We start from the raw sequence: 54,344 nt of genomic DNA on the forward strand, positions 1-54,344 counted from the left end.
GATCTATGTCTTTAACTACCCTATTAGTTGAAATAAACTCACTTTATTAGATCAAAACTTGATCAATGATCCTAATCAAATCTAAAAATAAGGGTGCAAGAGTTTGGGCCTTGAGAATCTTGCAAATGGATCCAATAAGGGTTCATGTGGATCTTCCCCTTTGGAATGAGACTTGGGCTGCATTGGACAACTTCAACACTTGGGCTTCCTTCTTGGTAGGCTTGAGCTTCCCTTGTTAAGCTTGGGCTTGGAATGGTTTGGGCTGAAATGTTTGGACTCTTTCCCTCCTTGGAACTTGCTTGGGCTGAATTTCCTCCATGGCATTCCACATTCCACAATCCAAGTGCTTTAGGACTTGGAGTGAAATTCACTGATTAGCAAGTGTTTTAGAACTTGTAATTCCTTGTCCACTCATGTTTACAAGTGTTTTAGGACTTGTAAATATATCAGAAGGTAGGACTTTTAGTGCAAACAAGAGAAGAATCTAATGGGAAAGTGCCTTCTGAAGAAATTGGTAAAGAATCAGAAGAAGATTTATCTTTATCTTCTGAAGAGCTAAGGAGACTAGACTAAGATAGGTCCCTTGATAGAGTAGCTACACTAGATAAAATATTGCCAGAGGAAACAACCAAATTGGAAGGTGGCATAGACATGGCTCCTGACAGATTACCGTTACCAGATGAAGAATGTCCTTAAGGCTTATCAAGTGAATCAGAATCAGGTATCTATCCTAATGAAGTATGTATAACAGGTGTAAAAGTAACATTATTGGCAAGCCTAGATGACTCGTCAAAACAATGAGCAAAGTTCTAGGTAGACCAGAAATCTTTGCTAGAAGATGAGCAAGAATTCGCAAATCCATTATCCTTGAACAAATAACATTGAAAACCATCCTTAAAGGGAAAAATAGTTTCATCAAATTTAGCCTGCTTAACAATATAAACCTTCCCTGAAGAAGATAAGCATTTATATCCTTTATGAGTAGGAATTTTTTTTGGAATGGTAAGAATTTTATAAAAGAGACAAAAAATGTACAAAAACAAGGGACATACCCCAAGAGAAAGATTGATAAGACTCAGTCAGGAAAACACATGGAAGAAAACCACAAAGCCACAAATTGGCATAAAAGAGCACGCAGGCTCCCCACAAAACAAATCAGGAAGATGCCATAAACCACAAAGCCACAAACTGGCATAAAGAGCACGCAAGCTCCCTACAAAGCTAATCAGGAAGGTGCCAAATCACACGGAGCTAGGCCGAGATCTCATACTTGGGTGCTAAACCCAATATCTTGGCCTGGACTAAATCGCAAATAGCTAAGATTGTATCTCTGTGATGTTAGGAAACGACCCAGTTACGCAGCAGAAAACAAAAACATAAACTCTATGGATCGTTCCTTAGAACCAAGATCCGGGTACAAAAATCACAGTTTATTTAAAATAAACAAATCTGCAGAAAATTAGTTCAAGGTTTGAGAAACCATACCTACGTTTGGAGGCTCCACCAATATTGTCTCTGAACGTGTTTGCTACCGATCCAAGTGTAGGATCGAACCGTAGAGGTCCACACGAAGACAATCAACAAGAACCAAGGAGAGATTTGCTAGAACCTCCTTGGCCTTAAGAAATCAAGAAGAACAAAAGAAAAAAAAAAGTTTGATTTTCAATCAAACAGTGAAAGTGACGTGGGAGAGTGTGTTGGAGCAGGAGGTTTTCTCTTTCAATGAAAAATAGAATAATAAAAAAATAACACATACTCCTTTCCAACTAAAACCTTTTCTTTTATAGTTTTATTTTAGTTGCCCTATTCCCATATGGAATGGGCTTGGACTCCAACCCAAACACCCCCAAATTTGCCAAACACTCCCAATTAGATATTTTAATTTAATTCATCATTATTTCAATTAAAATCAATTAATATTTAATTAACATTTAACAATAATGATGATTTAATTAAATATGTGCGAACACACATTTAACCGTAATTTCACTTATTTAATTTTTCTAACAAATTAAATAAAAGGCTACGACCTCAGCAAATTTAATTGCAATGTGAAATTACTAAAATACCCTTTCACCCAAAAAGATGAAAACGCCCTTCTTTCTTCTTGGATCTTAAATTGCCTTCTATGTGTGTGACCCATAGACTCCTCATCATACCGGTAGTGTATAGTATCACGATTAACACCAATTAATCGTCTCACTAATACACAGACCAAGATTGGCCCTTAGCAAGGCATCATGGCCACCCGATAGATTCGGATTCAGCAAAGTAGCTACCTGTCAACGATATAGTTACCGTACAATTCGATCCTTTCATCATACGTTATCTCTATGAGACGAAGGCATAGAAATAGTGTCAACCTTCAATTACTCTTGATATTTTATATTCAGTTTCTGGACCAATGACCCATATTATAATCTGGATAGAGCAACAACTCAATCCCACTGTGGCCACAGTTTTAGTGTCATTGCCATATACTGAATTGCGCCGTGAGATAACTTCTCCCGTACCCGGGAGTGATGAATCCTCTGTCAATCCACCATAGTCTTGATACACTTCTTGATATAGCCAATCACAACTGTACTGATAGCTCTGAATAGAACTGCGTTAGACTAGTATCAAACTGTACCAATCGGTGCACAAGGCACTCCAGTGATCTCAAGTCTAAGGTTCACATGCACCACCATTCGTTAGAGGATTTGTTCCATAGACACTGGGGTTACCATCCATATGGAATCCTCTGGTGGGTCAGTCTGGTGAACTTGCTGCGGTATATTCCCCTACAACAAGCACCCATGTGTTGCACCAGGTTGTCACCAAACAACCTTGACAAGTGAGATCAGTCACTGCCTTTCGACAGGGTCGTTCAACACTATGATAGCCTTACCGTATTATCTGTGCCCTTACTTCAGAATAATACTAGGGCTATGAACGTTTCTAGAATGGCCACCATATGTGCTCATAGGGTTCTCACTATCAAGATTTGAAACACTTGATACCCTCGTCACAGTTCTACCATTCTAAGGATATATATCAATACATATTGCAATAATAATGATTTACGTGATATAGAATAAAATGCCTTTTATTATTGATTAATGAACATTATTACAAAGAGTCAATTCTATAATAATTGATTGGCTCTAAGGCATCTACTCTAACATGCGAAGCTACAGTGCTGACGAAACACACAATTATTCCGTTCAAACTATAGAAAATAAACTGTAGCTGAAATGACTAACCGGGAAAGAAGGTGCTTGAAGTCCCCTTTACGTCTAAAATGCAAACTAGTCCATTGGAGCAAAGGGAGCCAAGAGAGAGTAGGCCATGTAAAGAGTGTCCTGGTAGTGACCTCCCGCCAAACATAACTAGAGAAATCACAGCTGAAAAACAAATGGTCATCGGTCTCTGTAGCCAATCTACACAAAACACACAGGGAGGATGTAATGACACCATGAGAGCTGAGCTGATCCATGGTGTGAAGCCGACTGAGTGAAGCAAGCCACACAATGAAAGAGTGGCGTGGAATATGCCCTGGAAACCACAAGAGATGATGAATCGAGTTGTGATAAAAACACATTTTTTAGTGTGATAAGTCAATTTTTGTTTTTGATAAGGCCTGATATAAGGGTAGCAACTGCAGCCAAAAACCCTTAGTGTGTGATATATTGGTGCCCTTCCATACAACATTTGAAAAGGGGATTTGTCCTCAAGTCTACCAGTAGATAGCCTATTAATAATGTATGCGACTGTGCTGAATACTTGCCACCAAAAACAAAGAGGCATACTAGCATGTGCTAAGAGGGTTAAACCAAACTTAGTTATAGTTCTACGTCTTCTTTCAACCCTACCATTTTGTTAGTGTAGGTGAGGGCAAGGATGCTTGAAATAATCCCATGTTATTGTAAATAACCATAAAAATTTCTAAACTCTCCAAGCCAATCAGTTTGCAAACACTTAATCTTTGCATTTAGTTGTCTCTCCGCTAAGCAATGAAAATGAGTGAACATGATAAAGGCTTCAGACTTGAGTTTAAGGGGATGGATCCACATATACCTACTATAATCATCTACAAAGATGATATAATACCGATAACCTTCTGAAGAATGGACTGGGGTAGCCCTCCACATATCAGAATATATCAACTCAAGTGGTCCGCTAGTTTTAGAAGTAGACAATGGAAAAGAAGCCTCAGACATCTTACCAAATTGACATTCTTCACATAGCATTTTATTGCCAAAAGATCCAGGAATAGAAATCATATTCATTACATGATTTAAAGTCTTTTCTTAAGGGTGGCCTAACCTGGCATGCCACAGCTTTGCCAACTCAACAGATATATCAGAGTTCTCATTCTTGCATTTAACAGAATCAACATTATTCATTCTATTATTACTAATACTACTACTAGAAGAAGCAACCATATGACAAGAGCTTCCTAAATGATGCACGATAGTTGGAGAAGCTTTCAAGCAGTCCATAGTAGGAAGAGTGACTTGTATCTGATATAAACCATCATTCAAGGTCCTGTGGAGTAGTGTTTCTTTAGTGACTTTGTCCTTTATAAGACAATGATCACAATGAAATTCTACTATCACCCCATTGTCCTTAATAAATTTGAGAGATACTAAGTAAAAATTTTGCTATATAAAGCACACATAGCATGTTTTTAAGATGCAACATTCTAGGATGATTATAAGAAGATAGAAATGATGAGCTTGTATGAGTAATAGGCACAACTTGTCCATTGCCAACCTGAACTGTTGATCCACCAGAATAGTATTCCTTGAGAAGAAGATTGTTAGAGTCTACAGTCATATGGTTTGTGGAGTCAGAATCCACATACCAAGTTTGATCAGAAATGGTTTATGGAGTAGCAGCTGTCAGGTTGTGTGAATGTACTGGAAATGATGTTGGATCTCTTTCTTGTAGCAGGACTAATGTAGAGTTATCATGGCCAATAGAGTCCATAGGTGGTTGTGTGATATGATTCTGCTGAAAAGAAATTTCAGCCTGTGGTTGTGAAATTTGATGTTGAACAGGACTTCCAGATTGTGAAGACCCGCCATGGTAACCAAAAGATTGATTCTGGTGATTTGGTATTCCAGTAAATACTGGACAATAAGGACCAATAAAAGCAGTGTTGAGCGAGAGATAGTTATGGTGTGGTGTGGTGTGGTGTCATTCTTGCTGCCATAAGTGCTTAAGCCAGATCAGTAGGAGCTTGAATCTGAGATGAAGACTGAGGTACTTGTGAGATGATAAAAGCAGGAGAGCCTATAGCTGAAGCTCTTGGATCAAATATGTGGTAGCAATGTAGGGCTGAATGCCCTCCTTTGCCACAAACTTGACAGATAAGCTTGATCACAAACATTCACCAAAGCAGTGATGTGTTTTGCATAACTGTCATATGAAAGCAAAACCCCAATATTTGAAAAATTTTGGGATTATTTTTAAAATCCAAAAAAAAAAAAAAAATGGAGTTGTAGTTGACAGTAGCCTAAACTTTTAATGGGACCTTCTAAAGTAATTTCTATAATCTTCACTCCTCAACTCCATTCTTCCCTAACTAATAAGCAAGAAACAAGCAATTAAAAAAATGCAATCCTATTAGATTAGATATTGACATTCTGTCTGTTAAGTGGTCTTACGACTAAATTATTTTCCAACTTTTAAAGTAGCATGAGATAAAACTTGGTATGCAAAAGAAAGAAATTAAAATACCTTATAGTTCCAACTACTCAATGTGTAGTCACCTATCCCATTGTTGAACCCATCAATCTTTGGTTTCTAAAATTGTTTGATGGAATAGATAATTAAACGTATTATATATTGTTTGACATAATGGATTTTACAATAACAAATCAATTTTTAGAGACAAATTCATGCCGTTGAACATAAATTTTGCAAGCAAGTTATTACAATGTCCGATATTTCATTTAAAGATCTTAATCAAACCATTCATTTTCTCATCACACACATTTATACTGTCAATTCAAAAAATTGTCAAACCATTGTAATATGCCATTCAATTTGTATTATTCGGAACCATTGTAATATGTCTAACCATTGCTATTATCTTTAAAAAATCCACCATTTAAATTACTATTGCCTTAAAAAATATGTTGGACAATGTTTACTATTTGTCATCCCAAATATTTCGATTTCCCCTGTTTCTCGATTTCGATTGAATAGTCAGTAGTAAATTTATTATAACTTGATCAATAAAAATTCAATTGATAAGAGGTTTGAATGTTTAGAAACTAAACAGGTAGGGATTTAATTTGATATATTATACGTTGAATTTGGATAACTATAGACCCGTTGTCAAACCATTCATTTTATCATCACATACATTTCGGTTTCCACTGAACAGTCAGTGGTAAATTAGTCATAATTTGCTCAATAAAAATCCAATTGATAAGAGGTTTGAATCTTTGGAAACTAGACAGATAGGACTTTAATTTTATATATTATACATTGAATTTAGATAACTGTAGACCCACTTCCGAACCATTCATTTTATTATCACACACAATTTAGTTTCCACTGAACGGTGAGTGGTAAATTGGCCATAACTTGCTCAATAAATATCCAATTGATGAGAGGTTTAAATCTTTGGAAACTAGACAGAAAATGCTTTAATTTAATATATTATATGATAAATTTGGATAACTGTAGACCCACTACTAAACCATTCATTTTATCATCATAGACATTTTGGTTTCCCCTGTTTCTCGGTTTCCACTAAAAAAATGTCGAACCATTTTAATATGCCAATCAATTTGTATTATTTGGAACTAGTATAATATGTAGAACCATTATTATTATCTTTAATAAATCCACCATTTATATTACTATTGCCTATTTACAAAATATGTTGAAGAATGTATACTTTTTATCATGACACACATTTTGGTTTCCCCTGTTTCTTGGTTTCGACTGAATAGTCAATAGTAAATTGGTTATAACTTGACCAATAAAAATCCAATTGTGAGAGGTTTGAATATTTAGAAATTAGACAGGTAGAGATTTAATTTGATATATTATACATTGAATTTGGATAACTATAGACTTGTTGTCGAATTATTCATTTTATCATCACACACATTTTGGTTTCTACTAAACAGTCAGTGGTAAATTGGTCATAACTTACTCAATAAAAATCCAATTGATTTGAGGTTTGAATATTTGGAAACTAGATAGACAAGGCTTTAATTAGATATATTATATGTTGAATATAGATAATTGTAGACCCACTGCTGAACCATTTATTTTATCATCACACACATTTTCGTTTCCACTTAATGGTCAGTGATAAATTGGTCCTAACTTGCACAATAAAAATCCAATTGATGAGAGGTTTGAATCTTTAGAAACTAGACAGGAAAGGCTTTAATTTGATATATTATTTGATTAATTTGGATAACTTTAGGCCCACTGCTAAATCATTCATTTTATTATCACACACATTTTGGTTTCCCTTGTATCTCGGTTTCAACTAAAAAAATGTCGAACCATTGCGATATGCCGATCAATTCTTATTATTCGGAACTAGTGTAATATGTAGAACCATTGTCATTATCTTTAATAAATCCACCATTTATATTACTATTTCCTATTTAAAAAATATGTTGAACAATGTTTACTTTTTATCATCACACACATTTCGAATTCCCCTGTTTCTCGGTTTCGATTAAACAGTCAATAGTAAATTGGTCATAACTTGATCAATAAAAATCCAATTGATGCGTGGTTTGAATATTTGGAAACTAGATAGATAGGGATTTAATTGGTATATTATAAGCTATATTTGGATAACTATAGACGTGCTTCCAAACCATTCATTTTATCATCACACACATTTCAGTGTCCACTAAATAGTTGGTGGTAAATTAGCCATAACTTGCTCAATAAAAATCCAATTGATGAGAGGTTTGAATCTTTGAAAACTAGGCAAATAGGGCTTTAATTTGATATATTATATGATTAATTTGGATAACTGTAGACCCACTTCCGAACCATTCATTTTATCATAACATACATTATGATTTCCCCTATTTCTCTGTTTTCACTGAACATATAGTACTAAATTGACCATAACTTGCTCAATAAAAATCTAATTGATGAGCGGTTTGAATCTTTGGAAACTAGACAGATAGGGCTTTAATTCAATGTATTATATGATGAATTTGGATAACGGTAGACCTACTACTGAATCATTCATTTTATCATCACACACATTTTGGTTTCCCCTGTTTCTTGGTTTCCACTGAACAGTCAGTAATAATAAATATCCAATTGATGAGACGTTTGAATATTTGAAAACTAGACAAACAAATCTTTAATTTGATAGACCTATATAATGTATGTACCTCTATAGTAGAAATCAATCAATTGAAACATCTATTTATTCAAACAATTGTGGTGTCAAGACCAATTTCATTAGCAACCCGTGCAACGCACGAGCTTTCAAGTAGAAATTTTGTGACCATGATAGGGTACAATGAACATCTATAAGAGAATAGAAAATAAGCACCACCTACATCATCCAAACCTACTTCACAGTGTGAAAAACCGATATACTTATTTCTTTTATAATAAAAGTATTATTCTTTATGTTTGACTTTTTCTTGATCTCAATGTTACTCATTGGTTGATTGACATTTAGTATTCATTTTGTGGGTGTACAATTGTTCCTTGAATTCACACATTGGATTTACGGTTTAATGAGCCTACTAAAATTTCTCCATCTTGACACATTGGTTTTGAATTAATTGCTCCATCTTCAGACGTTGGATTAGTATTAATAATTATTATATAGGTGCATTGCATTGACATTCCAAAAGTCTAACCATTTTAACACGTTGAATGTGCTTTAATAATGATTATATAAGTGCATTCAAAAGTTTAAACAAAAACATATAAAGATTGGAGTTTAACGATATCTAACTATAATTGATATTAATTATTATATTTGTACAATTGTTAATTTTATCTTAACACAACTTTGTATATATATACAATTTCTATTTACTTTAAAATTTGTATTGTTTAACAATTATTATGTTTGAAACTAATTAGAATCTTTTGCTAGAATAAATTTGTTTACAATCTAGTTCGAAAAATTGAATAAACATACCCGTGCAACACGCGGGCCTAATGTCTAGTTAGTTTATAAAATACTAACATTAAATTAGGAATAAGGCAAACCTGATTGTGCCATAGTTCAATGTAAACAACTTTCTCTGACTTATAGAAAAGATCGATTGTCGATCTAAGGACTTGCCTTCCTTTCCAATAACGCACGCAAAAGATGATACTTTAGGAATGGGGTTAAACTGTCATACATTTGGAAAGGGGACCTAGCCCTTTTATACTAATTTATTGGGCCTAGATTAATTATATATATATATATATATACACACTTGATTTTATTAAAAATAAAACATAATCAATGTTAACCCACGTAATGGAAAATTTCCAATAGATTTATATCAAATTACGTAAATATGTCTTCATGTAAATAATTTCATTATATCAAAAATAATTTCAGTTGATTAATCAAATATTACCACCAACCAAACACAACCTAAGATTTAACACACTGCTTTCATTCTACTCAAAAAATAAATTTGTGAGAGGCAAATCTATGACTAAAGTATCTTTCTTATAAGTCAGTTCTTAAAAGTGAGTTCTATCCATTTCTAGATGGTATAGTTGTACCAGTATGAGGAAACAGTGAGGAGAGGACTCTGCGACGGAGGTGTCGCACAATGGTGGTGGGCCACGAGAGGGGTGGGCTGCAGTGGTGGGCTGTGATTAGGTGTGGTTGAGTGGAGAAGAGGCGGCTATGAGGGCAGGCATGGGGAGAGTGACGGCTGTAAGAGGAAAAAAAATAGTAAATAAATAACAGAATGTTAACAGAGTCAATCCTTAGGTTACGTTTGGTTCGGGGTGATATAAGATTAATCTTGTAATCTTTGTTTAATTTTCAAGATCTCCTTGTTTGGTTGTCAAGTAATAAAATATTACGTAATCTTTCATTGCAAATAGTGTTTACTGTTGGTAATATTAGAGGTAATCAGATTACCTTCCCAAGGGGTGTTAATATAAGATTACCGACATAATCTTAATTTTGACCCTATTTTACCCTTAATCTTTTATCATTTTGGACACATTTGCCCTCATATGTCTACCAAATAACAATTACCCAAACCTGATGAGAATCCAAGCCCATCATGCTCGTCACAAATGCTAGGGATTTCAATAAAGACTCAAGGACAACATGAAGATCAACATTCGGCCCAAGCATCCCAAACACTCAAGGAAGCTCACAAAATTGTCCAAGAGCTCTTAAGGTTCCAAGGCACGGCTCAAGCCCAATTTTGTGACCAAAAACGTGAACAACAAGTGGGAACAAGTTACATTGGCCCAAGCCCAAGTTTTGGGTGTCATTTGATTCAAATTTTGGAGGAAAATCCCTAAAATTGTTGTTAAGGACATAGGTCCTTAAATTAGGGAAAGGTTGTCCACTTGATCATTACATGGTTATGGCTTGCTTTTGGCTTGTGTGGTGGAGACTTTTTGTTTATTAATTTGCATGTAATATTTTAATGTTTCCATCATGTAATATTTGCTAGGGTAAATCCCTAATTTTTGTAAAGCCTATTTAAAGGCCACTTGATCATTTTTGTAAGGACATTGAATATTGAAGTGAATAGCGCTTTGTCTTGAGAATTGTTTTCTCTTGTTTCCTTTACCCAAGTTCGGCCAAACTCGGTGGTGGAGTGTCTATCAAGCTGGTGGAGTTTCCTTTAGGCTTGATTGATTCCTTGGTCATCTCTTATGTAAGTTGTTTTTCTTTAGCTTCAAGTTAACTCATTTTCCGGATTTTGTTTTGCATGGTGTGTATGAATCCGTTTGTGGTGCATTTGAGCATGAGTGCCTTTGTGTTGATTGGAGTTTGATCTAAAGAGTTGGTTCTAAGTTGTTTTAATGGTTGTGTGTGTGTATGGAGAGTGTTAGCCGAATGGTCTTAATGAGTTGGAAGAAACCCTAGCCTAGGTGGAGTTAAAAGTGGTTGTTTTAGGGTAGTATATGAATTGTGGTTGTAAGAATTCATATCATTTGGTATCAGAGCTAAGGTTGAGGATTGAATTTGTGAAGATTGGGATATTGATTGATAATAATAAAAAAAAAAAAAAATTGGAGAAGTGTTGAGTGTGTGTGTAGTTCGGCCAAGCCAAACAATTGTCATCCATTGTGCAATTTTTCTTTTTCTCTTTCATTGAACACTATTCTAAACACCAACCCTAACCACCCACTTGACATCCCATCCAAACCAAACCAATCCCACCCAAATTCATCTAAAAACCAAAAAACCCTAAACCATATTTTTAAACACCATTTCCTAGCTTAATCCCACATCAGTATTCATAGTTTACTATTCACAGAACACTATTCATAGGTTACTATTCACATAATACCATTTTTTTTTCCTAAAACCAAATTGTATAAATTTCATCCTCTCATCCTTCACACCTTAAATAACATTTCCCATCTATTCCACAGTGACACTGTTCATCCGAAGTTACTGTTCACAGTAGCCAAATTTCACCCCATCTCCATGGCAAACAAGAGCACTTCCTCCCCAACTTCACCCCAACCCCCATGGGAGTGTGCCAACCTGAAAATACAAGAAGAACTTGATGATGTTAAGAAGAATATGTCTAGTATGATGGAGTTGATGGTTAGCATGTCTAAGGACATTGCTAATCTATCCCAACCAAAACCCACCTTTGAGGAATCCTACAACCGCCCAAACGGAAAGGTCGACCGCATTACCGTCAAAGAACCATAATTCAGACCCCACTATATATGGAAGATTTAAGAGATAGTAGTGCATCCTCTAGTGGATCCGAGGCTCCTAGGAGGAGAAGAATTGATGACGATAGGGGTATCAAAATAGACTTGCCTGAATTTAAAGGTAGCCTAGACCCAAATGCTTTCCTAGATTGGCTGAGTGATATTGAGAGAGTGTTTGAGTTTAAGGGGTATACGGATGAAAAGAAATGTAAGGTAGCTATTATGAAGTTTAAAGGATATGCTTCCTTGTGGTGGGAAAACACTAAAAGAGAGAGAGAGAGGGAGGGGAAGACTAGAGTAAGGTCATGGGAAAAATTGAAAAGAATGTTGAAAAAGAGGTTCTTGCCCGACAATTACAAGCAAGATCTCTACATGAGTTTGTATAATCTTAAGCAAGGGGATAGGAAGGTAGAGGAGTATATAAGGGAGTTTGAGGGCCTTATGATGAGAAGTGATATTCAGGAGGAAAAGAAGCAAACCATCACTCGGTTTTTGGGAGGATTACAAAGAGAAATAGCTCACAAAGTGGAATTGAAACCTTATCATTCCTTGGGGGATGTATGCAAGCTAGCCAACAAGGTTGAAAAGCAACTCCAAAGTCTGAAACTTTCAGCACCAAAACCATATTTCAAAGGCAGCAACTCCTACAAAGGATCCCCATCTTATTCCAAACCTTATGTCAACAACAACAAAGACAAGGGCAAGGAAAGAGTGAATGAAGCACCTAAGGAGAAACCAAAATTTGTGGCTCAAGGAGGCACCCAAGGGGATTTGAAAGACAAGAAATGTTTTTAAGTGTCATGGCTATGGACACTTCTAAGCCAATTGTCCCAACAAGAGGGTAATGTCCCTCAAAGAGATACAAGAGATCGAAGAGGCAGTCCAAGAAGAAGAAAGTGAAGAGGAAGAATCCGAGAGTGGTGAGGAGATTGTTGAAGAAGCTGATGTTGGTGATGCATTGATTTTGAAAAGGGTTTTGCATGCACAAGTTGACTCCACCGAAGAACAAAGGGGAAATTTGTTCCAAACCCGTTGCACCATCAAAGGGAAGGTATGTTCGGTTATTGTTGATAGTGGGAGTTGTACCAATGTAGCTTCCACCACCCTTGTTGAAAAATTGAAGCTTCCTACCCAAAACCGTAGCCACCCTTACAAATTACAATGGTTGAGCAATGGGAGCACCCTTAATGTTACCAAACAAGTAGTAGTCCCCTTTTCCATAGGTAAGAGATATGTGGATGAAGTGTTGTGTGATGTAATACCAATGGATGCTTGTAATTTGTTGCTAGGTAGACCTTGGCAATATGACAGGGAAGTTGTCCATGATGGGAGGAAGAACACTTACACTTTTAGGTTCAACAAGAAAACCATCACCTTGAGCTCTTTACCACCCCATCAAACACTTTCCACACCTGCACCAACCAAAATCGAAACCTCACAAAAGAACCTATTCCTGAATGGCAATCAAATAGAAAAGGCCATCACCAAACACAAACGCATCCTAGCCTTACTTATTGCCGAGAGGAGAGAAGTTGATGCTAGCACACCCCATCCCCTAGTCCAACCTTTATTACATGAGTATGAAGATGTTTTCCCTAATGAGTTACCACCCGGGCTGCCACCTTTAAGGGGAATAGAACATCATATTGATTTGCTAACCGGGGCACCTTTACCAAACAAACCAGCCTATAGATGCAATCCAGGAGAGTCCAAAGAGTTGCAAAGACAAGTGGATGAGCTAATTAGTCAAGGGTATGTGAGGGAGAGCATGAGTCCTTGTTCGGTTCCAGCCCTCTTGGTATCCAAAAAGGATGGGAGTTTTCGGATGTGTGTGGATAGTAGGGCTATCAACAACATTACCATCAAGTATAGGTTTCCCATACCGAGGCTTGATGACATGCTTGATGAGTTACATGGCTCTTGCATCTTCTCCAAGATAGACTTGCGGAGTGGGTACCATCAAATCCGAATGAGAGAAGGGGATGAGTGGAAAACAGCCTTCAAAACTAAGGGATGGCTTTTTGAGTGGATGGTTATGCCTTTCGGCCTCTCCAATGCACCAAGCACCTTCATGAGATTGATGAATGAGGTACTTAAACCTTTTTTGGGCAGATTTGTTATTGTTTATTTTGATGACATATTAGTGTATAGTCATAGTGAGGATGATCATAAAAACCATCTTAGGCAAGTGTTTGAAGTGTTGAGAAAACAAAAATTATATGCTAAGATGGAGAAATGTGAGTTTTTTATGGAGAGGGTAGTCTTCTTAGGCTATGTGGTTTCGGGAGAGGGAATTATGGTTGACCAATCCAAGGTTGAAGCAATTAAAAGTTGGCCCGAACCTAAGTCCATTAGTGAAGTAAGAAGCTTTCATGGTTTAGCCTCATTTTATAGGAGATTTGTACCCAACTTTAGTACCCTAATGTCACCAATCACCGAGCGCTTAAAAAAAAAAGAAATTTTGAGTGGACAAGAGAAGCAAAAGATGCATTTAAAGTGATTAAAAGGAAGCTTTATGAAGCACCCATTCTAGCTTTACCCGGTTTTTCTAAGGTGTTTGAAGTGGAGTATGATGCTAGTGGAGTGTGATGCTAGTGGAGTCGGGATAGGGGCGGTCCTTACTCAAGATAAAAGGCCATTAGCATATTTTAGTGAGAAACTAAATGATTCTAGGAAGAGATATAGCACTTATGATAAAGAGTTTTATGCCATTATTAGAGCTTTAGATCATTGGAGTCATTATTTAAGGCCTAAACAATTTGTGTTGCATTCGGATCACCAAGCTCTCAAGTTTATCAATGGGCAACCTAAGTTGAATTCAAGGCATGCCGAATGGGTTGAGTTCCTTCAATCCTTTTCATTTGTATCCAAGTACAAGCAAGGAAGTACTAATGTAGTTGCGGATGCATTATCAAGGAGGTACTCCATCATTTCCATTTTGGATGCAAGAGTACTTGGGTTTAGCATGATGAGGGAGCATTACAAAGAAGATGAACAAATGGCCGAAATTATGGCTAAGTGTTCAAAGGGGAGCTTTGAGGATTATGTGGTTCAAGAAGGATTTTTGTTTAAGGGAAACCAGTTATGTGTACCACAAGGGAGTTTTAGAGAATTACTTATAAGAGAGATGCATGGAGGAAGGCTTGCGGGTCATTTTGGGGTTACCAAAACATTGGAGATTCTTAAGGATCATTTCTTTTGGCCTAAGGTGATTGGGGATGTCCAATCCATAGTGGCAAGGTGTGGGGTTTGTCATAGAGCTAAGAGTCATTTCAAGCCCGGGATGTACACTCCATTGCCCATTCCTAACCAACCATGGGAAGACTTAAGCATAGATTTCATTGTGGCATTGCCGAGAACCCAAAGAGGTAAAGATTCCATAATGGTTGTTGTTGATAGATTCTCTAAGATGGCACATTTCATTGCATGCAACAAAACCAATGATGCATCACATGTGGCTGAATTATTCTTCAAAGAAATTGTGAGATTGCATGGTGTACCAAGGAGCATAGTATCGGATAGGGATTCAAAATTTCTTAGCCATTTTTGGAGGTCTTTGTGGAGTAAATTGGGTATCAAACTTTTGTTTAGCACTTCCCATCACCCCCAAACTGATGGTCAAACCGAAGTCACCAATAGAACCCTAGGAACCATCCTTAGAACCTTGGTGAGCAAGAGTTTGAGAGATTGGGACAACAAGTTAGCCCATGCCGAATTTGCCTATAATAGGTCCCCTAGTGCTACCACTAACCACTCTCCTTTTGAAGTTCTTTATGGCCTTAACCCTATCACTCCCATAGAACTTAGTATCCTACCCCTTGATATCCAATTGAGTCTTGATGCTAAGGAGAAGGCCAAGTCCATGAAGAGGCTACATGAAACAATTAGGGCTCAAATAGCAAAATCTAATGAAGCCTATAGAAAGAAAGCCAACAAACATAGGAAACCCACCATTTTCCAACCGGGTGATCTTGTATGGGTTCATTTGAGAAAGGAGAGATTTCCTTCCAAGAGGAAAAGCAAGTTGGCACCTAGGGCCGATGGTCCCTTTGAAGTCCTTAAGAGAGTTGGGGATAATGCATATAAAATTGATTTACCCTCTGAATTTGGCAATGTTTCGGCTACTTTCAACATTGGGGACTTGTCTCCATACTTAGAAGATGGCATACTTTCGGATTTGAGGACAAATCATTCTCAACCCGGGGAGGATGATGAGAATCCAAGTCCATCATGCTCGTCACAAATGCTAGGGATTTCAATGAAGACTCAAGGACAACATGAAGATCAACATTCGACCCAAGCATCCCAAACACTCAAGGAAGCTCACAAAATTGTCCAAGAGCTCTTAAGGTTCCAAGGCACGGCTCAAGCCCAATTTTGTGACCAAAAACGTGAACAACAAGTGGGAACAAGTTACATTGGCCCAAGCCCAAGTTTTGGGTGTCATTTGATTCAAATTTTGGAGGAAAATCCCTAAAATTGTTGTTAAGGACATAGGTCCTTAAATTAGGGAAAGGTTGTCCACTTGATCATTACATGGTTATGGCTTGCTTTTGGCTTGTGTGGTGGAGACTTTTTGTTTATTAATTTGCATGTAATATTTTAATGTTTCCATCATGTAATATTTGCTAGGGTAAATCCCTAATTTTTGTAAAGCCTATTTAAAGGCCACTTGATCATTTTTGTAAGGACATTGAATATTGAAGTGAATAGCGCTTTGTCTTGAGAATTGTTTTCTCTTGTTTCCTTTACCCAAGTTCGGCCAAACTCGGTGGTGGAGTGTCTATCAAGCTGGTGGAGTTTCCTTTAGGCTTGATTGATTCCTTGGTCATCTCTTATGTAAGTTGTTTTTCTTTAGCTTCAAGTTAACTCATTTTCCGGATTTTGTTTTGCATGGTGTGTATGAATCCGTTTGTGGTGCATTTGAGCATGAGTGCCTTTGTGTTGATTGGAGTTTGATCTAAAGAGTTGGTTCTAAGTTGTTTTAATGGTTGTGTGTGTGTATGGAGAGTGTTAGCCGAATGGTCTTAATGAGTTGGAAGAAACCCTAGCCTAGGTGGAGTTAAAAGTGGTTGTTTTAGGGTAGTATATGAATTGTGGTTGTAAGAATTCATATCATTCCCCTACATTTGAAAATATAGTTAAAACACCTCAGCCACAAAAAAGTTTAAAAGTTAACAAAATTCCCCCAGCCACCCAAGACCACCGTCGGCCACAAGCCACCACCGTTGGCCGCTGGCGAAAGTCATCAAATCGGGACAAGACTGGTGAGATATTGCTGTTTGTGTGTCGGTAAAGACGTTTCTGGCCATGGATTCGTGATCCATGGCCGGAAACGACCACAGCTAGTCATTTCACAGCCAAAGATGTGGTCGTGAAATGCCATATTCACAGCCACATCTGTGAAACGGCCATATTCATGGCTAGATATAGTTGTTTTTTGCCGTGGATCTTTGATCCATGGCCGGATTAGGCCTTACCGGTGCACGACCAACCATATCCGATCAGTCGTGCACCATTACGGTGGCTGCTGACGGTAGTGGCTGGCTACCAACAGTGGCTTGGGGTGGGTGGGGGTGATTTTGCTATAAATTAAAATTTTATATGGTTGGGGTGTTTTAGTAAAATTTCAAATATAGGGGTTGAAAGATAATTTAATAAATAATATAATAAAATAATAATAATAAAAATAATATTATATTATTATTTAAAAATAAGGGCAATTTAATAATCTACATAACATATACACTCATTTATGCACCCAACTAAACATATTATTATAACATACTTACTAATTTATTTCAACCAACTAAATATATTTTTCTAAAGATTTATTGGTAATCTATATTTTTAAGTAATATAATATTCCAAACGCACCCTCGGGGCAGTAAGTTATTGATTTTCAATAGCTAAGGGGAATTTGACTTTAAAACGCAAGAGTCTCTATCCAAAAGAAAATGTAGGAAAGACCAGGGGCAGGAAGGGATTTCAACAAAGCCTTTTAACATATTTTTTTCTTTGCACTTTGATAGTATTGAGCTTGAATTTTACTGGATGTGAGATGGGACCATCTTTCCAAAACAAATGGTGTGGTGTGGTTTTTGTTTAAAATTGTTGAAAAAGGAGGTTTCATGTTCTGTGTATCAATCATCATTAATGGAGAAATGGATTCTTGTTATTTTTCTGGTTTGGATCATCCTGGTGGCTCATCCTTCATCAAAGATCTCTGCCAGCGTGGAAGGTCTTCACTTTTACTTTGTGTTATCTTTTGTCGCTGTATTTGCTTTTTGTGTAATTTAGAGATTTGTTGTAAAATTACCGCCCACTATCAAGATATTGTGATTTTCCTCTTTCGAGCACGTCCCTCTTGATTCGAACCTAGGACTTCATCCTTGGAAAGAAACCAATATGTATTGTTGTTAATGATGTTTCTTGGCTGCTATATTTGTTGTTTCATTGTAATTAAATTAGTTTCAGGGTATTTGGTATTGCTTAAAGAAGTTAATTGCTATAAATGGTTAATTTGGATTGTGTTAATGGCTGAGATTTTCATATTGGTTTATATTGTGTAACCAATAGACTGTTACTTTTTTTTCCTTTTTGTGATTGACTGTTGCTTTTGTGTTTAATTTTCGAAATTCTTTTGGTTAATCAGACGCTATTCTGAGCCTAATCCGTTTTGCCCCAAATATGATATTACTGGCCTTCTTTGTAAAATTTAAGCTGGTTTATGTAATTGTTGCTTTTTGTGTAAGCAGGTGATGCTTTGTATAGCCTCCGGTCGAATTTACAAGATCCTAACAATGTTCTGCAGAGTTGGGACCCTACGGTTGGGAATCCATGCACTTGGTTTCATGTTACATGTAACAGTGAAAACAGTGTTATAAGAGTGTAAGCAACTTCATTAATTAATCTCTTTTACGAGCAAGAACACGTGAGAGTGTCATGATGTTCCTCAAATCTCATTTTGTCTCTCTCAGTGATCTTGGAAATGCAGCATTATCTGGTGAATTGGTCCCAGAACTTGACCATCTAAAAAATTTACAGTACCTGTAAGTCATCTTTAGTGGATAAATAATCTATTTACTTAATGAACTTAAAGATTGGCAGTTCTAGTACTTCTTTCCGTTCTTTATGATTGCCTTGATACTTTCCGTTGCATTGATAATAATTTCGGTTGATTAATCGGATTCTTTGCATAAAACCTTTGCTGATAGCTTTTTTGTAATGTGAACATAACAACAATCATGGTAAAAAGCCAGTTATAAACTGATACTCAACTAACTGGAGCTCAAGCCTCAATACCCAATTAGTTGGTCTAGTGCATAAATCTATTTCCTCCATCCCATCCTTTATATTGTTGAATCCAGTTAGGATTTACACACATGTTGGGCACCACTTGGAAGTTTGGAGCACAAAATTTTGGCCAATATGTTTTGAGTCTGAAGGTTTGTACGAGCCTCTCACTCTTTCACCATCTTTTTTATGTGAGACTGTAATCTAACTTTTAGCCTGGAGAATCTTCACATTCACGTGTGGGCATCCAGACATGTTGATTTAGTTTCCCATTTATTAGTAATTGCCCTGTATTTTATCGGTCATCTGACCATTACTTTTAGAGATTTTACTATCCCCCCTTACGCACCTAGTTAGGTTATAGCCCACTAAATTTTTTGTTTATTACCCCTCTGAATTTGTTACACAAATCATTTTTGCTATAGAGTACAAAGATACTAATGACTACTGATGACACTAATAAGAAAAACAATTACGCTGTAAAATTCAGCACTTGCTCACTATGTTTCTTTTGAAACAGAATAATGCCTTTGTACTCCCGGATTGCAGTGAGCAAAAGAAGTAATCTTCACATTAGTATCGATTATGTTAGATTTTCGTTGATGACTTTCATGGAATAATTTTGGAAGAGGTAAAAATTCAAATTTAAGAGTATGTCAATAAATATCTCACAAAACTGGATATGTCGTACGTGTGTTTGTATCATGTTTTGGCTAGTCGTGATATGAATTTATCTCATCATTGTTCTCAATTTTTCTTCAGAAAAGCTATTTATTGCTCCTCAAGGTGAATTCTTGTGTGTATCAACAATTCTTGAAAAGCATTTCCACACATTTGACCTTGAGTGTTTCCTTCATATTTAGAATGCGAAAATTTTCCACTTTGTGCCTATCAATTAACTTAGTTTATCACTGACATTAATAAACAGAAACTCAAGTTGAAAAATATGACATATTATTTTCGCTTTTATATGGCCTAGTTGTTGCTGTTTCACTACAAATTTGTGTACTAATGCAAATACTTTCCTTCTATGGATCATTAAAAATATTCACATATGACAGGAAACTTTTTAGTAACAACATAACTGGACAAATTCCTAGTACTCTCGGGAATCTGACAAATTTGGTGAGCTTGGATCTTTACTCAAACAGTTTCACTGGTCCTATTCCATTCACATTGGGCAAGCTGACGAAACTGCTTTTCCTGTATAATCTCTTTCCCTGATATTGAGATTATTGTTTATTTGAGGTCATTCTTTTTCTTGGTTGTTAACTTTGTTTAGTTCTTTACTAGAAGATCTATTGCTCACTAAGCAGCGGCAACTTTATGCATAAATATGTAAGCATATGTGTAGATATGTAGTAATTGTTTTATATTGTGAAGAAGATTAGAAAAAGTGAAGTGTCAATTAAGTCTTGGTAATTCTCCAGTGAGACTAATATTGTAAATTTCACACTACATTCTGGATATGTTGAGTGTTTGATTTTAAATTATTTCCAACATTTTTATTAAGAGTTTGAACCACTAGCTTAACTGAAGTGAGTTAATTGTTGAGTGACTGAAGTTTATCAATGAAATTGCCAATTTGGTAGATTTTGGTTAGAGAATTTTTCTGAGGTCTTCAAAACAAGAACTATATACATACTGACCTTTGCCATTGCCATAGTAAAAACAAAAACCAATATTATGCTGAGTTATGGATTTTAAGTTCTAGCAGACCAGAATATCATGTAAAATATCTCTATGCATTTATTTACTGTGAGGAAAGTGTTTTAGGTTGTGAACCTTTTTTTCCTTTAAAGGTCAATTTGGAACTTTAACTGGTTAATTTGAGTATACTTTCACTACTTTCTAGCCAATGAATCCCATCCTACTGACTGGAAAATATACAGCTTGCATTTCCATGTATTAGAGAATAGTCAAGGTACTGGCCTGCTAATCCGGAGTTGTTGGATCTACTTTAAGAGGATAGTTTGCTTTCCAGAGTGTGTTTGGAAATTACTTGTGTTCTCTCAGGCATTCTGGATCACATCAATATCATAGAACCTTGAATCCAAAAGCAGAATTTGTATATGTTAAACAAGACCATCCTCAATTTGCATTTATCCATTCCAAATTTGAGGCACTTAATCTTTAATATTTTGTGTGCACATGTGTTTGTGCTAAATCTGCTTTTCATAAATAATCCTCATTCATAGTAGAACTTAAAATTTGTTTTTGGATTTGTCTGTTTAAGGATAGCCGGCTCAACAATAACCGTCTGTCAGGTGATATACCTATGTCCTTGACGAATATTATAGCCCTGCGAGTCTTGTGAGTGCCTAAGTAATATATTTCCTCTATTCCTCTTATCTTTTTTGCCTATCAGTACTAACTTGGCTGTATATAAATTCATTTTTGAATGTTGGCTGCAGAGACTTATCAAACAACTGCCTGTCAGAACCTGGTCCAGTTAATGACTCATTTTTGCCTTTTACTCCCATAAGGTTTTTCATTAATAAAGGATATGGACAGCCATTTTTTTTTTTTTTTTGATGAATGGTGCAGTAATGACATAATTACTGCTTTACCCTTGCAGGTTTGTATATAACTTAGATCTGTGCGGCCCAGTTACTGGGGAGCTTTACCCTCCACCATTTGCTCCACCTCCATTTGCTCCACCTGCAACGGTTTCTTTTCCAGGTAGTCTCTTGTACCACTAGTGACGTAAGTTTGCTATTATTGTTCTTGTTAAGATTATCTTTTTCTCTTTCTCTTTCTTTTCCTTTTTTTTTTTTTTTTTTTTTTTTTTTGGGTATAAATGCTATTATGAAAATAGATATTTTCTGTTGTTAGCATCCGACCTGGTAATGCAACTCTTCTTCTGGTTTACTTCATATCTTCCCAGTTTTGCATTAGAAAAAAAAAATGCATTTGACCTGGAAACTTTGTATGAATATGGGAAACTTTGAAGTTCTTTTTTCAAGTTTTTCTTGAGTGTATAGAAGGGAAACCAGCACCCTGACGTTTTTATGATTCAGCCAAATTGAAATCCCTCCTGAGGAATTCACCTAAAGAGCACCGGTTGTTTTAAAGATCTTTGCTGCCTTTATTCTGCAACTGATCCTCAGCAGGGTGCCCAAAACTTACAACGAAATGCGCCATAGCTCTACTCTTGTTAGCAAAAGCACTGATTGTAGTGGAACTAAGCTTTAATTTGGAAGTATAAACATGCTAGAAAGAGTAGTGTGGTTGCTTTCTATTCAAACTTACATGGTAGGGCTCATTTCGTTATACAGATATGCATTAGAGGACAGAACTCTATTGTTCTTTAATTTCATTTCAGGAGAAAATAGTCCAACTGCAGCAATTGCTGGGGGAGTGGCTGCCGGTGCTGCTTTACTGTTTGCTGCTCTTGCTGTTGGTTTTGCATATTGGCGGCCAAGAAAACCACAAGGATGTTTCTTTGATGCAGCTGGTTAGTGTCTGATCTCCAAAAAGAGTTCACCTTGATGTTTGATTTGGATTGCATTTTTAATTGGTGTATGTTTTTTCAGTGGAAGAAGATCCAGAAGTCCAATTAGGACAGCTGAAAAGATATTCTTTTCAAGAATTACAATTTGCAACAAATAATTTTAGCAAGAAGAACATCCTGGGCAGAGGTGGATTTGGTAAGGTGTATAAGGGATGCTTGGCTGATGGTGCATTGGTGGCAGTGAAAAGACTTAAAGAAGAGCGGACACATGGTGGAGAGATCCAATTTCAAACAGAAGTGGAGCTACGTAGTCTGGCAGTGCATCAGAATCTCCTGCCTTTACGTGGTTTTTGCATGATTTCAAATGAGCGACTGCTTGTTTATCCATATATGGCTAATGGAAGTGTTGCATCATGCCTAAGAGGTATTGTTGGTTCTTCCTCATCATTTAAGTTGCATTTGGTACTACATTGAGATGTGCCTGAAAGAGAGATAAATTGCACTCTGCCGAGGAACACCAATCATTCATGTTGAGTATTTTTTGTATTGGATGTGAAAAATTGTTCTTTTGTGCAGAAAACAACAATGAACCATACTTATAAAATGAAGAGATAGCTTTGTTTAAGAAATGTCTCTTTAGGCAATCTATCGTTTCTAATGTTTCATTCATGCCTCATTTTGCCAAAGCAGAAAGAAATAGGAATTATCTATTATATTTTCACAACCTCATCCAGTGGAACCTGATGTATTCCTCTCTGCAAACTTATACCAACATTGAGTCTGAATGCTTCAGTTTCCACTGTCCTCATGCATCATCATCAAATTGTGCTAATTCATATAATATTGCTTCCATTTAGTACCTTGTAGTTTCAACTCTAACTTACTTGACGTCTGTATGATTGGTGAACTTATTATGACCTTATTTTTATGTTCCTGTAGAACGGCCACCATCAAAACCACCCCTTGACTGGCCCACTAGGAAGAGAATTGCAATAGGGTCTGCAAAGGGCCTTTCATATTTACATGATCATTGTGATCTGAAGATCATTCATCGTGATGTGAAAGCTGCAAATATATTGTTGGATGAGGAGTTTGAGGCTGTTGTCTGTGATTTTGGTTTGGCTAAACTTATGGATTACAAAGATACACATGTCATTACTGCTGTACGTAGCACCATTGGGCATATTGCCCCTGAGTATCTCTCCACGGGGAAGTCATCAGAGAAAGCTGACGTTTTTGCTTATGGTGTTATGCTTTTAGAGCTAATCACTGGGCAGAGGTCGTTTGATCTGGCTAGGCTTGCAAATGATGATGATGTTATGCTACTTGATTGGGTAAGTAGCTATATGCATTAACTCAAGCACACATTTATTTTAAGATACTTCTCATGCTGGGATTAATTTTGAAAATTCAATGAAATGCCCTTGTATTTGGTGATTATATACATTTCACTACTTTCATAGAGATCTAAGCTGGAATTCATAGTGTATTTGGTAAATATTTCATACTAGTTTCCTGATTTTCTACCAACTAGAAACATCAAATATATGCTAGAATTGCTCTATAGGCCTCACATTTATGGGTCTTAGGTGTAAGCGTCTATTGTCAAATCAGTATTCCATTATAAAATCAGAAAGGATCTTGCTTTTTACTGGAAATTTTGTCATATATTTGATTTGACATGCGCATAATTACAGGTTAGAGGACTCCTAGAAGAGAAGAAACTGGACATGCTTGTTGATCCTGACCTGCTGAACAACTACATTGATATTAAAGTTGAGCCGCTCGTCCAACTTGCACTTCTTTGCACACAGGGCTCCTCCTCGGAACGACCTAAGATGTCCCAGGTTGTCAGAATGCTTGAAGGTGATGGCTTAGTAGAAAAATGGGAGGAGTGGCAAGCGGGTGAGGTGGTTCGCCACGAGGTTGAACGCATCCACCGCAAAACCATGTTTGAACGTGACTCATTCGTTATACCAAAAATATTCGTGCTTTAGAGTTATCACGTCTAAGATAATCATATAGATTTGTTAAAAAGGAAATCATCTTTTCATGCTTTTTGTAGACACTTATCGTTCATTCTTCTGTAAATTGGTCCTATAATCAGTGTATCACTAATCATGTATATAAATCTTTGTATGGTCATTTCAGTTATATGCTTTGGTGAAATGGTTTCATTTGTGAGATGAAGAAGTTGCTTAATTTTGTTTTCACATAGCAAAATCAGAACTTCAAATTGCTGGGCTTACTTGTGAGATTGAAGGTTTTGCAAGAATTTGTCTCAGTGGGGTCTTAAGTGAAAGAATTTCAAATATTATTGTTAAATCTTTGCATATAAAATAATTTTGTATTTATTTTTTGCTACATTTCATAAGAACAAAATGAAATAAAAATGGAGATATTTTCCCACTTTATATTAATAACTGAATTGGGAAAATGACAGAAGGGTTCGTGCACATTTTGGCATAGCATCATGGGAAACAAAGAACAATCACATTTCATAACTATATTGAAGAGCCACAATTGAAAATCTAGGACAAAACTATGGATACTTTAAAGAAATAAACAAGTATATCAAATCATTTGTCTCTGATTTTTATTTGATTTTGACATTGTGTTTGTAATGCTTGAAAAAGTAGGGCTGACGCAATACCCTGTCAGCGCAAGTGGTCAGAGTTTAGGTGAGCCCCGCAGCCATTCAGACACAGCCACGTCGCATGATAACGTGAGCGGTATGCTCCTGCCAGTGCAGTAGGTGCGCGCCAGAACGACAAGAGGTTGGGGGCACTCCACGTGTCCAATCCCTGCACACTTCGCGCAAATCACTCGAGCAGGTAGACAATGGGACACAAGGAAGGATCTGCATGGCAACTTGACTCACTCCCAAATTCAGCAATCATTACCTTAATGCATCCCACTATAAATAGAGAGTTTCTCTCCCGTTTGGGGGATTGGCTCATTTTACTCTTGATTAACTGATTTCTCTCTGTAATAGCATACACTTATTATCTCTTTGTAATCACTTATAAATCAGCTCGCTGATCGCGACCTGATCTCACTACTCTAATACAATATCAGTGGACATAGGAGTCGCTTGTTTAAGCATCCAAACCACTTTAAAAACATTGTTTCTCCCTCCTTTATTCAGTCTTATACACCTATTCACGTGTGTCTTCTGGACTAGCTCAGTATTTCAAACATACATTTAGTTGATGTCAAAATCAAGCATCAACAGTGTTCAATAAGAGAGTTCAATCCATTTTTTCTTTTTAAGTTCTTTTTGAAAAAATTTAGCCCTTAATTTTATCTATCGATGTTATTGGGTTAATTAATTAGGCAAAACCCATTTCGATAGCATATATATTTTTTTTTTATGAGAGATTTTTTTTATTACAAACAATAACTACATTTAAGATATTCAATTATTACAAAAACCCCCATTTTTGTTCTACGTAATAGAACTTCATGTTTTTTCATTTTTTTAATCCATTTTGTTACACTATATTTGATGATTTGATAGTTGTACAGTATAAGACTATAAGTTGTCTTGGATTCAATATGAACAAGATTTCGTAAAAAAAAAAAAAAAAAAAAAAATGTGATTATTATCTGAATTTACAAAAATAAAGATTAATAAAGTATGCGATAAATAATTATTGTTTGAGTGGGGGGCTGTGATTGGGTGTGGTTGAGACTTGAGTGGCGAAGAGGCGGCTGTGAGGGTGGGAGTTGGGACAGTGACGGCCGTAAGAGCGAAAAAAAAGGTAAATAAATAACCGAAAGTTAATTTTAAAATAGTGAAGGGGAACTTTGATTTTAAAATGCAAGAGTCACTATCAAAGTGATAATCTAGGAAAGAACAGGGGCAGTAAGGGATTTAAACAAAGCCTTTTAAAATGTTTTTTTCCTTTCCAATTTTGAAGTATTGAGCTGAATTTCCCTTCTTCTTCCTTGCAATTTCACTGGACATGAGATGGAATCATCTTTCCAAAACAAATGGTGTGGTGTGGTGTGGTATGGTTTTTGTTAAAAATTGTGGGAAAAGGAGGTTTCATGTTATGTGTATCAAACATCATTAATGGAGAAATGGGTTCTTGTTCTTTTTCTGCTTTGGATCATCCTGGTGGCTCATCCTTCATCAAAGATCTCTGCCAGCATGGAAGGTCTTCACTTTTACTTTGTGTTATCTTTTTTTCTTGTGTTTGCTTAAAAGAAATTTGTGTAATTTAGAGATTTGTTGTAACAGCCCCTCCCACTATTAAGATGTTGTGATTTTCCTCTTTCGAGCATGTCCCTCTTCATTCGAACCTAGTATTTCATCCTTGGAGACAAATATGTATTGCTGTTGATGATGTTTCTTGGCTGCTATATTTGTTGTTTCATTGTAATTAAATTAGTTTCATGGTATTTGGTATTTCTTAAAGAAGTTAATTGCTATACATGGCTAATTTGGATTGTGTTAATGGCTGAGATTTTCATGTTGTTTTATATTGTGTGTAACCAATAGACTGCTACTTTTTTTTTCCTTTTTGTGATTGACTGCTGCTTTTGTATTTGATTGTCGAAATTCTTTTGGCTAATCAAGACGCTATTCTAAGCCTATTCTGTTTGGCCCCAAATATGATATTACTGGCCTTCTTTGTAGAATTTAAGCTGGTTTATGTAATTGTTGCTTTTTGTGTAAGCAGGTGATGCTTTGTATAGCCTCCGGTCGAATTTACAAGATCCTAACAATGCTCTGCAGAGTTGGGACCCTACAGCTGGGAATCCATGCAGTTGGTTTCATGTTACATGTAACAGTGAAAACAGTGTTATAAGAGTGTAAGAAACTTCATTAATTAATATCTCTTTTACGAACAAAAACACGTGAGAGTGTCATGATGTTCCTCAAATCTCATTTTGTCTCTCTCAGTGATCTTGGAAATGCAGCATTATCTGGTGAATTGGTCCCAGAACTTGGCCAGCTGAAAAATTTACAGTACCTGTAAGTCATCTTTAGTGGATAAATAATCTATTTGCTTAATCAACTTAAAGATTGGCAGTTCTAGAATCCTTTCCGTTCCATATGATTGCCTTAGTACTTTTCATTACATTGATAAGAATTTCCATTGATTAATCAAATTCTTTGCATAAAATCTTTGCTGATAGCTTTTTTGTAATATCAGCATAGCAACAATCATGGTAAAAAGTCAGTTATAAACTGATACTCAACTAACTGGAGCTCAAGCGTCAATACCTAATTAGTTGCTCTAGTGCACAAATCTATTTCCTCAATTCCATCCTTTATATTGTTGAATCCAGTTAGGATTTACACAAATGTTGGGCACCATTTGTAAGTTTGGAGCACAAAATTTTAGCCAATATGTTTTGAGCCTGGAGGTTTATACGAGCCTCTCACTCTTTCACCACCCTTTTTATGTGAGACTGTAATCTAACTTGTAGCCTTGAGAATCTTCTCATTCACGTGTGGGCATCTAGACATGTTGATTTAGTTTCCTACTTATTAGGACTACCGTGTATCCTATTGGTCATCTGACCACTACTCTTGTAGAGTTTTTATATCAGCTGATTCTGCTTTCATTTACTCTATGTGTTGTGCCTTGGACTGCCAGTAGGCCTCTTTCACTAACCGCTTTCCCACTATCCCCCCTTATGCACCTAGTTACGTTATAGCCCACTAATATATTTTTTTTTTTTTTTTATTTCCCCTCATGATTCATGAATTTGTTACACAAATGACTTTAACTAGAGTTAATTGCTACTGATGACACTAATAGGAAAACAATTATGCTGTAAAATTCAGCACTTGCTCACCATGCTTTCTTTTGAAACAAAAAATGCCTTCATACTCCTGGATTGCAGTGACTCTATGTAGCTCATGCTTATGCATTTACCTGCATGCCTATAAGTATGGCCAAAAGAAGTAATCATCACATCAGTATCGATTATGTTGGATTTTCGTTGATGACTTTCATGGATTAATTTTGGAAGAGGTAAAAACCAATTCCAATTTAAGAGTGTGTCTATGAATAACTCACAAAATGGGATATGTCTTAGGATTGTTTGTGTCAAATTTTGGCTAGTTTTAATATAAATTTATCTCATCACTGTTCTCAATTTTTCTTCAGAAAAGCTATAAATTGCTCCTCAAGGTGAAGTCTTGTGTGCATCAACAATTCTTGAAAAACATTTCCACACATTTGACCTTGAGTTTTTCCTTCGTATTTAGAATGTCATTCACGCTGAAAAGCTATAAATTGCTCCTCAAGGTGAAGTCTTGTGTGCATCAACAATTCTTGAAAAACATTTCCACACGTTTGACCTTGAGTTTTTCCTTCATATTTAGAATGTCATTCACGCTAAAATTCTCCACTTTGTGCCTATCTATTAACTTAGTTTATCTCTGACATTAATACACAGAAACTCAAGTTGAACAATATGACATATTATTTTCGCCTTTATATGGCCTAGTTGTTGCTTTTTCACTACAGAGTTGTGTACTAACGCAAATATTTTCCTTCTATGGATCATTAAAAATATTTACATGTGACAGGAAACTTTTTAGTAACAACATAACTGGACAAATTCCTAGTGCTCTCGGGAATCTGACAAATTTGGTGAGCTTGGATCTTTACTTTAACAGATTCACTGGTCCTATTCCAGACTCGCTTGGCAAGCTGACGAAACTCCTTTTCCTGTATAATCTCTTTACCTAATATTGAGATTATTATTTATTTGAGGTCATTCCTTTTCTTGGTTTATTAGAAGATTGATTGCTCTCTAACCAGCTGCAGCTTTATGCATAAATATGTAGCATATGTGTAGATATGTAGTAATTGTTTTATATTGTGAAGAAGATTAGTAAAAGTGAAATATCAACCAATTCTTTGTAATTCTGTAGTGAGACTAATATTGCAAAATTCACACTACATTCTGGATATGTTGAGTGTTTGATTTTAAATTATTTTCAACATTTTGATAAGAGTTTGAACTTGTTAACTTGACTGAAGGGAGTTGATTGTTGAGTGATGAAGTTTGTCAATGAAATTTCCAATTTGGTAGATTTTGGTTAGAGAAGTTTGTGAGGTTCTCTAAACGAGAACTACATATAAACTGAACTTTACCATTACCATGGTTAAAACAAAAACCAATATTATGTAGAGTTATGGATATCAAATTCTAGTAGACCAGAATATCTTGTAAAATACCTTTATGCATTAATTGACTGCAAGGAAAGTGTTTTAGGTTGTGAACCTTTCATTACTTTAAAGGTCACTTTGGAACTTTTACTGGTTAATTTGTGAGAATGCTTTCACTACTAGCTAGCTAATGAATCCCATCCTACTGACTGGAAAATATACAGCTTGCACTTCCATGTCTTAGAGAATAGTCAAGGTACTGGCCTGCTAATCCAGAGTTGTTGGATCTACTTTAAGAGGATAATTTGCATTTCAAAATGTGTTTGGAAATCACTAGTGTTCTCTCAGGTATTCTGGATCACATCAATATCATAGAACCTTGCATCCAAATGCAGAAGTTGTAGATGTTACACAAGACCATCCTCAATTTGCATTTATCTATTACAAAATTGAGGCACTTAATCTTTAACATTTTGCGTGTGCACATGTGTTTGTGCTAAATCTGCTTTTCATAAATAATCCTTACTCATATTAGAACTTAAAAATTGTTTTTGGATATGTCTGTGTAAGGATAGTCGGCTCAACAATAACAGCCTGTCAGGTTCAATACCTATGTCCTTGACGACTATTGTGAGCCTGGAAGTCTTGTAAGTGCCTAAGTAATATATTTCCTCTTTTCTTCTTAATCTTTTTTGCCTATCAGTACTAACTTGGCTATATGATTTAACATTCATTTTCCAATGTTGGCTGCAGAGACCTATCAAACAACCGGCTGTCAGGGTCTGTTCCAGATAATGGCTCATTTTTTCTTGTTACTCTCATCAGGTTTTTCATTGATAAAGGATATAGACAGCTGCTTTTTTTTTTTAGCACCTGGATGAATGTTGCAGTAATGACATAATTGCTGATTTACCCTTGCAGTTTTGCAAATAACTTAGATCTGTGCGGTCGAGTTACTGGGAAGCCTTGCCCTGGATCTCCACTATTTGCTCCACCGCCTCCATTTATTCCACCTGCAAAGGTTTCTTCTCTAGGTAGTCTCCTGTGCCACTAGTGACGTAAGTTTGCAATTGATTATCATTTTTTTTGGTTATAAATGCTATTATGAAAATAGATATTTTCTGTTGTTAGCATCCGACCTGGTAATGCAACTCTTCTTTCTGGTTTACTTCATATCTTCCCAGTTTTGCATTAGAAAAAAAAAATGCATTTGACCTGGAAACTTTGTATGAATATGGGAAACTTTGAAGTTCTTTTTTCAAGTTTTTCTTGAGTGTATAGAAGGGAAACCAGCACCCTGACGTTTTTATGATTCAGCCAAATTGAAATCCCTCCTGAGGAATTCACCTAAAGAGCACCGGTTGTTTTAAAGATCTTTGCTGCCTTTATTCTGCAACTGATCCTCAGCAGGGTGCCCAAAACTTACAAGGAAAGGCACCATAGCTCTACTCTTGTTAGCAAAAGAACTGATTGTATTGGAACTAAGCTTTAATTTGGAAGTGTAAACATGCTTGAAACAGTAGTGTGGTTGCTTTCTATTCAAACTTACATGGTAGGGCTCATTTCGTTATACAGACATGCATCACAGGAGTGAACTCTATTGTTCTTTGATTTCATTTCAGGAGAAAATAGTCCAACTGCAGCAATTGCTGGGGGAGTGGCTGCTGGTGCTGCTTTACTATTTGCTGCTCTTGCTGTTGGTTTTGCATATTGGCGGCCAAGAAAACCACAAGGATGTTTCTTTGATGCTGCTGGTTAGTGTCTGATCTCCGAAAAGAGTTCACCTTGATGTTTGATTTGGATTGCATTTTTACTTGGTGTATGTTTTTTCAGTGGAAGAAGATCCAGAAGTCCAATTAGGACAGCTGAAAAGATTTTCTTTTCAAGAATTACAATTTGCAACAAATAATTTTAGCAAGAAGAACATCCTGGGCAGAGGTGGATTTGGTAAGGTGTATATGGGATGTTTGGCTGATGGCACATTGGTGGCAGTGAAAAGACTTAAAGAAGAGCGGACACCTGGTGGAGAGATCCAATTTCAAACAGAAGTGGAGCTACGTAGTCTGGCAGTGCATCGGAATCTCGTGCCTTTACGTGGTTTTTGCATGACTTCAAATGAGCGACTGCTTGTTTATCCATATATGGCTAATGGAAGTGTTGCATCATGCCTAAGAGGTATTGTTGGTTCTTCCTCATCATTTAAGTTGCATTTGGTACTACAGTGAGATGTGCCTGAAAGAGAAAGACATGTTGCACTCTACCAAGGAACACAAATTATTCATGTTGAGGTTTTTGTGTATTGGATGTAAAAAATTGTTCTTTTGTGCAGAAAACAACAATGAACCATACTTATACAATGAAGAGATAGTTTTGTTTAAGAAATGTCTCTTTAGGCAATCTATCGATTCTAATATTTCATTCATGCCTCATTTTGCCAAAGCAGAAAGAAATATGAATTATCTATTATATTTTCACAACCATGTATAACAACCTCATCCAGTGGAACCTGATGTATTCCTCTCTGCAAATTTATACCAACAATTGAGTGTGAGTACTTCAGTTTCCACTGTCCTCATGCATCATCATCATGTTGTGCTAATTCATATAATATTGCTTCCATTTAGTACTTTGTAGTTTCAACTCTTAACTTACTAGACTTCTGTATGATTAGTGAACTTATTATGACCTTATTGTTATGTTCCTGTAGAACGGCCACCATCAAAACCACCCCTTGACTGGCCCACTAGGAAGAGAATTGCGATAGGGTCTGCAAAGGGCCTTTCATATTTACATGATCATTGTGATTTGAAGATCATTCATCGTGATGTGAAAGCTGCAAATATATTGTTGGATGAGGAGTTTGAGGCTCTCGTTGGTGATTTTGGTTTGGCTAAAGGTATGGACTGCAGAGATACACATGCCACTTCTGATGTACGTGGCACCATTGGGCATATTGCCCCTGAGTATCTCTCCACGGGGAAGACATCGGAGAAAACTGACGTTTTTGCTTATGGTATTATGCTTTTAGAGCTAGTCACTGGGCAGAGGGCGTTTGATCTGGGTAGGTTTGCTAATGATGATGATTTTATGCTGCTTGATTGGGTAAGTAGCTATATGCATTATATACATTTCATTCACGATTTGGTAAGCCATGCAAATTCAACTTTCATAGAGATCTAAGCTGGAATTCAAAGCGTATACTGCTAGATATTTCATACTAGTTTCGTGATTTTCTCCCAACTATAAACACCAAAAATATGATATAATTGCTCTGTACGGCTCACAGTTTATAGGTCTTACGTGTACGATAGTCAATTCAGTATTCTATTATAAAAATTGTAAAGGATCTTCCTTTTACTGGAAATTTTGTCATATACTTGATTTGACATGCATCTCTGTATGATTATCAGTTTAAAGGACTCCTAAATGAGAGGAGATTGGACAGGCTTGTTGATCCTGACCTGGAGAACAACTATATTGAAATTGAAGTTGAGCAGCTTTTCCAACTCGCACTTCTTTGCGCACAGGCCTCCCCCTTGGAACGACCTAAGATGTCCGAGGTTGTCAGAATGCTTGAAGGTGACGGCTTAGTAGCAAAATGGGATGAATGGCGAAACATTGAGGTGGCTCGACATGAGCTTGAACGCATCCACCGCAACACCCTGTTTGGACATGGGTCGTTCACTATACCGAAGATCTTTGTTCTGTAGAGTTATAAGCTTTTTGTATGCACTTATTGTTCATTCTTCTGTAAGTTCGACGTAAAATTAGTATATCACTAATTGTGTATATAAATCTTTCTGGGGTCAATTCAGTTGATCGCTTTAGTGAAATAGTTTCATTTGTTTTTGTTTCCAGTTACCAAAATTAGAACTTGAAATTGCTGGGCCTAGTAGTGTTTATGGTTCAAAAAATTTGGGAATTTTGTATATACAAACCATTTCACAATAGAGCTCTGACATTTGAAATTAAAAATTTTGCAATAAAGATTGCAAAATCTTTTTTTTACGGTAATTCTTTGTTTGATAAGAGTAATATTACATATAGGCATGCAATAATTTTATACAACATTATATGATAAAATATAATTAACTAATTTTAAATTAAAATTAAACTTTCACATAATCTTTTGCCACATAATATTGTGTCAATGTTGTATGTAGTATTATTCATTAGAAAAATATTATATATTTATATATTTCAACAAAGGATGGAACGTTGATGGTTTCTCAAACCGGTTCGTATATATGCTAAACCTTAGGTAGGTGGTAATTATACCTTCTTTTAAAGGAGAAAACATGTTATTGGCTTCACTCATATCATTTACTTTTTTTCTAACCTGTTATTACAAGTTGTCACATCGCGTTTGTGAGAGAAAGTTAGTAAGAAGAGTTTGTTAAACTATCTTTATTATTATTTTTATATTAAAAATATAACTTAAATTTAAATATATATATATATATATATATATATATTAAGAAGCAATTAAAAAACCTAGGGGTAAGGTTGGAGAAAATTATGCCCCGAGAACCAAGGATGGGGTTTCATGTAAGTGAAGGTGAAAACAGTAAAAACCTACCTGTTTCCATCATCGTAACATATTTAATATATTAAATAGATATAACTAATTGTAATTATTACTTTATTTAAATTTGAAAAATATGTTTTTCAACGACTATATATATCTTACGTCAATGTTATTAATCAAACACAGGTAAACATCCATTACTAGTTTGGTAGGTAAAGATCTCCTATGAGCATGTAAGAAAGTTATGGGTTTGAACAAAATAATGCTTATGACAAGATCGAAGATATTTTGAGTTTTATTAAGGGAAAAAAAAATATTGTCGAAATGAGATTATAAAATATGTTTTAATTACCATATTGTACTTTGTGATGAACTCTTACAGCCTGCATGTAAATCTTCTTTCTAGCTTTTGTTTAGCATAAAAATAATAATAATAATAAATAAAAATTGTCGCACCCAAAAATAACTTAATTTGAAATTAATTGAAGAGTTGATGCAATTAATATTCAATAGCATACTTAATTTTGGTACCGGAGTAGGGACAAACCCATGAATTAATTATAGAGGGAATAAATTCAAAATAATATAATATAAAATATCTTCATAACGGTGGACCAACTAATTTTATTACTATAAGGAGGTTATAACTTAATGGAGGTATAGTTATAAAAATTATAGTTTTGATTTCTTATTTTTTAAATTCATGTTTTAGAAGTACAATATTAAGATTTCAATTCATATTTTAGTAGTATTAGGATTTAAATTCAACGCTTCAATTGCCTACTTTAGAAATGGATAAAAAACCGTATCTTAGAACCAGCAAAGATAAGTGTCATTGATGGAACTATAAATGCAATTAATATATCGTAAATTGATGTGAAGCCACAAACAATTGCCAATGATTTTAAGCATTGCAAAATTAGGACTCCAGATTTTGATGAATTGCAAGTTATAAATGAAGTGGACAAGGAAAATAAAAGAGTCATTACAAAATTAAGTGATCAGATTTGACAATTTCACTACACTAATTGAATGGATATTAATGTCTTCCTCGATCATCCAAATCAGCAACAAATCGTGTATGCTTTAACCAAAGAAGAAATCATTGCTACAATTAAACAAGAAGATAAAGGAAATATTTGTAAGGATGTTAATACGAAAATACAAAAAGTTTCAGGCCATGAAGCTCTAAACATGCTTGAGAAGCTAAAAATATTTTGGTTTCAACAAAAAGTGTCAATGCTAGGAAATTATTATATACTAGAAATATAAAAGATGTGATAATAACTCTAAAATATAAATCACTGTCTCAAACAACTTTAGATAAATATTTTATTTCATCTTAAACATTTAATGTAACATATTAGATATTTTTTGGTAATATACAAATAATTATTACTATATAGAGGCAACTTTCCTTAAGACGGAAACTAGAAAAATTATAACTTATTACAAGGTGGAGTTTATTCTTATTTGTAAATATCTCAAATTGTTTTTATGATTATGTAGAATTTATTCCTATATAGAGTATCACTATAGAGAAGTTTTAATATGTTATGCTTTTAACACAATATTATCAGGTATAAATATATTAGTAATCGTTATAGTAGTGACATGGAAGAAAAATTAAGAATAATACTACACTTACAAAGTCCTCATACAAAGAAGTGTGTACAAAGTGATGTGTCATACTATGATCGAGAGAGTGAATTTGTAAAGTCAACTTTTTAATTAAAGTCAAATTCATTGTCCAATTATAATATGACACATCACTTTGTATATATATTTTTGTATGAGGACTTTGTAAATGTAGTATTACTCAGATTCTAATACGGTTAAAGCTTTTATCTGGGAAAAAAAAAAAAAAAGATTTCGATAAATAAAATCCATTAAAATTTATATAAATTTTGTAGCTTTAAGAGATGGTGCATTTTATTCGGGACAGAACTCAAATTTCAAAGTCGATCGGCAAGAAATAGAATTACTTTTTGAGTGAAATTGAAGTAATGGAAAGCCCTTTGAGATTCCCCAATTTCTTGCGACGAAAGAGTAATGCATGGTCTCGCCTTTACATGTAAATGCAACATGGGTAGTATGGTTACCAATAAAAATATGCTTGCTCACCATCTTATTAACCATCTCAATAATGCATAGTATTCGTACTATGCGTATGGTGCCTATACTATGCGTTATATTTACAAAGGATAGTAAAATGGTTAGTAAGATGGTGAGTAAACATAGCATTACTTGTATCGTTACTTACCTGGGAGAGAAAATTTTGTACTGAACCTCAGGGGTGGAAATGTAATAATCCCGCATAATAATTGATTACACATTCTTTAGGGGTTTATAACAATAATCCCCATGAGGTACAATCAAATAACATGAATTCCTTTGTGGTTATAGTAATAACAAAAATTCTTTTATCATTAAGTTTTTGACGTTAAAATAAACGATAGAGGGACAATATAATAAATATGTATTGACCCATCATGTTATAAATTCTAACGGCCAATTAACAGTAAGAAAATTTTTGTTATTTTTAAGGGATCTTAGGAGAAATTTTGTTATTAAGTTAAACCTTGACGTTTGAGTAAACCTCTTAGAAGAATAATGAATAATTTACATATAAATCTTATTTCAAACAATTTATATTCATAATATGAATAATAAGTTCCTATATCACTAAGATAAAGTTTTAAGTAAGATTAACATATCATATTACTTGTTTTTCCATTCAGTAATGTATTCATATATGTATACTATTTATCATAATCATATAAACTGTATGCAATATTGTCATAACCACAACTTTATTTTTATGCGTATCAAGTCATTTATATAACAATGCACTGATGCATATAGTTTGGAAATGGGAGAGTTCAATATTAACTTCCAACTACGGGGTTTGTTTTAAATTAGAGTAATGCTACATTTATACCACCCATTACACCATTTTCATTACACCATGATGTGGCATATCCCATATTCACACAAATTTTTAATTATTTTTAATTTTTAATATTATAATAAAATAATTATTAGTAAAATGGTGATGGTGTAATGAAAATGATGTAATGGGTGGTGTAAATGTAGCGTTACTCTTTAAATTAATCCATCGCATTAGTCTAGTTTAATATCACAAACCCTCTATAATTTATCAATTTTTCTGACATCCCCAGAAATTTAGGGAGGTGAACGACAAATCCTAAAGTATAGGAAGGTGTGCGAAATTAGCCCCCTTGGTGCGGATCACAGTGTTTGTAATCACGTTCATTCGCGAACCTTTGAAGTTCGTTTAACTGTAACACTTCTCGCTCACTCAACTTTCAGTTATCGTGTTCAAGCTCGAGCGTTTTCAAGCTTCAACCCTCCTTTCATGACCATTCCCAACTCTGCCTTCTCAATTGTACCTTCCTTTCTCTCAACGAAGCCTACCGCGCTTCCCTTTAGAAGCACGCCCCTTCACGCGCGCGAACCGACAGCAGCTCCGTTGATCTCCTTCTCTCGTTCCCGAAGCGGCGCCGTTTTTTCTATGCCTTCCGTCGGTGAAGACTTGCCTGTCAACTACGGTGACTGGCTTCCCAATCTGGACTCCAAGGATCGGCGACGAGCAGGCGTTTTGCTCCATCCGACGTCGTTTCGTGGCCCTTACGGTATCGGAGATCTCGGTGACCAGGCGTTCGAGTTCCTCGACTGGCTTCATTTCTCCGGTTGCTCCGTTTGGCAGGTCAAAACGCTCCGTTTTGTCAAGAAAAAATTTGGCTGAAGTTTCTGAATTTGAATGTGAAGCTATTGATAGTAGCATTAGCATTTTCTTAAAACGCTGCATTTCATGACAGTTGAATTGAATGTGAAGTGCTGACGTGGCATTGCTGCAGGTTTTGCCGCTCGTTCCTCCGGGAAGGAAAGCCAATGAAGAAGGATCAACATACTCTGGCCAGGTCAAGAGACCTCTCATGAAGCTTTTTATAATTAATTATGATTAATTACTGTTTATCCTGCTTGTCTTGTATTGTTACTGTGGCTAATTGTCCCTGATGACTGCTTTCAGGATGCAAATTGTGTTAACACTCTGTTGATTTGCCTTGATGAGCTTGTGAAGGATGGTTTGTTGGAAAAGGATGAGCTTCCACAGCCAATGTGAGGAATTCTGATATTAAAATCAATGATGATATCAAGCCACTTTTGTATTCCTTGTTTATGTGTTTGTTCTTATTACTATCTTTTGTGCAGTGATGCCGAGCGTGTGAACTTTTCAGCCGTAGCTGACTTGAAAGATCCTTTGGTCCCTTGAAGAAAATGTCAAAGAAGGGAATAGGAAGTTTGCACTGGTCCCTTGAGTCTTAGTGGTCATGCTGCATTAGCTGTTTCTTATATTAATAGCTGATTCTGTTAGTACACAAAATCTTATCTTAAGGTATTCCTTTCTTAGGCTGCAAAGAGGCTCATCCAAAGTGATGTTGAACTTAAAAAACAGCTTGAAGATTTCCGCAAAGACCAGAACATAGCAAGTGAGAAATTTCATATATTTCATGCATTTTTATTTTATTTTATTATTATTATTATTTTTTTTTTTTTTTTACCTTTCTTTAGGTTTTTGTGAGAAGAATGGATTTTTCAATAATTCATGTAGTTGGATTTGTATTGTTGAGATATCAAATTAAAATGTTAATTAAGTGCAAAAAGTGGATGTACTTACAATTATCTTTGGATTATAGTTTAGTTGGATTTCACTCTTTGGAGGTGTTTCTCATGGAATTGAGTATTTACCCCACTTTCATAGGCTGGCTTGAAGATGCAGCATATTTTGCTGCTATTGATGATACTCTCAATACATTCAATTGGTATTTTTGGCCTGAACCATTGAAAAATCGCCATCTTGCTGCCCTGGAAGAAATTTACCAAAGTAAAAAGGATTTCGTAAGAACTACATGACTCTTAGTCTTATTTGATGGCTTGTAATTTCTCTCAACATCTAAGATGCTAGATGACCTAATGATTTTCTATTCTTGCTTTCACTTGTATAGATTGATGTATTCGTTGCACAACAGTTCTTATTCCAAAGGCAATGGCAAAAAGTTCGCAACTATGCACAAACTAAGGGCATTAGTATAATGGGAGACATGCCCATCTATGTAGGTTATCATAGTGCTGATGTTTGGGCAAATAAAAGCATTTTTTGCTGGTGAGTCTTTCGTCAAACTAGTGCCAGAGATGTCAATTATCAAATGTAGGTGACTGTCACTAATTTTGATATTTATTGGCAGAACAGGAGTGGTTTTCCTCTTCTAGTTAGTGGCGTTCCTCCTGATGCCTTCAGTGAAACTGGTCAGCTTTGGGACAGGTTTGTATACATATATTGTACTACCTAGCAACTACATCTGATCATTCAAATTATGCCACATAAATCTCGTTACCCGTATTCTCCATGGTTAATATTCATTTGTTTATTTAATACCTTGAAGATAATGTGCTCATCGATCAGCATATAATCTGCTAAAAGAAATCCAATGATAGTTTTGCATATCTCATGCTTGCTGTTATTCTGTTTTGTATTTTATTTTCATACCTCTCTTTCAGATTCTTTTTTGGTAATTATTGTACAATAGCCCCATTAAGCATTCAAGTGAATGCTTCAGAAAAGTGAGTGGAAATTTTGGTGATATTACTTACAACATTTACTTTTACCACAATACACCCGAAATCAGTGGCCCAGACACTGAACTGTACTATATAATTTGGATCCCATATCATGGTCTGTCTAAAATCGGTCCATAATTTTCTCTGTTGTTGCTCATATGTAATACTCTTCTCGTAGTATTAAGCATACAATATTAGCTAGCTTACCTATTAGCTTCGTTTTTGACTTAAAAGCCCTCTGTATGATTGGAACTCCATGGAGAAAGATGGATTTTCATGGTGGATTCGCCGCTTAAAACGTGCTCAGGATTTATATGATGAATTCAGGATTGACCACTTTAGAGGATTTGCTGGCTTTTGGGCTGTTCCATCTGGTGAGATGAAATTCATTTGACAGATGACTTGATGTTTGTTGCACTGACATACTGTGTGAACTAATATATTATACAATTGTACAGAATCAAAGGTTGCAATGGTTGGAAGATGGAAGGTTAGATTCTCTAAATCAGGTCAAGTTGTAATCTTTTAAAGATATTCAATTATCAATCTTAGATACTCTTTTGATGACAGTAGGTGGGACCTGGAAAATCCTTGTTTGATGCTATCTCCAGAGCTGTTGGAAATATCAACATAATAGCGGAAGATTTGGTATGTTTTGTCTAATAGGATTCATGCTTTGCTTCTCCTTTTACCTTGTTATGGGGTGTTTCTTGTGGTGGAATCATATTACTTTCTGGCAACTAATAAACCGTGGAGTTTTCATGGATACGATAATTACTTGATATTTTTGTGTATTCATTGATTGTCTTCTGCTGATATGTTCTCATCGTCTTGTGACAGGGAGTTATCACTGAAGATGTAGTTCAGCTCAGGAAATCTATTGGGGCACCTGGAATGGCTGTTCTTCAGTTTGGTAATAGTTATTTGTTGATTAAGTGTACTACTGTCAATTCTATTTATCATTTTAAGTGAAGTTTGCTTGGTTTGATTTTGTCGTCCTGTTTTGTATTTTCTTTTTCTAGGCTTTGGAAATGATGCTGAAAACCCTCATTTGCCTCACAATCATGAGTGCAATCAAGTCGTGTACACTAGAACTCATGATAATGACACGGTAAGGATCCTTATTCCATAAAAATCTATTTTCTTCTGTTTCTTATCTTTGGGAGAAATTATAGGAAAATGCCGCATGTTGCCTCACAATCTTGAGTGCAATAAAGTTGTTTATGCTGGAACTCACAATGTTAACACTGTAAAGATCCTTATTTCATGGACTTGTCTCTGTTTTTCTCGTCCATGGGAAGAATATATGAAATACCAACTGAAATGGATCATTGGCTGTTGACCAGTTGATATCTTTTGAACGACCAATGAGACCTTTATTCCAGGATGATCTATAGCTTAATTATGGTCTTCTAAATGTACATGACTGATCAAATTTTTTAGTTTATGAGGTGGGAGTAGTGGTTTGTTCTGATCATCTGAAGTTGCATAAAGTAATCTCTTTTTGGATTATAATACGTGCCCACTAACAGTTATCATGTTTTATCATAAATCCGAGGTTGGTGGGACAATCTGAAGCAGGAAGAGAAGAATAATGTGAGTGCTATCTTTTCTTTTCAATAATTTGGCTATTTAATTAACATTTGAAGTCTCTTTTTGCGGTTTATTACAATATAATTGTTGTTGCAGGTACTGAAATATCGTTCTTTAACTGAAGAAGATGACATACCCTGGGCACTCATCCAGGCTGCTGTATCTTCCGTGGCCCAAACTGCAGTCGTACCCATGCAAGATATACTTGAGCTAGGGAATTCTGCACGGATGAACATTCCAGCAACTCAAGTAAAAGATATACATGGATGCAAACAAGATGATGATTCGTCGTGCCAAACAACTAAAATTGCTTGTTTCTGTCCAAATCTGTTTTGATTAGATTTACAGAATGTTAGACCTCCCATACGTAAGGTCTATGAGTCCAAGGGTACATTAAGTATGAGCCTGGTAGCGGATGATGAGGTGTGCAAGGAGGGTGGTTAGTGCATGGGAAGTTTGTTATAAAAAGGGACACGTGCAGGGGAAGGTTGTTATGGAAATGGACACCTAGCTGTCAATTAGTTAAGGGCAATTAGTTAAAGGGCTGAATAAGGGCTTATAAAAAGAAGAAAGTGAGGGAGGAGGGATATCGAAAATATTATTCATAGGCTTGTTTGGGAGGCCCCCAACTCCTCGAACTGTTGGGAATCTGCTTGTTATTTCTATTGCTCTGTTTATGCTAGCTTGGTTCCAATTAATATAAACTGCCATTTCTTCCTCTTTTGTGCATATTCTTTAGTGTGTGCTCTGTGTGTGTGCTGTGGTTCACTGATTGCAGGGAGTTCCATCAGATTGGTATCAGAGCCAAGTTGCCAACAGATTGCACGCTGGGGAATGATAAAATCAAAAATGGATAAGAGGATGGATAATATGGAGAAAGAGATGAAATCAGTACAAGAAGATATGAGTTCAGTCAAGACGGATGTGGGGAGTCTTAAAGAATACTTGACCGAGATGAGAGAATTGTTGAGGTTGAGATACGAGAGGGAGGAGAAATGTTACCGTGAAAAAGAGAAATCCCAGTCATCGTCCGAGAATACAGATTTTGGTGGTGGCCGCAAATGAGAACAAGACACAATCGGGGACAGTGGGAAGGAGGAAAAGAAAACTCGGAAGCTGGAGCTTCTAATTTTCAGTGGAGAGGACCCTTTTGGATGGACTTTTCGCATCGACCGTTACTTTGCTATCAACAAATATGGACTATCAAAAATGGTGGAGGCAGCGGCTGTTTGCATAGAGGGCAGGGCGCTTAATTGGTACCAGTGGGTAGAAGGACAAGATCTTTTCAAGACATGGGAAGAGCTCAAGGCTGCTCTAATAGCGAGATTCAGGCCGTCGTTCCAAGGGTCTGCACACGAGGCGCTGAAACAAATCTCCACCGTGACTGAATATAAGGAAGATTTTGAAGCCCTTATAGCACCGTTGAAAGATTTGGGAGAGGAATTGTTAATGGGGGTTTTCATCAATGGGCTTAGGGAAGAAATCAGAGCTGAGTTGAGAGTGTTGAGGCCCAGCTCCCTCCAAGAAGTCATTGAACAGGCCTATCATATGGAGGAAAAAAATTGGGTAATGGAAAAATGGAGGCCCAAAACATTTAGAACCCAAGTCACCAGGGATAATTATTCAAGGGTGTCCAACAGCCCAGATCCAAACCGACATGCATGGTGGTCCAACCCATCCAAGATAGTCACTAACCTGGATCCGACCCGACCCGACCCGCCCCGACCCGCCTAGTGGCCCAACTCAATAAAACCACCTGAGGCAAGTCAGATCGCGTCATCTCGCGATTCTCGCGCACCCGATAGACGAGAGAGGGCACCGAAAATGGGAGCGACGAGCTTCCGAGGAGGATCAGGAGGCAATTTCTGGCGATTGACGGAAGCCGAGATCCAAAGTAAACGTGAAAGGGGCCTTTACTTCAGATGTGATGAAAAATTTGGCCCTAATCATCACTGTCGAAGTAAGTCACTATAGATCCTATTGGCTTTGGAGGACGACGGTGATGAGAAGGCCGAAAACCCATCGGAAAATGACGATAATCCCAGCCCAGATGGTGACGACTTAGCACTGTCCATGAACTCCATCGTGGGTATAACATCGGATCACACTTTGAAGGTAAAGGGGCAAATTGGTAATACTGAGGTTGTGGTATTGATTGACAGTGGGGCATCCCACAACTTTATTTCACAGGATTTAGTAGAGAAGTTAGGACTTACAGTGGAAAAAGGAAAACGGTTTGGGGTGATGGTAGGAAATGGAGTCACGGTAAAAGGGGAAGGGGTGTGCCAACAGATCCATCTGGATGTACAAGGAGTTAAGATTAGACAGGATTTCTTTCCCTTTCAGTTGGGGAGTGCCAACGTGATTTGGGGCATTACATGGTTGAGTTCCTTAGGGGACGTTTGTGCCAATTGGAAGAAGCTGACCATGAGGTTTGAATTGGATGCGGTCAAGGTCAGTTTACAAGGGGATCTGTCTCTGGTAAAGTCAGGTGTCTCCCTGAAGTCAATGTTACGGACTATCAACAGCATTGGGGGAGGGTTCCTGGTGGAATGTTGTTCAATTGAAGGGAAGCCAATTCACCCAGACGAAGACATCAGTCCGCAAGTTTAGGCAGTTTTGGATGAGTATCGGCATCTTTTCAACCAGCCCTCGAAACTTCCTCCACACCGTCCCCATGACCATGCCATAAACCCTAAAACAGGCGCCCAAGCCCCTAACATTAGACCCTATAGGTATCCATATTTCCAGAAAAATGAAATTGAAAAATTGGTGGAGGAAATGTTAGCAGCCCATATCATCCAATCGAGTACCAGTCCGTTTGCCAGCCGGTGTTGTTAGTCAAGAAAAATGATGGAAGCTGGAGGTTTTGCGTGGATTACAGGGCTTTTAATGAGATAATAGTCCCCAACAAGTTCCCAATCCTGACCATCGAAGAACTGTTGGATGAATTGGTAGGGGCAACAATCTTCTCTAAGCTGGACCTCTGATCAGGGTACCATCAGATTCGGATCAAAGACGAAGACATTCCCAAAACAGCTTTCCGAACACATGAGGGCCATTACGAGTTCTTGGTGATGTCGTTCGGATTGACCAACGCTCCTTCAACATTTCAGTCACTTATGAATAGTATTTTTAAATAGGTTCTGCGTAAGTTCGTATTGGTTTTCTTTGATGATATTTTGATATACAGTATTGACTTGGAAGCCCACATTCAATACCTTCGGCAAGCCCTTCAAATTTTGGGTGACAATGACCTGGTTGTGAATTGGAAAAAGTGTTCATTCGGGCAGCAGAGACTGGAATACCTGGGGCACTTAATTTCAGCACATGGGGTGGAGGTCGACCCCCAAAAAATTGCTACTATGGTTTACTAGCCCACACCCACCAATGTGAAAAGTCTCCGCGGATTTTTGGGTTTGACGGGGTATTATCGCAGGTTTGTTAAAGGATATGGCAGTATAGCCCAGCCACTCATGTGGCTCTTGAAGAAAAACTGTTTTAATTGGGATCAAGAGGTTGAGCAGGCCTTTCACGCCTTATGACATCGGTTCCAGTGCTGGCAGCCCCGGATTTCAACCTTCCATTCGAGATCCATATAGATGCCTCAGGCCAAGGTATGGGAGCGGTGCTGGTTCAACACAAACGACCCATAGCATAGCTAAGTAAGGTGTTTTCCCCTCAAGCTAAACAAAAATCGGTCTATGAAAGAGAACTAATGGCTGTGGTTTTCGCTGTACACAAATGGAGTCCTTATTTATTGGGCAGAAAGTTTATCATTCGAACGGATCAGAGAAGCCTTCAATTCCTCAAGGATCAGCGGATTAAGACACCGGAACAGCAGAAATGGTTGTCCAAATTGATGGGGTATTCATTTGACATTTAGTATTTGCCAGGCACCACAAGTAAGGTCGCGGATGCACTATCTCGACGAGATGAGAACCTAGAATTATCGTCCTTATCAAAGATTCAGTTTTCGGAGTATGAGGACTTGGCCAACGAAGCCCACCAAGACCCCAAGCTGAGGCAGTTGATTCAAGCGTTGATTTTGGACCCTAACAGCCGACTACACTATAAAATCCACCATGGGTGTCTCCTGTACAAAGACAGGCTAGTTTTGCCTAGAGATTCTCGGTTTGTGCAGAAGCTACTAACTGAATTCCATTCCAGTCCGTCAGGAGGCCATTCTGGATTTTTTCAGACATACAAAAGGGTGGCCAATGTGGCTTATTGGGCGGGTATAAAGACGGATGTCTAGGATTTTGTAAAAAACTGCACCATCTGCCAAGTTAATAAACACTCAGCTTTAAAACCCGCAGGGCTACTTTAGCCACTTCCTATTCCCGCTCAGGCATTTGATGATTTGACAATGGATTTCATCAGAGGCCTCCCAAGAACCAAAGGATTTGACACCATCCTAGTTGTAGTGGACCGTTTGACTAAATACAGCCATTTTCTACTTCTGTCACACCCTTATACCGCCAAGGAGGTAGCCTTAGTTTTCATAAAAGAAATAGTGAAGCTTCACGGTCTCCCTCAGACCATCATTTCAGACAGGGACAGATTGTTTATGAGTCACTTTTGGCAGGAGATTTTCAGAATCTCAGGGACAGCTCTGAAATTTAGCTCGGCTTACCACCCTCAAACGGATGGCTAAAGCGAAGTGGTGAATAGGTGTCTAGAGGTTTACCTCCGCTGTTTCTACAGCTTACAGCCCCGTCAATGGCCCAACTGGTTATCATGGGCTGAATTTTGATACAACACGACGTACCATCGCTCCACTAAGATGACCCCTTTTAAAGCATTGTACGGCCGAGACCCTCCGACTCTCCTTAAGCTGACCAATTACCCCTCTACGGTCGATGAAGTAAACCAGCAGATCCGAGAACACAATGCCCTTCTTCAAGACCTTAAACATAACCTGGAAGTAGCACAAGCTCATATGAAAGCCCAAGTAGACAGCCACCGAAGGGACATCCAGTTCTCTCCAGGAGATTATGTTTATCTCCGGCTTCAGCCCTATAAGTTTAAATCTCTCGCCACACGATTGAATGAAAAACTGAGTCCTCGGTTTTATGGGCCCTTCCAAGTGGTCGAGAAGATTGGTCAGGTGGCATACAAGTTAGAATTGCCCACAGCAGCCCGTATTCACCCAGTCTTTCACGTATCCCAATTGAAGCACTGCCTACATCGTTCAGTCCCTGTACAGCCTTTGCCTTCTTGTCTCACTGAAGATCTGGAGCTTCAGGTTCAGCCCGAGGTAGTGCTGGATGTGCAGACTCTGTTGGATGGTTCCACCGAGGTGCTCATCAAATGGAAGGACCTACCTAATTTTGACGCCACCTGGGAGTCTTTTGATGTCATCAATAGTCAATTTCCTCAATTCCACCTTGGGGACAAGGTGGCACTTCAGGGGGGGGGGGGGGTTGGTATTGTTAGACCTCCCATACGTAAGGTCTATAAGTCCAAGGGCAGGGGAAGGAAGAGGGGCAATGGTACATTAAGTATGAGCCTGGTAGGGGATGATGAGGTGTGCAAGGAGGGTGGTTAGTGCATGGGCAGTTTGTTATAAAAAGGGACACGTGCAGGGGAAGGTTGTTATGGAAATGGACACCTAGTTGTCAATTAGTTAAGGGACTGAATAAGGGCTTATAAAAAGAAGAAAGTGAGAGAGAGGAGGGATATCGAAAATATTATTCATAGGCTTGTTTGGGAGGCCCCCAGTTCCTCGAACTGCTGGGAATCTGCTTGTTATTTCTATTGCTCTGTTTATGCTAGCTTGGTTCCAATTAATATAAACTGCCATTTCTTCCTCTTTCGTGCATATTCTTTAGTGTGTGCTGTGTGTGTGTGTTGTGGTTCACTGATTGCAGGGAGTTCCATCAGAGAATAAATCCAATTAAAAATTTCTTGGTCCAATTTAAAATTTATGCGTGGTTTAATTGTTTTGCTCAACCCAGATAGATAGACCCAAGTCTCTCTTTTAGCCTTACGCAGATATACCATATTTTTGCCTATCCAAAAAAATAAATTAAAAAATGAAAGAATAAAAGTGCTTCTTATAGAGGGGAAGGGCTTCAAGAGAATATAATTTATGGGCTTGACTAATAATCTTTCAAGTATTCATTTCCTCTCAACATATGTAACTGAAATTTGATGCTCTGCCTCTTTTCTATGATACAGTTTGGAAACTGGGGTTGGAGGATACCAAATTCCATGACTTTTGATAGCTTGGAGACACAGGCTAAGAAACTAAGAGATATGCTTTCAGTGTATGGGCGGCTGTAAAGTAAGAACTCTGTGAACTTTCGAAGTGGCTACTTACCTGATTGTTGGTCGGCCATGTCAGTTGTCGTATGAGATAAATTTTGTACAATTGTTTCACATTCATCAAATAATCACTTGCCTCAGTTGATGCAAGATTTTGTAGTAATATTTTATATCAATAACATAAAGGTTCTTCTCATTTATTAATCTTGAAATCTGATTATTTGTTCATACATGTGTATATTTTAGCTGCTAGTGACAACCAAAGGGTGTTTGCTTTCTTTTGTAAGCTATGTATACCTGCTAAATCTACTTTTTGTGTTTTCCAAGTTAATTTTTGTTGCAATTACTGCTACAATTTCACTTAACAATTTCCAAGTTCCAGAGTGATTGCTACATGCTAACAGACCACCGAAACCTGCATTATTTGAAAAGTATTGAGAAATTAGCGATGTACACAGAAAAGAAACTGATCGCAACAAACCCCCCCCCCCCCCCCCCCCCAAAAAAAAAAAAAAAAAAGAAAAAAATTCTTCTGCTCGACTGGAGTCACTCTAGTGCTAGTGTCACATACATGATTAAAGCTTCAGAATTACTAGAGTGAGGGCATAAAAGTTGTAGAAAGGTAAAATTAAAACAAAAATAGATGAAAGTCTGATCCACTAAATCAATTAAAAAAATTCAGATTATAATTTTTCAAAAATAAAAAAATCTTTTAAATAATTTTCTCTTTTTTTATATTTTTTTTATATTGGGAAAAAAATAAAGCAAACTTTGCAAAATCACTTTTTATGAAAATTTTGTGAAGTTTCCATTTGACGAAGAATACTTTTTGTCCACACTAGATGCAAGTTACAGGAAATTTCTCTCTCGAGTAAATTAAAGGCGGTGATAGACTTTTCAAGCACCTAGGTCTTTGTATATAAAAATATTCCGTGTTATCTCTGAATTATGGTCAGAATCAGAAAACAAGAGAAACAATGGAGTTGTCTACCTTTAACAGAGTGTTTTCACTTGTTTCCCTTTGCTTGCTTGTTATGTTACACTTTACACTTAATCTTGCTTCTGATTCTTCTGATGAAGCGAATGCCCTCGTCAAATGGAAAGACAGTCTTTGGAATAATGACCAGTCTTTCCTGCCTTCGTGGAATCTTTATCCTGTTAATTCTACCCAACTAAGCGCATGTACCTGGGCCGGAATTTCTTGCGACCATGCCGGACGTGTTGAAAGTATTATCCTTACGAATACAAGTTTAAAAGGTACACTTGATGAATTCTCCTTCTCATTATTTCCTCATCTCTTGTATCTTGATCTGAGCATGAATCAACTCTTTGGAAGCCTTCCACCTCAGATTGGTAATTTCTCCAACCTCACACGCCTTGATTTGTCAAATAATCAATTGTCTGGGAATATACCACCAGAAATTGGCCTTTTAACACATCTGGAGATCCTCCACCTTTCTTTCAATCAGTTAAATGGTTCAGTACCAGAAGAAGTAGGCCAGTTAAGTTCTCTTAAAGAGCTTGTCTTGTACCATAACAACTTGGGCGGTCTCATTCCTTCTTCTTTGGGCAATTTGAGCAACTTGGCTCGATTATCTCTTTCTAGTAATTCACTTTCGGGCTCTATTCCTAGGGAGATTGGAAATTCATCTCAATTGCATGTGCTTGATCTTTCTTCGAATCATTTGGCTGGGAAGATTCCTACGGAACTAGGAAAGTTGGTTTCTATGAACAATCTGGTTTTGAATGGGAATCAATTTTCTGGAGGTATACCTCAGGAACTTGGCTTACTCATTGAACTTGAGTACCTTGACTTATCTGCAAATAGATTGAAAAAGTCAATCCCAAAAGATCTTGGGTACATGTTGAAATTACACTACTTGAATTTGAGTAACAATCAGCTTAATGAAGAAATTCCAGATCAATTGGCAAAGTTATTTCAATTATCAGCTCTAGATTTGAGTCATAACTTGCTAAAAGGAGAGATATTGTCTCAAATATGCCGTTTGGAGAACTTGGAGAACCTTAATCTGTCCTACAATAACCTCTCTGGTTCAATTCCGAGTTGTTTTGAAGGAATGAAAGGTTTGTCTTTTGTCGATATATCCTATAATGAGTTGCAGGGTCCAATTCCCGATAGTAGAGCATTTCGATACGCTCCAGTGGAAGCATTAGAAGGGAATAGAGGATTGTGTGGTGCTGCTAGCAGCCTACGACTACCTTGCAAAACTTTCACATCACACAAACAGATCTTTAAGGGCTGGCAATTGGTGTTCACTGTCGTGTTCCCTCTTTTAGGAGCACTTACTCTTTTAATTGTGGTGCTAATTATCTATCAAAGAAGGAAGAAAAGAAACAACGAGAGCAATTTAATTAGTTGTCTAAGTGGGAAGAGAAGAAATCATGAGAACATGGGGGAATTTTGGATGTCAACTGTATCAAACATTGGGGAAAAGGCAACTTATAAAGAAATCATGAGAGCAACTGAAAATTTTGATCCCAAATATTGTATTGGGAGGGGAGGATATGGAAGTGTTTACATAGCAAAATTAGAAGAAGGGCATGTTGTAGCAGTAAAAAAATTTGATATTCATTCTTTGCATCCTAGTGAGATGGCAAACCAAAATCACTTATTGAAGGAAGTAAAAGCATTAACAGAGTTACATCATCGAAATATTGTGAAATATTTTGGTTTTTGTTTGCATGCTCAACACTCTTTTTTAATTTATGATTACCTTGAAAATGGTAGCTTGAATAAAGTTCTGGGGTGTGAGGTGGAAGCAAAGAAACTGGATTGGAATATGAGAATAGGGATTTTAAGAGGTGTGGCTCATGCCTTGTCTTACCTACATCATGATTGTTTTCCACCAATTGTCCATCGAGATATATCAAGCAAGAATGTGTTGCTTGATTCAGACTATGAAGCTCATGTCTCAGACTTTGGAGTTGCCAAGGTTCTCCAGCCAGGAGCAACCAATTGGACTGTAGTTTTAGGTACATGTGGATATACTGCACCAGGTATACATATAATTCATCTAATGTAACCTTCATAGAGAATGGATGACACATATATATATCATGATCTCATTTATCTTTCATTTTTGCAGAGCTTGCTTACACAATGAAGGTAACTTTAGAATGTGATGTGTATAGCTTCGGAGTGTTAGCACTAGAAATTATCAAAGGAGAGCATCCAGGTGATATGATTCTTTCTCTATCCTCTTCTTTGAATAGGATGAAGGAGAAGAGGCGGCTGAGAGATATTGTGGACCAACGTCTTCCATTTCCTGATCCTGAAATTCAGGCCCCAATAATAAAAATTTTGAACCTTGCTAGTGCTTGCTTAGATGCTAATCCACAATTGAGGCCAACCATGGACATGATTTGTAAGGAGTTATGAGCACAAAAGGCAATTTGTGGGAATCTGCAAAATCAATTGCTTGTGTAAAACATTGTAATCCTTCTGAACCCTATTCAAAATCAATTGTTGTCAAATATTAAATTAAGTATAATTTATCATGAAGGCATTTTTTTCTTCATTTATCTCCCTATTCAAAATAAAATATACATTCTAAGTGATGAAGTTCACAATATTAAATATTCTTACATCAACAAAACTAGTTTTTCTCTCTTTTTGTCTATAAATTAATTAAAATTGATAGTTATTAATAATTACTTGACATGCATGCATTATTTTGTGTTACCACATCATCTTGATTCCATAGATTTTTTTTTTTTTTTTTTTTTTTTTTTCTCCTTGAATAAAATTTTGAGCGGTGAAGCAGTAGCAAGAGAACTAATTAAGTTGGAGTTAAGAGACTAAATATTTTGAAAGGGGAAAGTCTTAGAGATGTGGCACATTCATTGTCCTATGGACATTTAACTTATTCAATGTAACCTTAATAGAAAATGGATGACGTATATCGTGATCTAATTTTATTTTCATTTTTGCAAAGCTAGCTTACACAATGAAGGTAACTGAAATGAGATATGAGTAGCTTTGGAATGTTGGCACTACAAGTTTGAATAAAGGTATTGTGAGTTGCCTCTATATATAATTATAATAGAGTTCCGAATTGGATATACATTTCATAATAACAGAAATAATGGGGTTGTTAATTTTGATAGAGCATTTTCACTTGTTGTCCTGATCTTGTTTGCTAATAGGCTTGCCCACCAAATATAATACAAATCCAACACTCAAAACAGATAACTGGACCACAATTAGAGCCCAAATACAGCAGGCCGAAAGAGTAAAAAGGGCTTATAACTCATGCATATTAGGCACACTTTTACACTTTTTATATATACGTATATATCACCCATATACATCCAGTCAAACTCATGTCATTACTAAGTCCAGCAGCTTCAAAAGTAAAACCAAAATTCAAGCATTTGAATAAAAGGGCCAGCCGATTAGTATAATGGTGTTATACTGTTATCCACTCAACTTCTTTAAATAGACAACCAATATACACTTCCACCAAGTCCAGCCGAAATGCACCATATCCATATAGAAATATATAACTTCCAGCAAGCAAAATCACAAATGAGAAAGTTCCACTCTCAACATTTCCAATACACATTGTCCAGCCAAGTACAAAACACACACACATATATATATAAACCAAACCAAACCAAAAAGGCAGCCAATACATATGTTACATCAAAATTCAAATTCACATAACAATCACAAGCATGCAATAAGGCTCCACACCACCCATTACCAAATCCCATATTTTAGCAAAACATCTCATGCATATCACACACACATAACCCAAAATGCCCTGCCAATACAATACAATACAATACAATACAATACAATACCATTTCCAGCCCACAAAATCGTCACCAACATTCCTCAATTTAACCCAAAATACCCAAAAGCATTTGTAAAGTCGTCATTTAGCAAAGCATTATACTCCAAACGATTTCCCAGCCATAAATCACAACCCAAAACTCTTCAAGACACTCAGCTTAACTAAAAATCCCAGCCATAATTCTTACAATAAATATTTCCACCATCATTCAATTCATGTAAAAGCCATACATAATTATAAGTAACATGCAACACATAAGTACCTTCTTTAGAGCCAGATTTAAGGCAGCAAAATCCACATATCAATTTAACCGAGACATGCAAGGTGGGATCTAGCAATTATCGCAATTCACCACAAGCTTTTGCACCAAGCCCTTTTTAATACCAATTTACCCAATATTTTCATAAACATAATTTCATACTCTCTATTCCAAACACATGCATGTCACGGAAATCTTCAATTTATTAGAAATTCAAAATTCAAAGTTAAAATAAAACCTCAATCAATCGGGCATGCACATGCATTCCAACCAAGACATGATTTTAAATGCAAATTTAATAATATTCCACCCACAAAATTCAGCTCAACCGAAGCTCCCTTGTGCTCTCAACCACTCCTCTTCCGAACCCGAACTTGGATTTAGCCGATCTACTAATTTTTCTCCTCCCCCATACTATTTCATTTCACTCACTCTACTTCTCGGCCGAAAGTATCCTCCCTTCTGTTCCCCTTTTTCTTTTCTTCTTTCCTTCTCTCCTTCCTTCCCTCTTTTCTCTCTTTTCTCTCTCCTCTCCCCTTTTCCTCCCGGTTCTTCTTTGTCCCTTCTTTCGTTTGGGCGACTGCCCAGTTTTTATATAAAATACGTTTCAATATTTTAAAACTTCCCCACCCTTTATTTCTACCATAGCCCCGCCACGTCAGCTTTTTCTGACAAAAGGCCTCGTTTTCTGCGCTTTCTGCAAACCCAGCAGCTCCCATTTCTTTCGTTTTCACCACCGACAAAACTTAAAAAAAAAAAAACGCTTACATTCCTTAACAAAAAAATAAAATAAAATAAAATAAAAAATATTTTACTTACAACTGGATAAAAATTACATAAAATTCATATAAAATGATTATCCTATCCTTTCAATAATGTTATGTTTACAACCAAATATTACTAATTAACGGTGGCAAACAAAGTGGTAGAGCATCTCTTCTACCACATCACTTAGTTGCCACTTGTTACATTAGTGTTTCTAAAATTTTTTATTAAAAAAAATGAATCCAAAATCTTTAATTACTTCCCAAATTCAGTAATACTATACGCACAAACTCTTCTTATTACCTTTTTCTCACAAACGCGACGTGTTAGCTCGTAATTAGTCAGCTCACAATGGATCTCGCTTGCCTAACAATGGATCTCGCCTGCCCAACAATGAATTCCTCCTACGTAAATGTGAGCTATTACCTTAACGTTTATGAGAGAAAGTTGTGAGAAGTGTTGTCAACCTTTCTTTATTCCTTCCAAATTATATCAAAAATGCCACCTCATATGCTACCTTAGTCACTTGCCACGTCATTCCATCCCCAAAAAAAAAAAAAAAAAAAAAAAAATCAATTACCGAGTTTTAGAAAAAGGTCGAGCTTACCAAATTCAAATTAGTCTCCCAAATTTCATTTTCCCCAAATTTGCAAACTCCAAAATTTTCCCCAAATCAATTCCAATTTCAGATATCCTAGCCACCATA

General features: G+C 36.6%; 2 protein-coding genes and 2 pseudogenes across 2 annotated transcripts; all 4 read left to right on the plus strand.

Annotated features, from left to right (window-relative positions):
• The first annotated feature begins 18,027 nt into the window (after nucleotides 1-18,027).
• LOC116136276 lies at nucleotides 18,028-24,712 on the plus strand (annotated as a pseudogene).
• Nucleotides 24,713-26,561: 1,849 nt separating this feature from the next.
• On the plus strand, nucleotides 26,562-33,478 carry LOC116136264 (annotated as a pseudogene).
• A 4,122-nt stretch (nucleotides 33,479-37,600) lies between these two features.
• Nucleotides 37,601-47,926, plus strand: LOC116136269 (4-alpha-glucanotransferase, chloroplastic/amyloplastic-like). The gene is given in 17 exon segments (XM_031421989.1): nucleotides 37,601-38,018; nucleotides 38,170-38,232; nucleotides 38,343-38,431; nucleotides 38,525-38,576; nucleotides 38,688-38,802; nucleotides 39,075-39,211; nucleotides 39,319-39,457; nucleotides 39,460-39,476; nucleotides 39,559-39,635; nucleotides 40,166-40,305; nucleotides 40,390-40,421; nucleotides 40,505-40,579; nucleotides 40,772-40,844; nucleotides 40,954-41,041; nucleotides 41,482-41,527; nucleotides 41,621-41,773; nucleotides 47,708-47,926. Coding segments are annotated over 17 exon segments (1,752 nt in total). The 5' UTR covers nucleotides 37,601-37,667; the 3' UTR covers nucleotides 47,813-47,926.
• Nucleotides 47,927-48,771: 845 nt separating this feature from the next.
• LOC116136310 (MDIS1-interacting receptor like kinase 2-like) lies at nucleotides 48,772-51,194 on the plus strand. Its single transcript, XM_031422023.1, has 2 exons — nucleotides 48,772-50,812; nucleotides 50,902-51,194. Exons 1-2 carry the CDS (start codon nucleotides 48,772-48,774, stop codon nucleotides 51,192-51,194), a joined length of 2,334 nt encoding a protein of 777 aa, XP_031277883.1.
• Nucleotides 51,195-54,344: the final 3,150 nt, after the last annotated feature.

Source organism: Pistacia vera, unplaced genomic scaffold (genome assembly GCF_008641045.1).
Source record: "Pistacia vera cultivar Batoury unplaced genomic scaffold, PisVer_v2 Contig310, whole genome shotgun sequence".
NCBI lineage: Eukaryota > Viridiplantae > Streptophyta > Magnoliopsida > Sapindales > Anacardiaceae > Pistacia > Pistacia vera.

Excerpts from the sequence above, each read along its gene's own strand:
- LOC116136310 (XM_031422023.1), top strand. The coding sequence starts at position 48,772 with ATGGAGTTGTCTACCTTTAACAGAGTGTTTTCACTTGTTTCCCTTTGC. Across the intron at positions 50,813-50,901 it reads ATGTGGATATACTGCACCAG|AGCTTGCTTACACAATGAAG; the intron begins GTATACATATAA and ends TCATTTTTGCAG.